Consider the following 72,089-nt stretch of genomic DNA (forward strand, 5'->3'; position numbering starts at 1 on the left):
GAGAGAGAGAGAAAGAGAGAAAGAGAGAGAGAGAGAGAGAGAGAGTGCTATTGAAAAAGCATAGATCTAACCTTCTGGCTCCACTTTTGGTCATTTTAGACTCTTTGTAACCGCATTTACAGTTTTCTTGGCAAAAATTTTGAAGTGGCATACCATTTTCTTTTTTAGCTCATTTGACAGTTAAGGACTGAGAAAAATGGGATTAAGTTAGTTGCCTTGTGTCAAACATCTGGTTAAGTGTCTGAGGCCAGATTTGAACTCAGAGAGATGAGTCTTCCTGACCTGAGCCCCAGGACTCTCTCCACTATGCCACATAACTGCCCATTAGTATTCGCTTGATTCTCTAAAAATTCTCTAAATTAAATACTACAAGTAGGTAGAAATAGAAGCTATATAGATTTATTTAGGAGGTAAAGTTGGGTATAATAAAGTATGAAATCAAGTCTGCTTTCGTATAAGTAACTTGATATCTCATCCAACAGCATGATTTATGTATCCTATCTGTCAGTTTAGGATAACAATACTAATCAAGCTCCAAGGAATGTTAGGGGGATTAAGTGACTCATTAGACCTTTACTTTTTACAGTGTCCCTGAATGTTATTAAGTAATGGGCTTTTAAATTCCACTGGGTAGCAAATCAACAATAACAAAAAACAAAAAACAACAACAACAAAAAAAAAAACAAATGCCAGGGTCAGCTAGGTGGTGCAATGGACAGAACACCAGTCCTGGACCTGAGTCCAAATCTGGTCCTAGACACTTAAAATAAATATTCTCCACAGTGAAGCAAAAAAAGGAAAATAGATATTTTAAAATATGTATTTTTTAAAATTGAGTTTTATTTCCCATATTTCTACTCTAGACTTCCATTTGATTCAATTGTAAAACAAGCCAGGTTTTGTATTTGAAGTGTTAAGCGTTGTTTTGAACATGAAGAGAACATCAAGATAGGCTACAATTGCTGCCTCTTTACTAGCTGTATATATCAGGTAGCCATGCATTTATTAAGTGCCAACTATGTTTCACAGGGACAATATAAATGTCTGAGGACCATTTGGAAAAAGAAATGGATTGAATCTCAAGGGAAATGTTGACAAAATAGGAAATAAAAGGGCATAGTACTTCTTGGGTAGACAGTGGGGATCAGATTTCATGGAAGATGTAAAATTTGAAGTGTACCTTGAAGGAAGAGAAAATTTTCAAGAAGATTGAGTGAGGAAAAAGTAAATTACTTATAGATATGGGACATGATCTTTGTAAATTTAGGAGATGGGGAATTATAGGATACTAGAAAACAGTAGTCTAGTATGAGATATAAAGTATGAAGTCTGAAATAAATTTTGAAAAAAAAGTTGGGAGATAGATTGTCTTAAATGCTAGAGAAAGACTTTGCCACCATAGAAAGAACTGTTACTAACACATTTGCATATGTGGGTACTTTTGTCTCTTTTATGATTTCTTTAGAGTATAGACCCACTAATATGCCTTCTGTTTTTTGAGGAAATCATGGTTAAGTGATTTGCCCAGGATCACACAGCTAGTATGTGTCAAGTGTCTAAGGCTTCCCGACTATAGGGCCAGTGCTCTATAAATTGCTCCACCTAGCTGCCCTTAAATAGGTTTTAAAATATAGAAACAAGCATTTAAAAACTGTAATTGATGCAACATTAGCTTGTTTTCTAAATGAAATGAACCCTCTTAGTCTTCAAATTTCTCATTTTGTGTCTTGAGATCTTTAGAAGAAAACTATCTTATAAATACAAGGACATTATTATTAGTATTGCTGCATAGAGAATCAACCATTGCATGAAGAACTTTAATTTTTAGAAGCTTATCAAAAAGAACTACTTGTAAGGAAATTTGGGTTTCTCAATTATAAATAAATCTTTTATTCTTTCAATAAATCCTGACCCGAAGTATCTCTGTTATACCAGTTATCTATTTTAATCTATGTAACCCTTACCAAGTAATAAATCTTTAGTTTCTTTCCTTTCTTATTGTATACTATAATCATAACAATACCTAGTTCTTTCACTTGAGGCAGAAGCAGTTGAAGCTGTGGGAAGAGATTAGGGACAGCAGGAGTGATAGTCTTAGATGTGAGTATCACTGTGCAAAGCCTTATCTATGTACTTTGAATTTTGATTTCAGTTCAACTAGCAGGCATGGTCACTGCTTTTTATTGCTCTGAGGGCTTTAGGAAGTTCATGCTACATAGAGTGTCAAGAACTGTCTTCATAAAGAAAATGAGGGAAGCACGAGCAAAGATTTACATTTAAAGCACTTATTTCATGAAATTCATGAAGAATCCAACTCAATTCTACTTGCATTTATTAAGAATTTTTTGGTTTGAGAGGCACTGTGCTATCTGTTGGGGACAAAACAACAAACTAAAAATAAAGTGTAGTTATATTTCACCAAAAGCCAAGTGAAAGGAGGACCAAATTGAGTTATTCCAATTTAAGCCTAGGTGGTATTCAAGTAGTGTTCATTAGTCAACTTGACTAATATTCGAGGTGGCTCATTTTTGTTTTTTCTATTTTCATTGTATTTTATTTTTGCATGTAAATACTGAATGGAAATTTTAACTTCCAGGCTAGTTTTCTCCTATTTTTTAAAACTTTTTTTTTTTTTTTATTGAGCTAATAGAAAAAGAAAATAAACAAAACAAAACAAAACATTGTCATGTGCTTAGCAGAACTTCAGGGAGGCTTCAAAATAACAATAAATTTCCATAAATGTCATATCTTATCTGTTTTGTATTAATTGCAAATATGTCCTACTACTTGAAAAAGCCTTGGATTTTTTTTTTTATTAATTGAAATGCTCTGAGAAAGAAATGGAGGTAGACACCAATAATTTAAGCTTCTTGTTATGCAAAACAAACTCACACACAAAAATTTACTATTCAAATTTCTAATGGAGAACAGTATTCCTTTATCATTCAGTAAATTATAGTAGCATGAAGAATTTGGATATTAAAAGCATATGTAAACATATTGCCATTCATGTAGCAATAGTTATTGATTAATATGTACTATATGCATATATATATAGTTAATCATGTAAATTGTGTTTCTGTATTCATCCCAGTTATGCAATAAGAAATATAACAAAAGAAAAATAAAACATGAGAAGGAATAAAATGAAAAAATATTTTTGATCTGCATTTTGAATCTATCAGTTCTTTAGTTGGGAAGGGATAGCATTTTCCTTTGTGAGTCCTTTATACTTGTTTTGGATCATTATATTGCTAAGAGCTGAGTCAATTATAGTTCATCATCACACAATGATGATGATATTGTGCACAATGTTTTCCTAGTTCTGCTCACTTTGCATTCATTAGTACAAGCCTTTCCAAGTTTTTCTGAAATCTTATAGCATAATAATTGCAACATGCTATAATTACATTTGCTATTGCCAATCTCTCCTAGTTCCCAGGATGTCAAAGAAATTGCTGTTAAATAATAATATCAATCTTACCTCTTCCTGAAGCCTTCAGAAATCCTCTGGCTGCTATCTCATATGGATTCAGTTTAAGCACAACAGAGAACCTGAGAGTTTTGGCAGACAAGCTTAAAGACTTTATTCATGTGGTTTACATCTTACTCTAAGATCTCCTGCACTCTCTTAGTCTCTCTCTCCCCCCTAGCCAAACTCCAGATGAAAAGGGTGTGTCAGGTTCCTCCCCCACTGAGCTTATATAGGGTCCATGAGGTCATAGGCAATCAGCGATGAAAACACTTCCCATTTCTGACATGATTTCAGAGTGTTCAGGATTCCTGCCATGGCTGGAGATCCCATCCACGAAGATAGTTCCTATGTATTCATAGCCAATCATGTCTAGCGATCTCCAGGCCATAGGCCTGTGTTACATCCTAAATGTGCTCTTTAATGGACCCTAACTCCTCTCAATTTGGATCTGTGATATCAATGAAATCACAATAATTTCATTCATATAGGAAACTCCTAGGAGTACAATTACAACTTAGCACTTTCTCTGTAACTTAGGATCTTAGGAAATTGCTGAGAGCACCGAGAAGTTCAGAACCTCATCCAGGGTTACACAACCAATATATGTCAGAGATGAGATTGATTTCAGGTCTTGCTGGCACCAAGGCCAGCTTTGATTTACTTTTCTTTTTAATTTAATTTTAAAAAATTTATTGTATAAAATAAGTATTTCCATAACATAGTACAATAAAAAAGATGATTGCAAGTTCATTATGTACATCTAGCTATTCCCTTCAAATATATATATATATATATATATATATATATATATATATATAATAGTTATATAAGTTATCAAATATATATATAATAAAGTCATCATGTAAATTTCCTTTTTTCTCTAGCTCCACCTGCTCTAGAGATGGTTACTATTAGAAACAAACAGGTGTGTGTATAAATGTATATGTGTGTATATGTAAAAATGATTCTCTAATTTTTCTATTTACCAATTTTTTCTTCAGATGTAGACAGCCTCTTTCTTCATATATTCTTTATAGTTAATTTGGATATTTATAATATTCAAGTTCAAAATCTAGCTTTGGATCCACTCATAAACAAGGATGTCTCTGTATAATCAAAACAATTTACTAAATGCCTATTTAAATTGGCAAAAAAAAATAATAATATCCTCCTCTCTTTCAAAGTGGGGACCATTCATCTCATTAAGCTACTTAGCATCAGTTATAGTTCACTTGATCAATGAGATCACCGAGTATCATGATCAAGGAGGTAAGATGCAACAGACCAAAAAGCAAAGGTATGACAGTGAGAACTAGGCTCAACTGTTGCCATAACCAAACCTGGGTAACATGATGTTTAACCCATTCAATAGTGTCATGCTCAAGGAGATAAGATACCAAAGAGGCAGGATGTCAATGAGATAGGATGTCACCGTAGTAGGATGTCACAGTTCTTCAGTTACATTTGTATACATCAGGGTGCCAATGAGGTAGGGTCACAATTCTAGCACAATTTTAGTTACACTTATCTTTTGTATACATTTTTTGAAAGAAAACACAGATAAAGGTACAAAATAGATAAAAGTGCACACAAGCAAAGTCATGTCCTGTAATATTGCCTCAGTAACCTTGGCAGGTGGGCATGTTGGTTTTTCACCCACTAATTTTCCTTAAATAGAAAACATAAGGCAAAGTGTCTCCCCAGGCCATCATATGGTAAGTAGCTATGGGATAAGCACACAAGCCCATTGTCCATTTAACAGTCTGTTTATATTGCACATCACCCAAGACAGTTCATTTCAGCTGCTACACTGGAGCTGTGTCTGCTGTCTTTGGTGTCATGGTCAGGAGGGACATTGCTGCCATCAGTGTCTGGAGGGCTGCTGACATCTGGCTGGTCCCTCTGGGTTGTTGTCTGGTCCCTCTCTTCTTGGATCCCCAATTCAAGGATGTTTCTGGTAGGGAGCCACTCCTCTGCTGAGGGGTATTATCTGGAATAATAAGAGCATACCTAGGATCCCAAATCTTGACCCAACCTGGGCCTTTCCAAATGCCATCTAAGTCCCTCCACATTACTTTGGAGAGAGGGCTCTTGTTCTTGATGGCCAGTCTGTTAGTTAGCCATGCTTTCTGCATGTGCCAGAAGTGCATTCCAAGGAATGTGAAAATTGTAAATAATTATATGTATATTTCACTGCATCTAAGCGGGCCTGTGTGAGTCGGTAGAAGCTCTTGTAAACCCCAATACTCCTTTTTCTTGCTTAGACAGGAACATCTTGAGAGTACAATTAGCCCATTCAACAATGGATTAGCCCGTAGGGTTATAGGGATGCCACTGGAATGAATGGCCAATGCCAGATTCAGTGCAAAAGGACCTAAAAGCAGAAGCTGTATAAGTTGGTCCATTATCTGTTTTAAATGCACATGGAACTCCTGAAATGGAGAAGCAATGATAACGATGACTGATTACATGCCTAACTGCATCTCCTGATTGGAGTGAAGCCATGAGAAATTGAGAATGTGTATCCATGGTTACATGGATGCACTGCTTTTTAACATGAGTCACAATCATTTGCCATAGGGCATTGGGTGACTCACCATGATGATTTGTTTCAGTATTTCGAGGAGCAGGACTAAAAGGAGCACAAGTAGTACAATGGCAAACAATAGCTGCAGCATCTGCTTTAGAGATGCCATACAGCCTCCACAATGAGTGGGCAGATAAATAAACGAAGCGTGTGCTTTGTGGGCAGGGGAATCATAGTACAGGCCACACAAAGGATAAAGGAGGGTATCAGCTACCTTATTGCCCTCAAGTATGGGACCAGTGCCATCAGTATGAGACCTAACATGCATGATAAAAAGAGGTGCGGCTCTGCTGTTTAAAACTTCTTGAACCTGATGAAGAAGATCAGTGATGGTAGAGTGCCTATCATCTATATATGAATGTTGTAGCTGTTGGATGGCTTGACAGGCATAAAGACTATCCATGATGATATTAATAGCCTCTTTATACCATTGCACGGCATATATGATGGCTTATAACTCATTTTTCTGTGTAGAATTATAGGGGGTATCAAGGATACATGTCTCTTGAGTGTCCTCCCTATATAGTGACCCTGTGATCTTCAGTAGCATCAGTAAAAACATTAGGGCCTCGCACTGGCTCTGAGGAAAAAGATCCAGTGGCAATACTACTTTTAATCTTTTGTACAATTGTCTAAGTGGCTGAGAAGAATGCAAAGGTGCTAAGGACAAAGCTGTAACAGAACTGCCCACATTAAGTTATCCTGGGCAATAGCAAGTACTTGCTGTTTTGGTATACCAAGAGCCAATTGAGGAGGCCGTCCTGAGATAAATATGGCTCATTGGCAACATTGCACAAGAAGCAACCAAGTCCTTCAATTCTATTGGTCAAAATACATGAAGGTCTGATAGGGTACAGCCACTCTATGGGGCACTCACCTTAATGCAGTGCAGCAAAAAAGGGCTTATCAACAAAAGCTGACAGCATCAAGGGCTGTGAAGGATCAACTCTAGAAGTAGGACAAATGCTCAGCAAGGGAATAGATTGTAATGCTGCACGAACCTCTGCAGACCATGATCGTGGTGATGTCAGAGCTGAGGGCCTTTTAAAATATCATAAAAGGGGGCATAACAGAAGGGGGAATCAGATGAGTAGACCTGAGCCATTGTAAAGTTCCCACTAACTGTTGAAAGTCATGAAGAGTTTTATATTTACTCTTATCCACCTTAGGAGGCACTTTAGACACAGTAAGGTCTTGAAAAATGTGCCCAAGATAGAGAAATGGAGGCTTAGTCTGTATTTCTTGTGGTGCCACTACAAGGTTCTACTGAGCTAATATTTGAATAATGTGTTGCACAATACTTTGTAACTGTAACTCTTCCTTAGTGGCCACCAGTATAACATCCATATAATGGAGCATATAAACATTTGGATATAAATTTCTAACTGGAGCAAGAAGTTTGTCTACATACCATTGGCAAAGGCTGGAACTATTAGCCATCTCTTGTCATAATACTTTCCATTGCCATCTAGTGGCAGGAGCTTGTAAATTAATAGTTGGAACAGAAAAGGTAAACTTCTCCCTGTCTGTAGGATGCAAAGGAATAGAATAAAAGTAATCCTTTATATCAATAATCACCATATGATATTCTTTAGGAACCACATTAGGAGATAGGAGGCCTGGTTGTATGGCTTCCATGGGTTGCATGGCAGCATTTATAGCTCTCAAATCAATTAACATACACCATGCTTTGTTCTTTTTTCTACTTACAAAAGCAGGTGGATTATAAGCACTAAAGGAAGGTTCAATATGACCCAATTTCTCCTGTTCCATAATGATGGATCTTAAGGCAGTGAGTTTTTCATTTGAGAGGACCCACTGATCCACCCATATTGGACGGTCATATTTCCATCTTAAGGGTGGCACTACCAGGATTTTCTCAGTGGCCTCTATTAGTTTTCCTCAGTGTGTAATGTTGTCCAAAGGGCTTTCAGTAAATCTCTTCCCCACAAGGAGATTCTGAGCCCTGTGATGACAAGAGGCCTAAAAACACCTTTCTGATTTTCAAATTCCCAATGAAATATTCTACTGGACTGGGAAGCATGTTGCATTCCAGCTATTCCATTAACTGTTATTGTTTGAGGTTGAAGCGGCCATTCAGGAGGCCAATCAATTTTTGTTATAACATCTATATCAGCCCCTGTATCAATCATCCCTAGGAATGGCCTGTTTTCTATATAAATAATACACATGGGTTTTTCTTTCCCAATCATTTGAGTAAAATGGGAGTGCTTTAGCAATTGGATGATCTTCCTTTAAGTTCATTGGATATGGGTGAGGATTGGTAACCAAGACAAATGGTTCCATATGTTTTAATATCATAGTATGTCCAATCACAGGTGCATAGTCCAAGAGTCCAATTACTAATCTATCTCCAGCCTTGGGTTTTACCTTAGCACGTGTAGTGGTCTATGGGTTGATGTTAAAACCCTCAACTGAGCTCACCAAATACTGTACACATTTCTTAACAAAGACTGATAATTCTCTTCAAACCCTGTAGCTCCTCTCTGGATAGGTTCCTAATCTATCTAGTATGTATTTGGTGTTCTCATGGGACCCCCTCACCAGTTTCCCTGAATTGTAGTATGAGTTTTCTTCTAGACCTACAAAATTTTGCATTTAAGCAAAAGGATTTTTTGTCCCCTATTGGCTGCTTATGGCATTGGGCTTGGAAATTTTCTGCCACAGTAACAATTCTTTCCTTCTATCAGTCTCATAATCAGCTTCACTACTATATAATTATATAATTACTATATAATCTATAATTTCAGAGATAGGAGCTTCTTTAGAAAGTCCAGCCATTATACTCCTGCACACCTTATTCATTCTCTCTTAATAATTTCCTGAAAAGAAAGTCAGAAGCACTATTTTTCCCTGTGACTGTCAACTGCTGTTTTTAATCGGGACACATAATCTTGAATAGATTCTCGGGGGTCCTATTTTATTTAAGTAACATGTTACTGTACCAGTGCCTCCTTATCTATTCTCTGAGCCTGAGTTGTGGAATAGAGGCCTGTGCTGGTAATTATAAACACAGACTCTTCTGGGTCTTAATGATCATTGGCTATAGCATATTTCCGAGCTGATTTAGTAAATTCTGATAGCCATATTACTGATTGACCAGGAGTAAAACAAGCAGATGCTATACATTTCCAGTCATTCGGGGTAAAGGAATGGTTCTTGATAGCATTTGTAAAATTTGCATAGTATATGGTGAGTTCGGCTGTAGTTTTCACAAACTTGTTTCACCCCTTTTAATATTTTAAATGGGATCAGAATATGTGTCCGACTTTCTGCCCCATTGTCCACTACAGGATAAGCCTGTAGGCTCCAATCAGAATCCCAAGGCATTATATCTTCACCTTCAGCAGCTGCCTTCATTAAACCTTCCTGTAAAGCTATGCGGGGGGTGGATTTTTCTATGTTCTATAGGAAAAACAGCTGGTCTTTGCAAAGCAATCTCTTGTCTCTTCTCTGGCTCAGCCTGTGGCCAGAGCTCCTGCTTTCCTCTCTGCTCTCACTTAATCCTTTCTCTGTTCTCTGCCTCAGCTTTTAGCTGGAGCTGTTGCACTTCTTGTTCTAATTGCTGTAATCTAGCCTTTGCTCTGTCTCCTGATTCTGCTTGAAGGCAAAGTTCCTACATCTTTTGTTCTATCTGTTTAATCCCCTCACCGGTCCTCTCTTTCTGAGCTGTATAAGGGGTATGGGGGGTGGTTTTCTTTATTGCCTTGATCACCTGAGGGCACATATTTTGGTAAGTCTTCTAATGAAGAATATATGCTCTTTGGCACTGGGGAGCGCTTCACCTGCTTTTCCTTTTTGTTAAAGAATCACCCATTCTAGTTTCTAACTCATAAGCTTGCTCTGTATTTATAGCTATACTCTCTGGTCTGGTCACAGTTTGACCCATACCGTATCTCTACCTTCTCTTCCAGATGAGGAACTGTTGTGCCTTCTCTTAATAATTAATATTTCAAGGCCTGGCAATTTATTGTGCTAAACCCTCATGCCTGTGCACCACATGCAACATGCTATAACTGCATTTGCAATTGCCAATCTCTCCTAATTCCCAGGGCATCAGAGAAATCGCTGTTAAATATTAATATCAATCTTACCTCTTCCTGAGGCCTTCAGAAATCCTCTGGCTGCTATCTCATATGGAAACAAAGTAAGCACAACAGAGCACCTGAGAGTTTTGTCAGGAAAGCTTAAAGACTTTATTCATGTGGTTTACATCTTACTCTAAGACCTCCTGCATTCTCTTAGTCTCTCTCCCCTAGCTGATCTCCAGATAAAAAGGATGGGTCGGGCTCCTCCCCCACTGAGCTTATATAGGGTCCATGAGGTCACAGGCTGTGAAGGTTTTCTGGAGGCAGCCTTAGTCTCAGTTGAAATAAATAATTACTCCAAAATCGCAGCCAGCTGATAAAAGATCTGAACTTTTATTGTGTCCTTCAATATAGCCAGGTTAGCCCAGAGGCCTATCTCTCTGCTTGGTTCTAAGAGCTCCACCCAAATGTCTCCAAATACAAAGGTTTATCCTTCTGACTCCAGCCAGCACCAAGGTAGAAGATATGATGAATCTCTCTTGCCTCAAAGATAGGGCTTGTAAGCTTTCTTCCAGAGTGCTCTGTCTCCGACCCCAGTCGATGTTCCCAAGAAAAACTCTCTCCTGTCTCCTGGGAATGCTCGAAGTAACTCCCCCAAGCTCCAAGAGTTCCCTGTATATATGTGATCTCCCAAAGGTTAACTCCGCCTTCTGGAGAGAGAGGGATTCTCGGTTATCTCCCAGAGTGCTCTCTGGCCCTAAGGGAGGTGTGAATTTGGTATTTCTTTCTAAACCCTGAACTCTCCCAAACGTGTGAACTCCATTGAGTACTTAGATACTTATGAGCTCTCTAAAGGTATGAACACATTGTTTCCATCAGTATTAGCAACTTATCACCTTGTAAGGATTCACTCTAAGGTGTGAACCAATAAGCACTGTATCAATTCTATTGAGTTAACACCAGGATTGTGACATCACCCTTGAGTTTTCACCTTGTTTCAAGTTGACACAAGGATTCCAACAACAGGCAATCAGTGATGGAGACATTTCCCATTCCTAACATGATTTCAGAGTGTTCAGGACTCCTTCTATGGCTGGAGATCCCATCCAGGAAGGTAGTGCTTATGTATTCATAGCCAATGACATCCAGGAATCTCCAGGCCATAGGCCTGTGTTACATTTTAACTTGTGCTCACCTGGCCTCTCTAATGGACCCTTACCAATAATGTTCCATTATGTCCTACAACTTGTTCTGTCATTCCCCTCAATGGGGGAGGCATCCCCTCAATTTCCAACATCATTTCATCGCAAAAATTCTGTATTTTATAAATATTTTTGTATATGTAGATCCTTTCCCCTTTTTAGTGATCTCTGGGATAAAGATTTGGTACTGGTGTTGCTGCATCAAAGGTTAGGTATGAACAGTTTAGTTGCCCTTTAGGAATAGTTCCAAATTACTCTACCGAATGGTTGAATAAGTTCACAATTGCACCAACAATGCATCAGTGTCCCAATTTTCTCACATCCTCTTCAACACTTAAACTTTTCTTTTTTGTCATGTTGGACAACCTGATAAGCATGAGGTATTATCTCAAAGTTTTTTTTTAATTTGCATTTCTATAATAAAAACTGATTTAGAGTATTTATGTTTATTGATAGCTTTGTTTTCTTTATTTGAAAATTGCCTTTTCATATCCTTTGATGACTTATCAGTTAGGAAATGGTTTGCATTATAAATTCGACTCAGTAGTATAATATTTATTTGAGGCATTTATCAGAGACATTTGCTATAAAAATTGTTTCTTAGCTTTTCTTCTTTCTTTTCTTGGTTTGTTTGTACAAAAGCTTTTCATTTTAATATAATCAAAATTTTTTATTTTGCATTTTTGTAATATTCTTTATCTCTTGCTTGGTATCTTCTCATTAGTCTGACAAGGAGACTATTCCTTGCTCTTTTAATTTGCTTTTGGTGCCACTTTTCATGTCTACCTCCCTTTTGAACCTATCTTGGTATATGATGTGAAATAATGGTCTCTCTCTAGTTTGTATACTACTGTTTTCTAGTTTTCTCAGCTGTTTTTGTCAAATAGTGAGTTCTTTTATCAAAAGTTGGGGTCTTCGAACTGATGCTGAGTGAAACGAGCAGGGCCAAGAGATCATTATATACTTCAACAAAAATACTAGATGATGACCAGTTGTGATGGACCTGGCCATCCTCAGCAATGAGATCAACCAAATCATTTCCAATGGAGTAGTAATGCCAGCTACTCCCAGCAAAAGAACTCTGGGAGATGACTAAAAACCATTACATCGAATTCCCAATCCCTATATTTTTGCCCACCTGCATTTTTGATTTCCTTCACAAGCTAATTGTACAATATTTCAGAGTCTGATTCTATTTGTACAGCAAAATAACGATTTGGTCATGAATACTTATTGTGTATCTAATTTATATTTTAATATATTTAACATCTACTGGTCATCCTGCCATCTGGGGGAGGGGGTAGGGGGTAAGAGGTGAAAAATTGGAACAAGAGGTTTGGCAATTGTCAATGCTGTAAAGTTACCCATACATATAACCTGTAAATAAAAGGCTATTAAATAAAAAAAAGAAAAGAAAAAAAAAGGTGGGGTCTTTGGGTTTATCAAACTTTGGACTAGTTTGTATTGTGTCTACTAATCCACCACTCTTAGCCTGTACAAGATAGTTTTCATGAGTATCGTTTTATAATATAGTTTGAGATCTGGTGTTGCTGGGGCATTTTCCTTTGTATTTTTTTTTTATCAGTTTCCTTCATTTTCTAGATCTTTGTTCTTTCAGATGAATTTTATTGTTATTTTTCCTACCTCTATTAAATAATTTTCTGTAGTTTGATTGATATGGTACTGAGTATGTAAATTAGTATAAACACAATTGTCATTTTTATTATGTTGACCCAGTTTACTGATAAGTAAGTGATATTTTTTCCAATTGTTTAGATATGACTTAATTTGTGTGAAAAGTGTGTAATTGTGTGCATATAATTCCTGGATTTATCTTGACTGGTGTACTCTGAAGTACTTTTTTTATTATTTACAATGATTTAAAGTGGAATTTCTCTATCTCTTCTTGTTGAGTCTTGTTGGTCATATAAAGAAATGCTATTGACTTGTGTGAGTTTATCTTATTTCTTTCCACTTTACTAAAATTGTTAATTATTTCAAGTCATATTTTAGTTGATACTCTATGGTTCTCCAAATATATCATCTATAAATAGCAATAGTTTTATTTTCTCATTACCTATTCAAATTTCTTCATTTCCCTCCCCCCTCTTAATACAAATGCTAACATTTTTAGTACTATACTGAATAACGCTGGTGATAATGGACATTTTTGCTTCATCCCTGATTTTATTAAGAAGGCTTTTAGCTAATTACTGAAATGCTGGCTGATGATTTTAGAGAGTTACTGCTTATAATTTTCAGGAACTCTCCCTTTATTTTTATGCTCTCTAGTATTTTTAAATAAGAAGGGGTACTGTATTTTGTTACAAGCTTTTTCTTCCATTTAGATCCATTGAGATAATCATATGATTTCTGTTGGCTTTATTATTGATAGGATCAATTATGTTGATGGTTTTTCTAATATTGAATCAATCCACTGTTTCTGCTATGAATGTCATGTAATCATAGTATATAAACTTTGTGACATATTACTGTATTTTGTTCAATATTTTGTTCAAATTTTTGCATTGCTATTCATTAGGGAAATCTATTTTTTTTCTTTTTTTGTTTTAGTTCTTCCTGGTTTAGATTTCAGCATCATATTTGTGCCAGTAAAAGATTTTGGTACTATTTTTCCAAATGGTTTATATAGTATTGGAAATAATTGCTCTTTAAACATTTGGTAGAATTTACTGGTGAAATGATCTGGACATGAGAATTTTTTGCTAGGGTGTTCATTAATGACATGCAATTTCTGTTTCTAAGAGAGGATTATTATTATTTTTTAATTAAAGCTTTTTATTTTCAAAATATAAGCATGGGTAATTTTATAACATTGGCAAATGTTATAAAAACAAAACCTTGTGTTCCAAATTTCCTCTCCTCCTTGAACTTGGAATCATTTCATGTAAGTATTTCCAGGCATCTCTGAAATCATCCAGCTGATTTTTTTTCTTATAGAATAATATATTCCATAACATTCATATATCATAACTTATTCAGCCATTCTCCAACTGATCGACTTCCACTTAATTTCCAGTTTCTTACCACTACAAAAAGGGGTACCATAAACATTTGTGCACATTTGGGTCCTTTTTGATCCTTTATGATCACTTTGGTATACAAGTCCAGTAGAAACACTGCTGAAACAAACTATAGACTGTTTGATAGTCCTTTGAGCATAAGTTCCAAATTGCTCTCCAGGATAGTTGGATCAGTTCACAACTTTATCAACAATGTATTAATATCTCAGTTTTCCCACATCTCCTTCCACATGCATCATTATCTTTTCCTGTTATTGTGAGAGGTATGTAGTGATATCTCAGAGTTATCTTAATTTGCATTTCTCTGATCAATAGTGATTTAGAGCACCTTTTCATTTGTCTAGAAATGGTTTCAATTTCTTTGTCTGAAAATTGTCTGTTCATATCTTTTGACTTGGAGAATGGCTTGAATTCTCATAAATTTGAGTCAATTCTCTATATATTTTAGAAATGAGGCCTTTATCTGAAACCTTGACTGTAAAAACAAATTCCCAGTTTATTGCTTTCCTTCTAATCTTGTCTGCATTGGTTTTGTTTGTGCAATAACTTTTTAACTTAATATAATCAAAATTATCTGTTTTGTGCTCAATAATGGACTCCAACTCTTCTTTGGCCATAAATTCCTTCCTTCAACACAGATCTGAGAGGTGAACTATCCTTTATCCTTTTACTTTGCCTATAATATCATTTTTTATGTTGAAATCATGAATCATTTCGACCTTATCTTGGTATATGGTGTTAGGTGTGGAACAATGCCTAGCTTCCTGTCATATTAATTTCCAATTTTCCTAGTAGTTTTTGTCACATAGTGAGTTTTTAATCACAAAAGTGGGGATATTTGGGTTTGTCAAACACTAGATTACTAGTCACTGACTATTTTGTCCTGTGAACCCAACCTCCACTGATCAACCACTTTATTTTTTAGCCAGCAGCAAATGGTTTTGATGACTGCTGCTTTATAATATAGTTTTAGGTCTAGTTCAGCTAGACCACTGTAATTTACAGTTTTTTTCATTAATTCCCTTGAAATTCTTGAGCTTTTGTTCTTTCAGATGAACTTTTTTATTTTTTCTAGATCTGTAAAATAATTTCTTGTTAGGTTGATTGGCATTGCACTGAATAAACAGATTAATTTAGGTTGTAATTTTCATTTTTATTATATTCACTTGGCCTATTCATGAGCACTTGATATTTTTCCAATGGATTAATTCAGACTTTATTTGTGTGGAAAGGGTTTTGTAGTTCCTGACTTTGCTTTGGCAGAGAGACTCCCGAATATTTTATATTATTTACAGTTATTTTATTAGAATTTCTCTCTGTATCTCTTGCTGCTGGACTTTATTGGTAATATATAAAAATGCTGATGACTTCCATAAATTTATCCTGTATCCTACAACTTTGCTAAATTTGTAAATTGTTTGGGGTTTAATTCTCTAGGATTCTCTAAGTATAACATCATATTATCTGCAAAAAGTGATAATTTGGTTTCCTCATTACCTACTCTAGTTCCTTTAAGCTCTTTTTCTTCTCTTATTGCCAAAGTTAACATTTCTAATACAATATTGAATAGTAATGGTGATATTGGGCAACCTTGTTTCATCCCTGATCTTATTGGGAATGATTCTAGTTTGTCCCCATTACATATGATGCTTACTGATGGTGTTAAATAGAGGCTACTAATCATTTTAAGGAAAAGTCCATGTATTTCTATACTCTCTAGTGTTTTTAATAGGAATAGGTGTCAGATTTTATCAATACTTTTTCTGCATCTATTGAGATAATCATATGATTTTTGTTAGTTTGGTTATTGATATAGTCAGTTATGCTGATAGTTTTCCTAATATTGAACTAGCCCTGCATTCCTGGTATAAACCCTTCTTGGTCATAATGTATTATTTTGGGGATCACTTTCTCTAATCTCTTTGCTAATATTTTATTTAAGATTTTTGTATTGATATTCATTAGAGAAATTGGGCTATATTTTTTTTCTTTTGTTTTGACTCTACCTAGTTTCAGTATCAGCACCATATCTGTGTCATAAGAGGAATTTAATAATTAATTCTTCTTTCCCTGCTTTTTCAAATAGTTTGCATAGTTTTGGAATTAGTAATTATTAAAATGTTTGTTAAATTCCTGTAAATTCATCTGGTTATGGATATTTTTTTCTAGGGAGTTGAGTAGTAGCTTGTTCTATTTCTTTTACTAAAATGGAACTAATTTATTTATTTTTCAGTTCATCTTGGTAATCTATATTTTTGTAAGTATTCCTCCATTTTACTTAGATTACCACATTTATTGGCATATAGTTGGGCAAAATCACTCCTAATTATTGCCTTAATGTCCTTTTCATTGGTAGAAAGTTTTCCCTTTTCAGTTTTGATACTGACAATTTGTTTTCCTTTCTGCCTTTTTCCATTCAAGTTAACTAAAGTTGTATCTATTTTTTCATAAAACCAACTCTTAATTTTGTTAATTAATTCAGTAGCTTTTTAACTTTCAATTTTATTATTTTCTGAATTTCAAATTTGGCACTTAATTGAGGGTTTTTAATTTGTCCTTTTTTTTTTTTTTAGCTTTTTAAGCTGAAAGCTCGAATGATTCATTTTTTTCTTTTTCTATTTTATGCAAGTAAGCATCTAGATTATAAAACTTCCCCTAAAAACTGCTTTGGCTGAATCTCCCTTTCTGCATTTGATTTTGAAGTTTTTATGCTCTAATAAATGTTCAATTTTTGTAATAGGTTCCATGTACTATCAAGAAAAAAGTATATTACTTTTTATCTCCATTCAGTTTTCTCCAAATGTCTATCATACCAAACTTTCCTAGAATTCTATTTTCCTCCTTAACTTCTTTCTTATTTATTTTGTGGTTTAATTTATCTAGTTCTGAGAAAGCAAGGTTGAGACTCCCCAGTAGTATAGTTTACTGTATAATTATTCTTTAAGCTCTCAACTTCTTTAGGAATTTAGATGCTATATCAGTTAGTGAATATATGTTTAGTATTGATTTAATTTCCTTATCTATGGTTCCTTTTAGTAGGGTGCAGTTTCCTTCCTTATCTCTTTTAATTGAGATCTATTTTTGTTTTTGCTTGATCTATGATCAGGATTGCTATCCCTGTATTTTTTATTTCAACTAAAGCATAAAGATTTTGCTCCAGCCTTTTACCTTTACTCTGAATGTATCATTCTGCTTTAAATGTAGGTAGTTCTTGTAAGCAACAAAGTGTAAGATTCTGGCTTTTAATCCAGTCTGTTATTATCTTCCCTTTTATGGGAGAGTTCATCCCATTCACAATTCACTATTTCACTAATTAAAATTACTAACTGTATTTCCTGCCATCTTGTTTTTCCCCAGTTATACTTTTCTCTTTCCTTTCCCCCTTTCCCTCCTCCCTCATATTTTGCTTCTGACCACCCCATTCTTCAAACAGGAAGAGGAATTCTCTTACAGTGCCTCCCCTTTTCTAATATATTTCCTCTCCTACTTCTGGTCTCCCTTCTATTAGCCACCCCTTTTCTTTCCCCCTTTCCCTCTTCTCTACAGAGTGAGACAAAACTTCTCTGGGAAGCTAAATGTGAATGATATTCTCTCTTTGAGCCAAATCTGATAAAAGATTAACACAATGCTTATCCCCCTCCCCTCTTTCCCTCAATTTAAATATGTCTTTTTTGCCTCTTTTTAAGTTGTAATTTATCCCATTTTAAGTCTGTCTGTCTTCTATTTCTGTAATTTTTTCTCCTCTAATTTCTTTTTTATATTATCCAAATAAAATCTTATTATACCTGCAACTTTTAAGTATAGCCATGGTATTGAGGAAGTCCAATTCTTATACTGTCTCTCCTACTTCTATTTTCCAGGTCAGTTGTTTTTCTAATGAGGTATTTTACATTTTCTTCTCTTTTTTTTCATTTTTGGGGTTTTTTTATTTGACTAATTCTTGAAGTTTCATTGAGTGATTCATTTCCATTTGTTCAATTCTATTTTTCAGTGAATTATTTTCCTTTTTAAACTTTTCTTTTGCATTTGGCCAACTAAACTTTTAAATGAGATGTTTTGTTCATTGCATTTTTTTCCATTTCACAATTTTTCAATGAATTCGTTTCTTTTTCATATCTATTTTTTGAAGAAGTTATTTTCCTTTTCCATTTCATTAAATCATTTTTGTAAGGAATTAATATATTTTTTTCCCATTTCATCAAATCTAGTTTGAAAGGAGTTTTCTTCAGATAATTTCTATTTTCCCTTTTCCAATTTTTTTTGTCAAGTTCTCATTTCCTTTGCTCATTTTTCTTTCAACTCTCTAAATGTCTTTTTTAATTTTTTCCAAAAGAAGATGTGCAATGGGGACCAACTCATATCACTCTTCTGGGCTTAAGCTGGAGATGATTTAGGGTTCTCAGAATTTGAGATCTGTTTTTCTCTTTCCCCATAAAAGCTATATATGGTCAGAATTATTTTTGGATATTTTTGCTCATTTTTTTAAAGTTTGATATCTGCTCTTAAGACAAAGGGGCAACAGCTGCTTTTAGATTGTCTTGTGGCCAGTGCTTCTAACTGACTTCCATTGCTGGGTAGGTGTTGTCAGGTTCCAGTCCTGCACTTTCCTGAGGTTCCAAGGCTCAATATTTTCCTTTTGTATTTGCTTTGGGTGGTTCACAACTAATTTCCTGATCCACTGACTTGTCACTAGGACAGAGTAGTCTATGAAGCTCCCAGTAAATTCTCTGATGTGGGACAACACAAATCCCTGTCTCCCTGCACCAGACTTTTTCTACTGTCTGTGCTTGGCAGTCTTTCCCCCTGTCAGATTGAAACAAACTTTTTTCTGAAATTCTTCTGTTAGAATCTTAGTGTTAACTCAATGGAATTGATACAATGCTTATTGGTTCACACATTAGAGCAAATCCTTACAAGGTGTTAAGTCACTAGTATTGATAGAAACAATGCTTAAGTTAACACCTTTGAGAGTTCACACATTAGTTTACATGTTTGGGAGATTTCAGGGTTCAGTATGAGATATCCAAATTCACACCTCCCATAATCCCACTCTCAGAGGAGGAGTCAACCTTTGAGTTTACACCTCTAAAAGAGCATAAAAACAGCTGAGCTCAGTCAGGAGAGTTCAGTTGAAAAGATTGAGAGGGGAGCATCAGTTGGAGATTGAGAAGCCACGAGTCAGAGTTGAGCTAGAGGCAGAAGCTAGAAGAGCTAAAAGACAAGCTGCAAGAGCTCTTGGAACCAAGAAGGGAGAGAGGCCTTTAAGAAAGGTAACTGGGCCCAAGGAAATAGAGCAAGATTTGGAGAAAATAGATGTTTGGATTTTAACAGCTGGCTATATTTGGAGTGATTATTACTCTGAACTGAAACTAAGGCTGCCTGCAGAAAACCTTCCCAAGAAACCTGCTCCCACAGAGAACCATCATATATTATAGAAAAAGAACACCACATTCTTCCAAAGTATCTTCTTCTGGACATTTGTTACACTCCAAATTTTTGTGGGTTCTGTCACTCCAAAATCAGTTCATTTTCTTGATCTGTGAGAGAAGCTCAGATAAAGAGGTGTCTACTCTCATACATCTTGGCTCCATCCCCCCTAATATAGAATTATTTAGGTTTACTATTTCTTGATTTATAAATCTACATAATTTATATTTTAATAAATATTCATTAATTTTGCTCAGGTTATCAGAACTATTGACAGTAAACTAATGATGGCTTTACTTCATCTTCATTGGTGGTGATTTCATTCCATTTTTGATAATACATTTCTAATTTTCTTCTTTTTAAAAAAATCAAATTAACTTATCTATCTTATTTGCTTTCTTTTTTTATAAAACCAGCTCCAAATGTATTTTAGGTACATGTTTAATTCATTGATCTGTTTCCCTCTTACCTGCCTCCATTTTGTTGATGTAAGCATTAAGAGAAAAAAAAATTTCCTCTAAGTACTTCTTTGGCTTCATCCTGTGGTGTTCTTTTTCCAAAACACAGTCAGGTGATAAAAATTCAGATCTTTTATTGTGTCCTTCAATATATCCCGGTTAGCTCAGGCCTATCTCTCTGCTTGGTTCCAAGAGATCTTGCAGCTTTGTCCTTGCCTTCTGCCTCTGCTTTCTTCAGCCTCCAGTCAGCACCAAGGTAAAAGATAGAATGAAATCTCTCTTGTCTCGGAGATAGGGCTTGTAGGCTTCCTCCCAGAGTACTCCTCTCCGACTCCTGGGAATTTTCCCAAGTAACTTCTCCCAAATAATTCCATCAAGCTCTAAGAACTTCCTGTATATATATGATCTCCCAAAGGTTAACTCCTCCTTCTGGAGAGAGAGGGATTCTGGGTTATCTCCCAGAGTGCTCTCTGGCTCTAAGGGAGGTGTGAATTCGGATATCTCAGATACTAAGCCCTGAAATCTCCCAAATGTGTGAACTCCATTGAGTACTTAGATACTTATGAGCTCTCTAAAGGTGAACACAAGCATCTTTTCTATCAGTTGTACTTAGTACCTTGTTTCAAGTTCTGGCCCAAAATATATCTTTCTAAGATCTAATCAATCATATTGAACCATTGTCTCTATCAACTCCCCAGTTTGTAAAGATTCCAGCATCATCCCATAAATTTTGGTGTGTTACCTCACTGTTGTCCTCTTTTTATTGAAATTATTGATTATTTCTGATTTTTTTCTTTGACTAACTTATTCTTTAGGATTACATTATGTAGTTTCTAGTTAATTTCTATCTATCTTTCCAGTGCCATTTATTAAAAAATACATTAATATTTCTGACTTTCTACATTTGACTTTGAGTGTTTTGCTTGATTAATGTCTATTTTTGTGTAGGTGCTTTATGCTGATGAGAAAAGGCATATTCCTTTTTTTTCCCCCATTTAGTTTCCTCCAAAAGTCTGTTGTATCTAAGTTTTCTAATATTCTGTTTAACTTTAACTTTTTTTCTTATTTAATTTTTGGTTGGGTTTCTTTCTTTCTTTTTTTTTTTTTACTTCAACTGAAGCATAATAGATTTTGTTCTAGCCCCTTAACTTTACTATGTATACGTCTTTGTGCTTAAAATGTTTTTTGCAAGCAATATATTGTATCATTCTGTTTTTTGATCCACTCTGTTAGCTGCTTCTGTTTCATGACAGAGTTCATATTATGTAAATTCACTGTTATAATAGCTACTTCTGTATTTCATTCCATTGTATTTTTCCTGTTTGTCCTCTTTTTCCTTTCATTGTTTTCTTCCTCACCAGTTGTCTACCATCTTGCTCCCTTCCCCTTCTACTTCCCGATCAGTTAAGATGTATTTCTCTATTCAAGTAATTGTGTATATTATTCCCTCTTTGAGTCAATACAGATGACATGTTCAAGTGATGCTCATTGCCCACTCTCCTATTTTCCCTTTCAGTGTAATGGGTTTTTCATGCCTCTTCATGTGAAATAATTCACACTATTGTAAATTCACACCTTTCTTTTGCACCCAGTGTATTTCTCTTTTTCATCATTTAATTTTTAAGTCATTCCTTCAAATTCATCTTATACCCATACAAAATGTCTGTGTGTATTCCTTCTATTTATACTATTAATACAAATATTAAAGGTTACAAGTATCATTTCACATTCTATTGAATCCCTCCTCCTTTCTTTTCCCTTTTATCTGTTTATGCTTGTCTTGGGTTCTCTTGCCACTAATTTTGAATTAGTTCAGGTTTTCTTAAAGAAACACAGTTTGTTGGTAACTCAGAGGCAGATTACTGGGCTTGTAAATATATTAGAGTGCACATCTCATTGGCTATCCAAGAAAAAAAAAATTAGAACCAGATATATGGGAAATAGTGAGAGAGCAACCAATTGAATATTAATTAGTAAGTTATGGGTCCTGATTCAATTCCTGAGGAAACATTCCTTATATACAACATAATACAATTGCTTTTAAAGAATTCCACAAGTTCTTTTTTTAATTTAAAAAAATTATTATAGCTTTTTATTTATGATATATATATATATGTAATTTTTCAGCACTGACCCTTTCAAAACCTTCTGTTCCAACTTTTCCCCTCCTTTACCCATCCCCTCCCCTGGCCAGCAGATAGAACAATACATATTAAATATGTTAAAGTATATATTAAATACAATATATGTACACATATCCCTACAGTTATTTTGCTGCACAAGAAAAGTTGGACTTAGAAATAAGGTAAAATTAACCTGAAAAGGAAATAAAAAATGTGAGTTGACAAAAATGGAGGGATGATTCACACTCAATTCCCAGAGTTCTTTCATTGAGTGTAGCTGGTTCTCTTCATTATTGAACAAATGGAACTGATTTGGTTCATCTCATTGTTGAAGAGAGCCATGTCCATCAGAATTGATCATCATGTAGTATTGTTGTTGAAGTATATAATATTCCATAACATTCATATGCCACAATTTATTCAGCCATTCTCCAATTGATGGACACCTACTCAGTTTCCAGTTTCTGGCCACTACAAACAAGGCTGTCACAAACATTCTTCCACATATAGGTCCCTTTCCCTTCTTTAAGATCTCTTTGGGATGTAAGCCCAGTAGTAACATTGTTGAATCAAAAGGTATGCATAGTTTGATAACTTTTTGAGCATAGTTTCAAATTACTCTCGAGAATGGCTGGATGTAGTCACAATTCCACCAACAATGTATCAGAGTCCCAGTTTTCCCATATCCCCTCCAACATTCAGCATTATATTTTCCTGTCATCCTAGCCAATCTGAGAGGTGTGTAGTGGTATATCAAAGTTGTCTTAATTTGCATTTCTCTGATTAATAATGACTTGTAATATCTTTTCATATGGTTAGAAATAGCTTCAATTTCTTTATTTGAAAATTGTCTGTTCATATCCTTTGACCATTTATCAATTGGAGAATGGCTTGATTTCTTATAAATTAGAGTCAATTCTCTATATATTTTGGAAAAGAGGCCTTTATCAGAACCTTTGATTGTAAAAATGTTTTCCCAGTTTATTGTATCCCTTCTAGTTTTGTCTGAATTAGTTTTGTTTGTACAAGAGCTTTTTAATTTGATATAATCATTTTTTAAATTTTGTGATCAATAATTATCTCTAGTTCTTCTTTGGTAACAAATTCCTTCCTCCTCCACAAGTCTGAGAGGTAAACTATCCTATATTCTTCTAAATTTATTTATAATCTCATTCTTTATGACTAGATCATGAACCAATTTTGACCTTATCTTGGTGTACAATGTTAAGTATGGGTCAATGCCTTGTTTCTGCCATACTAATTTCCAATTTTCCCAGTAGTTTTTGTCAAACAGTTAATTCTTATTCCCAGAGCTGGGGTTTTTGGGTTTGTCAAACACTAGCTTATTAAAGTTATTGACTATTTTGTATTGTGAACCTAACATATTCCACTGATGGACTAGTCTATTTCTTAGCCAATACCAAATGGTTTTGGGTACTGCTGCTTTATAATATAGTTTTAGGGAAATGAAAAACGGACTCTGCTTCAGGGCCCCAGATAAAAAATACTTGGAGCATGATGGCAGCTGATGCTACACCCAGAGAGTCTTTACAAGTTTAGGACTCAGACATGACCAATCAGCCAAGAAGCAATGTGATGGGAGAAAGAGATTACAACGAGTTGTATGAAGCTGGGACTACTGAGATACCCTGGAGAGGTGAAATCTGTCCCTGTCTGCCTATAGATCCTTTGCCTCTTATTATGTTCTTGCCAAAATGTAATGTTTTCTTGTTGGGTTTTCTTGGAGTCTCTGGAGGCAGCCTTCATTTCAGTTCAGTAATCACCACATGAGTAGTCAGAGGTTAAAGTCCAAATCCTTTAGTATCTCTTTCAAAGTCTTGTCTCCTTTCCTGGGGCCCGGTTAGCTTTCTTAGAGGCCTATCTCTCTCCTTAGTTCCATGGGCTTGAGCTGACCTTCCGCTTTCTCTGCCCTCTGAATCTCTGAATCCAAAGGTTTGTGCTCCAGCCTCCAGCTAGCACAAAGGTAGACAATGGAATGAATCTGTCTCAGCCTCCAAGAGCTTCTAGTGTGCTTGCCTTTTTTGACCCTAAGAGCTTCTAGCTTATATGCTGTACACTGAGTATACATCAATCATTATATCACTAGGAAATCATTATTTGTTGTAGGATTTAATCAATGCTAAACTAGATTTAACCATGGTCTCAATTTCACTTAGTAATTTGTTTCAAGTTCTGGCTCATAATAACCTCCAGGCAAAGCAGGCTTAACCATTTCACCTCCTGAAAGTACTTACAAAACAGTGTCCATCCATATACTGATGTAGAAAACTGGGGAATGTGTAGCTAATATCCCAGTTACTAATACAGGTAGACAATATGTGACTTATAACCCAGGAGAAGTAGTAGCATCAGGTTTACTGATACACACTCCTGATAGGCAATCTGGTGATATTGGCCCTTATTTTGACTCCCAACCACAGAATCCAGGAATATTCTGGACTGCAACTGTTACAGCTGACCATCTTACACTTACTATCTATCTAAATGGCATACCATTGAAAGGTTTGGTAGACTAGATGCACAACTTACAGTCATTAGAGGTGCCAATTGACCCAGTCATTGGCCAAAGATTACAGCAGACACCCATATGTCTGGAATAGGAGGATCAATAGCACCTGAAGTTAGTGCTACCCCTTTGTGATGGATATTTGAAGGTGAAACAGGAATTTTTACTTCTTTTGTAATTGAAAAATCCCCATAAATCTATGGGGAAGAGACATCTTACAATAGTTAGGATTACAATTGAGTACTTTGGCTTTTTAGGCAGGGCTGCTGTTGAAGGCCTGCCAACCCTCTCACCTGTTCCTATTCAATGGAAAACTGATACACCTTTGTGTATCAGTGGCCCTTAGCCAAAGATAAAATCCAGGCCTTATTAGATATAATATAACTTGACTAAGGACATTTACAACCTTCTCTAAGTCCTTAGATTTCCCCTGTATGTATTGTAAAAAAGAAATCTGGAAAATGGAGGATGTTGACTGATCTGAGAAATGTAAATCAATAGATGTAATCTATGGGAACGCGAGCCTGGACTTCCATGTCCTACTCAATTGCCTAGATAATTGCCTCCTTGGGTTATAGACATTAAGGATTATTTATAATCTATCCCTCTGGATAAAAGGGATATAAAAAGTTTTGTCTTTTCAGTTCCCAGTGTTAATTTAGCTGAGCGTTATAAAAGATATGAATGGACAGTTTTGCCACAGGTCATGAAAAATAGCTTACTATGTGTCAAATGTATTTGACTGCTGATCTTACTCCAGTAAGAAAAGCATTTCCAAAAGTTATGTTGTTACATTACATGGATGATATATTGGGATATGCACCTGAGAAACAAATGTTATAAGCATATCTACAAAAGACCATAGAAACACTAAGGAACTTCAAATTGCATATAGCTCCAGAAAAATTCAAAGGCACACTCCTTTTACATATTTAGGACATGAAGTATATCCTAATGTACTCACAGTAGAAAACTTTCTTAAAAACAGAGAAGTTGAACATCTTAAATGACTTTCAAAATTTGATAGGAGATAGCCAATGGATGTGTTCAGTGTTAGGCTTAACCACCTATCAATTACAACCATTATATGACATTTTAACGGTAGACACTGCTTTAAATTTAAATTTAAAGTCAGCTTACAAAAAAGCTCAAGAGACTTTGAGGGAAGTTGAACTTCCTTTATCCAATATGGTTGAAAGAGTTACTCATAAACCCTTGGAAATATCAGTTTTTGCTATAAAATAGGCACCCATAGCAGTCCTTCATTGAGGACACAGTATGGTAGAGTGAGTGAACCTCCCAGCACAACCAGTATAAAGCTTTACTCCTTACTCAGTGCTTGTGGCTAGAATTTTATTAAAATTAATTAAGCAAGTAATACAATTATCTGGGATAAGTCCTGACAAGATATACATCCTTTATACCAATGTATGCTGTGAAACCAATCCAGAGTGGCAAATTTTATTAGCCATGGCTCCAAATTTTACACATGAGTCTCCATTAAAGATAAGCTGGCTATTATATAATTGGCAATGGATTTTTGAAGAAAATGTTTCTTAGATTCCTCTCAAAGGACCAATTATCTTTACAGATGCATCCAAATATAACATTTGTGCTGTATATGGACTATATGTTGTATATAGAGACTATATATGTATATAGAGTAGTCTGAACTCCTTTTCAGTCCATTCATCAGGATGAATTGTATGCAATCATGCTAACTCTTACTTATTATTCAGGACATGTAAATATATTATTTGATTCAGCCTATTCAGTAGCTGTGGTACAAAGAATTGTCATAGCCCAAATAAAATTTGTAGCTTCTAATATATATCAGCTCTTTAAAGAACTTCAAGAGCAAGTGAGAAAGCATCCAGGGAAGATATATATCCTGCATGTCCATGCTCATAGTGGACTTCCAGGTCCTATTTTTTATGGAAATTCAAAGGCAGATAGCTTTCTAACCATGTTAGCCAATACTCCTTTATTTCAGGCAACCCAGCAATTTCATTCCAAATGTCATCAGGCTGCTTGAGCTTTACATTTACAATTTGGGATAACAAAAGAGGAAGCTATGAACATAATAAAACCTGTACAGCTTGCCTTCCTTTCCACACTCCTATGCTCTCTCCAGGGAAGAGCCCTCATGGTTTGTGACCCAGTGAAATTTGACAAATGGATGTGACCCATTATAAATCTTTTGGTCATCTGTCTTTTATCCATGTTGTAGTAGACACCTTTTCAGGATTTGCTTTTGCAATACCAGCAGCAAAAACAACAGCCAGAGTGGTCACTATCCAAACATTTGCTATTATGGGTGTGCCACAAGCCATTAAAAACAGATAATGCACCTGCATATACTTCTAAACATTGTGCACATATTAGATTTTACACACCACTGGCATACTTTTTAATCTTCAAGTACAGGCAATAATAGAGAAGAGAAACAAACACATCAAGATGCTCCTCCAAAAATAAAAGCAAGGGGGGGAGTCACAGATAACCCTAGAGAACTTTTAAATTTAGCTCTTTACACTATTAATTTTTTAATTTTTAATTAATATACACTGGCTCCAGCAGACAGGTTTTATAACCCTCTGAAGGCAGTGTCCAGTGCAAGTAGCTTCACTATTTTTTGATAATGGTCAGGTGATGTGAAGAGATCCAGAAAGTGTGAATGGAAGGGACCAGATAGGTTAACTGCTTGGGGTAAAGGGTTTGATTGGAAAGGGATGTAGAAGACCCTTGAAACAAAGGCAAAGATCCAAGAAACCTTGGGTGGTTCCATCACTGACTCTGCCCATCACTGAAAGAGCATGGCAGTTATGGCAATTTACTCATAAACATCAAAAATTGTTGATGAGACTGCTGCAGGACTTTTTAAAACTAGCAGGAATCATTGAATTCCCTGAGATATGATGAGACTTTTGCAGGACTTCAAAATCTGCAGGAATCATTGGATTCTGTGACATGTGAAGAAATGGACAATAGATTGGTTTTGGACCATCTCTTGGCTACTGAAGGAGTTATATGTGTGATTGTCATTTATAAACCCTCCTTCTAGGACTTATGGACATGTATATTCATATTGTTTGTTATATCACTATGTTCATTCATATTTGTTACATCACTACTAGCCTGAGTATATGCTTGTGTAATACCTCCCATGTTGATATTTCAATTTCAGTCCAGAGAGAACTGCTAACAATATCTGGTTTGGTATTTACCTCCTTCTTTGGTGTTTTCATCTTTCTGAGGAGTCAGGGTGTGATCACCTCCTTTTTGGGATTCTCACCTCCCTTCCTAAATTGTCAGGGAGGGCATGATCACCTGTGTTCTAAAATAAAAGAAAGTGGGAGATATAGAGGGCTGGAACACTGAACAGGTGTACTTGAATCAAGGACAGCATGGTGCTTATAGTTAAACACACACTCAGTGTGAAATAATGGTTCTCTATATGATGATGTAATGGCTTTCCTAACAGTTGGCATGTGCTCAGTGTGCTATAATGATGTAATAGTACTAAGTTATTTAAGGGAATCTCAGATACAGAAGCCTCTTTCAGCCATAGACTCCAATTCCATCTTTGATCAGCCTCGTGATGGTCCTTTTGCCTCCTTCTTTACTCCTTCACAAAGACCAAGGACTCAACCTGATCCTGAGGTCCTTCAGGGAACTAGTTTGGACTTTATACAAGATGAAACTGCTAACAGAAAGAAAGTCTAATTTGGTGTTAAACTGGTACTTACTTATTGGTATGGGGTTCCTTCTACCCAAGACAGGCTAAAAGATGCAATACTGTATAGCAGTGGAGTAAAAGATGGATACTGCAATTTTCTTTGTCCTTAAAGATATGCTGATGGAATATATCACATCTTTCTACTTTCTGTTTCTCCAGTTGCTGTCAATGAAGACCTTTGCCACATGGACAAGTGGAATATCCACAATATTGCTTCCTTATTTATACCTCGATCCTTATTCTAGTTACCCTTATTCTTCCTCATCCTTGCTCCAAAACAGTTCATCCATTATCTACTTCATTCCATTATGTTTTGTTGTAAAGAAACTTTAAAATTTATTTCATTGTGATTTTTTGTTCTATGCAAATACCAAAGACAGTGATGTTTAAAAAACTGAAAAGCTGATGGCTTTAATCCCTGTTCCACAGCAAATCAGTGAGCTACTTCTGTTTCACTATACCAAATTTCTCACAGGACCCTTAAAGAAAGTGATTACATGACATCTCATCAAGCACTCACAAATCAATTTGGAAAAGTAGAACTAATACAGACATCTTTCAAAACACAGTGCAAAAAAATTATATTTTATATTCTTTAATGTCTATAACCTTATGTTCTTCCAACTAAATTTTCTTATTTTTTTCTAATTCAAGTAAAGTATTTTCTTGATAATATGATTGATATAGCACTTAATTTATAAGTTAATTTGGGTAGAATAGAAATCTTTATTGGACAAATAAATATATAAATATACTTACATAAAATATTAATTTATTAATATTATTTAATAATATTATAATGCTTATTATACATTATATATGATATATTATAATACTTATTTTAAAAAAGTTAAATATTATATATTTATATTGTGTATAAATATGGTATATTTATGTAAACATAAATAATATGCTATAATTTTTATGATGAGAAACCAAGAACTTTTTTTTTTTTACTACTGATTTATTTTGTTATTTCATGAGATATCATTTAGTTAGAACTAATATGTTCTCTGGCAGATTTGTAGAATAAACAAATGTGCTGTAGGATTCACAGGTGATTGTTTTGACTCAATTCTGCTTTGCATAATGCTTTGACTCTGTGGTTGCTTGTAGTGGATCTATGTGTTGCTGTGGAGGTACAGTTATTACAGCAATTCAAAAGAGATAATTTAATGCAACTGTGACATTGCAATATAAAAATAATGAACATAAAATGTTATGGATACAGTTTATCCTTTACATGTTCTGAAGATGAAAAATAAGTGTTCAGAAATGATGCAAGTAGACTTCATAAAAGAAGTATAATTTAAGCTGAATAATGAAAGATAATAGAATTTGGGCAAGTAAAAAGGAGGAGGAAAGTTTTAGTTTGAGTAAATTGTTCAAACAAAAATGTAGAGGACTAACAGGTAAGAATCCATTTCAGGTTCTGATACTTACAATAGCTTGGCTCACCAATTTCCTTTTCTATATACAATAGTAGAGACATACTTATTAATAAATTGATAAATCTAGTGACTGAAGCAAAATGCAAACTCAGCTTTATAATAGATCAAAATCATACCTTTGAACTTAGGACAGGAAAAGCAACTCACAACAGAGACTAAAGGCATTTGGGAGAATGTAATGGACTGAAAATGCATCGAGGTCCAAGACTTAGGGCTAATTACCAATTGGACAATATTCTATTAGCATATGCTTGGAGAAAGAATGGCCCTGCCCACTCTCTGTGCAGGTTTGATCTATTTGGCATATAGAGAGATTGAGACAGGATTTAGAGGGTGGAGTGAAAAAGCCAGAGTCACTCCTGGACTGATTCATGTCAAGATTCCTCTTACTTTGTATGGCCATTCCATTCAGTTCCACAAATAAAGATGAAGGACTTTTGCTGATCCTGACTCTGACTGATTCTAAGGTATCCAGGGTGCTAACACAGTCATCACATTTGGCGCCTGAATGTGGGACCAAAGACGCCATTTTCACTGAAGAAGTCCCTGGTGACCAGGAAATAGGGTGAGTATTTTAATAGACAAACAGGGAACTTACTTTGTTAAGGGATAAACTAGTAACCTTTTCTAGCTGAAATAGGGCAGATATTGGGGATTCTCCCTGAACCCCACCCCAAAGGAAATCTGCAGGAAGCATACTCAGACTATTAAAGAGACAGGGCTTATTTATGACTTGGGAGCAGATTGATGAATTCCTGACTACATTAGAATGTATGTCCCCTTGGTTCTTCAATAAAGGAGAGATAGGTTTAGATAATTGGAAACTTGTAGGAGATCAACTATGTGAATATTATAATGATAATGGTTCCGAGTCAATTTCCAAAGAAATTTTATATATATACAACATAATACAATTGGCCTTAAAGAATTCTGTAAATTATAGAAAAAAGAAAAGCTTTCAGAACAGCCAGATGAGAAAGTGCAAGGGCAAAGTAAACAAAGATGAAGAACAGTTTAATGACCATAATATCCCCACAGGGCATGGAGATTTAAGTAAGGTTCAAGGGTGTGGTGACTTTCCATCCCACCAGGAAGCTTTAACCCTGCCTATGGAGCAGGTCATTGACCCTCCCCCATCAACTCCACTTTCCAGGATAGAGGGAAGAGGAGTAGTGGGAGGAGCAGTGATGCCACCTACACATCCCTCCCAGCAATCATCCCCTCCTATGAGTACATTGCAAAAGGCAGTACTCAAAGCCACTGAAGAAGGGAGGGATATATAGGTGATCTGAAACTGGGCATGTATCAGGTGATTAAACAATTTAACTCTTCAGGTCAAGAAAGTAGAAAATATGCTCCTTTTGATATAGAAATCCTCAAAGACCTGAAAAAGGCTTGCACTATTTATGGGGCTACATCAGCTTATGTTAAGATGTTATTACAGAATTTGACTTATAAAGTCTTAACCCCTAGTGACTGTAAATCTATAGCAAGGGTATGCTTAGAACCTGGACAAAACTTGTTGTGGCTTTCTGAATATAGTGAGGAGATACTGTAGGAGATAAGTCTAATAAAATGGTCAAAGTGGGATTAATACTCCAATCACCTATGACCAACTAACAGGTGTAGGTGCTTATGCGGACATCTCAGTACAGATTAATTACTTCATAGCAGCATATGAGCAAATTGCTGCTGCTGCTATCAAAGCATGTCCTTCCCTCCACAATCAAAATGGCAAGGGTGAAGTCTTCACAAAAATAACACAAGGGCCAAATGAACCCTTTGCTGATTTTGTGGGATGTTTGCAGACAGCTATCATATAAATTAATGGCAAAAAAAAGTAAAAGACATTTTGATAAGGCATCTTGCTAAAGAAAATGCTAATGAAGTTTGTAGAAGAATTATACTAGGACTATGCAAGGATGCTCCTTTAGATGAGATCATAAGATGCTGTGCCACAGTGGGCACAAATGCCTTTTATAGCCAGGCTATCATGCAGACTTCCCAAGATCCCAACATGGGAAGACAGGATCCCTTCTGGCAAGGGACTTCCAGGGATATTCGTCAGTGTTTTCAGTGTGGTAAAGTAGAGCATTTGAAAGCTCAATGTTGGCATAGAGACAGAATGAGAAAACAGGGTGGGAGAACAAGCCCCAATACCCCGTGTCCAAAATGCAACAGAAGCTTCCATTGGGCCCCAGAATGTAGATAGGTTCACAGAAACGGGATGAGGGGCCCAGCCCCAGGGCCCCAGGCAAAAAACACTTAGAGCATGATGGCAGCCGATGCTACACCCAGAGAGTGTCTAGAAGTGCAGTACCCAGACATCACCAATCAGCCAGGAAGCCATCTGATGGGAGAAAGGGATTCCAATTGGAGATAATAGAGTTGTATGCAGCTGGGACTATTGAAATATCCTCTAGAGAAGTAAAATCTGTTCCTCTCCAGCCTATGGATCCCTTGCCTCCAGGCATAGTAGGCTTGACCATTTCACCTCCTGAGAGTACGTACAAAACAGTGTCCATCCATACACTAATGTGGGAAACTGGGGAATGTGTAGATAATATCCCAGTCATTAATACAGGTAGACAATGTGTGACTTATCACCCAGGAGAAGTAGTAGCATCAGGTTTATGATACAGATTCCTAATAAGCAATCTGGTGATAGTTCCCCAGATTCTGACTCCAAGCAACAAAATCCAGGAAGTAGCTGTGGACAGTAGCTGTGACAGCTGACCAACCTATGCTCACTATCTATATAAATGACATACCATTAGAAGGATTGGTAGACACTGGTGCAGATCGTATAGTTATTAGAGATGCCTACTGGACCAGTCACTGGCCAAAGATTAAAGCAGACACCAACAAGTCTGGCTTAAGAGGATCAATAGCAGCTAAAGTTAGTGCTATCCCTTTGAGATGGACTTTTGAAGGTGAAACAGTTTTTACTCCTTTTATAGTTGAAAAATCCCCATCAAGCTGTGGGGAAGAGACATTTTACAACAATTAGGGTTAAAAATGAGTACTTCATTGAAACTATTTCTAGTCATATGAAAAAATGCTCCAAGTCATTATTAATCAGAGAAATGCAAATTAAGACAACTCTAAGATACCACTACACACCTGTCAGATTGGCTAAGATTGACAGGAAAAAATAATGATGATTGTTGGAGGGGATGCGGGAAAACTGGGACATTGATGCATTGTTGGTGGAGTTGTGAACGAATCCAACCATTTTGTAGAGTAGTTTGGAACTATGCTCAAAAAGTTATCGAACTGTGCATACCCTTTGATCCAGCAGTGTTACTACTGGGATTATATCCCAAAGAGATTATAAAGAAGGGAAAGGGACCTGTATGTGCACGAATGTTTGTGGCAGCCCTTTTTGTAGTGGCTAAAAACTGGAAACTGAATGGATGTCCATCAGTTGGAGAATGGCTGAATAAATTGTGGTATATGAATATTATGGAATATTACTGTTCTGTAAGAAATGACCAACAGGATAATTTCAGAAAGGCCCTGGAGAGACTTACACGAACTGATGCTGAGTGAAATGAGCAGGACCAGGAGATCATTATATACTTCAACAACAATACTATATGATGACCAGTTCTGATGGACCAGGCCATCCTCAGCAACGAGATCAACCAAATCATTTCTAATGGAGCAGTAATGAACTGAACCAGCTATGCCTAGAAAAAGAACTCTGGGAGATGACTAAAAACCATTACATTGAATTCCCAATCCCTATATTTATGCCCACCTGCATTTTTGATTTCCTTCATAAGGTAATTGTACAATATTTCAGAGTCTGATTCTCTTTATACAGCAAAATAACGTTTTGGTCATGTATACTTATTGTGTATCTAATTTATATTTTAATATATTTAACATCTACTGGTCATCCTGTCATCTAGGGGAGGGGGTGGGGGGGTAAGAGGTGAAAAATTGGAACAAGAGGTTTGGCAATTGTTAATGCTGTAAAGTTACCCATGCATATATCCTGTAAATAAAAGGCTATTAAATAAAAAAAAAATGAGTACTTCAAGTTTTTAGGCAGGGCTGCTGTTAGGTTTGGCTGCCTGCCAAACACTTTCACCTGTTCCTTATCCAATGGAAAACTGATACACCAGTGTGGATAGAACAGTGGCCCTTGGGTAGCAATAAAATCCAGGCCTTATTACATATAATACAGGAGCAACTTGATCAAGGACACTTACAACCTTCTCTAAGAACTTGGAATTCCCCAGTATTTGTTGTAAAAAAGAAATCTGGAAAATGGAGGATGTTGACTGATTTAAGAAAGGTAAATGAACAGATGGAAACTATGGGAATTCTTCTGTCTGGACTTCCATCTCCTACTCAACTGCTTAGACAATGGCCTCTTTGGATTATAGACATTAAGAATTTTTTCTATTCTATCCCTCTAGATAAGGAGGATATGAAAAGATTTTCCTTTTCAGTGTCCAGCATTAACTTAGCTGAGCCCTATAAAAGACATGAATGGACAGTTTCGCCACAGGGAATGAAAAACAGTCCTACTATGTGTCAAATGTATGTTGCTGCTGCTCTTACTCCAGTAAGAAAAGCATTTCCAAAAGTAATGTTATTACATTACATAGATGATATATTGGGATGTGCACCTGAGGAACAAATGTTAGAAGTTGTTCATTCCATCTGGAGGCTGCAGAAAGCAGAGGCAAAGGACAAAGCTGCAAGAGCTCTTAGAACCAAGGAGAGAGAGCAGAGGTAGAAGCAAGGACATATGTTCTTTACAAATTGTAACAGTTCAGTGATCTGCTGCAAAATTATAATCAAACCTTGGCTTTCCATAACCTAACAATGCTCTCTAAACATTTTCCTTGAACAGAAACAGGCTGTTTTCTAAATATCTGTCCCATCTTAACTGAAATTCTACTTTAACTCTTTTAACAAAATTTCTTTGTTGTACTCATCCTAATTTCTGGGTTGAGGAGTCTTTTCCACTGGATCAGGATCACAGGCTTTTCCACTGGATCAGGATCGGAGCTTTTCCACTGAAATCAGTCCCTGTTCAGGGTACCAAAATATGGCGTTTTTTTTTCTTTATAATAATAAGACAAGATGGTTCTTTCTGGGTGCAGGTTGGTTTCTCAGGGAGGTTTTCTGGAGGCAGCCTTAGTTTCAGTTACAAGTAAAAATTCAGCCAGCTGTTAAAAGTTCAGATCTTTTATTGTCTCCAATATAGCCCGGTTAGTTTTCTTAGAGGCCTATCTTTCTGCTTGGTTCCAAGAGCTCTTGCAGCTTTGTCCTTTGCCTCTGTTTTCTTTAGCTTCCAGCCAACACCAAGGTGGAAGATGCAATGAATCTCTCTTGCCTCTGAGAGGGGGCTTCTGGCTCTCAATCTCCCAGAGTGCTGAATCTCTGACCCCTGGGAATGTTCCCAAGTAAAAACTCTTGAGTGGCTCACTGGAGCTGTATTTATGCTGCTTCTCTGAGAGTGGGATTGTGGGATATCTCCCAGCATGCTCTCTGGCCCTAAGAGCTTCAAGGGAGGTGTGAATTCAGATATCTCATACTAAACCCTGAAATCTCCCAAACGTGTGAACTCCAATGAGTACTTAAATACTTCTTGCTTATAAGAGCTCTCTAAAGGTGTGAACACAAGCATTATTTTCTATCAGTATTAGCAACTTATCACCTTGTAAGGATTCGCTCTAAGATGTGAACCAATAATTCCATTGAGTTAACACTAGGATTCTGACATCTCCCTCGAGTTTTCACCTTGTTTCAAGTTGAGTTGACACTAGTATTCCAACAAGAAGTATGACTACAAAAGACCATAGAAATACTAAGGATCTACAAATTGTCCATAGCTCCAGAAAAAATTCAAAGACATGCTCCTTTTCAATATTTAGGATATGAAGTATACCCTAAGGTGCTTACAGTATAAAAAGTCTCCTTAAGAACTGAGAAGCCAAACATCTTTAAATGACTTTCAGAAATTGATAGGAGATATCCAATGGATGCGACCAGTGTTAGGCTTGACTACCTATCAATTGCAACCATTATATGACATTTTAAGGGGAGACAATGCTTTAAATTCACCATGTCAGCTTACAAAAGAAGCTCAAAAGGCTTTGAGAGAAATTGAACTGGCTTTATCCAATGTGGTTGAAAGAGTCACTCAAAAATCCTTGGAAATATCAGTTTTTGCTACATAAGAGGCATCCACAGCAGTTCTTCATCAGGGAGACAGTGTGATAGAGTGGGTGAACCTCCAAGCACACCCACACCAAAGCTTTACTCCTTACCCAGTGCTTGTGACTAGAATTTTATTAAAGGCCATTAAGCGAGCAGTACAATGATCTGGGATAAGACCTGACAAGATATACACCTTTTACACTAATACACAAATTAATGTATGCTGGGAAACCATCCCAGAGTGGCAAATTTTATTAGCCATGACTCCAAATTTTACACATGGGTCTCTATTAAAGATAACCAGACTATTACATAATTGGCAGTGGATTCTTGAAGAAAAAGTTTCTAAAGTTCCTCTTAAAGGACCAATTATCTTTACAGATGCATCCAAACATAATATTTGTTCTGTATACTCTCATGACTTAACTATAAAGAGAGTAGTCAGATCTCCTTTTCAGTCCACTCAGCAGAATGAATTGTATGCAATCATTCTAGCTCTTACTTATTATCCAGGAGATATAAATATAATATCTGATTCAACCTACTCAGGAGGTGTGGCTCAAACAATTGCCACAGCCCAAATAAAATTTGTCGCCTCTAATATATATCATCTCTTTAAGAAACTTCAAAAGCAAGTGAGAAAGCCTTCAGGTAAGATTTATATATTGGATGTCCACTCTCATAGTGGACTTCCAGGTACTATTTTTGATGGTAATTCAAAGCATATAGCCTTCTAGTTAGAATATAGTTATATTGGTCAATACTCCTTTATTTCAAGAAGCCCAGGAATCTCATTCTAACTATCATCAGGCTTCTTGAACTTTACGTTTACAATTTGGGATAACAAGAGAGGAAGCTAGGAGCATAGTAAAAGCCTGTATGTCCTGCCTTCCTTTCCATGCTCCTACACTGCCTCCAGAGAAGAACCCTCATGGTTTGAGACCCAATGAAATTTGGCAAATGGATGTGACCCATTATTAATCTTTTGGCCGCCTGTCTTTTATCCACATTGTGATAGATTGTGGTGTTCTTTTTCCAAATCACAGCCAGGTAATAAAAGTTCAGATCTTTTATTGTTTTCTTTAATATAGCCCAGTTAGCTCAGAGACCTATCTCTCCCAAGAGCTCTTGCAGCTTTGTCCTTGGCTTCTGCCTCTGCTTTCTTCAGCCTCCAGCCAGCACCAAGTTAGAAAATGCAATGAATCTCTTGCCTAGAAGATAGGGCTTGTGGGCTTCCTTCCAGAGTGCTCCTCTCCGACTCCTGGGAATGTTCCCAAGTAACTCTCCAACTCTAAGAGCTTCCTGTATATATATGATCTCCCAAAGGTTAACTCCTCCTTCTGGAGAGAGAGGGATTCTGGGTTATCTCCCAGAGTGCTCTCTGGCCCTAAGGGAGGTGTGAATTCGGATATCTCATACTAAACCATACTAAGCCCTGAAATCTCCCAAACGTATGAACTCCATTGAGTACTTAGATACTTATGAGCTCTCTAAAGGTGTGAACACAAGCATCATTTCTATCAGTTGTACTTAGTATCTTGTTTCAAGTTCTGGCCCAAAATATCTTCTTCTAAGATCAAATCAATCATATTGAACCATGCCAAATTAGATAATTATTGTCTCTATCAACTCCAATATCTTAACACTTTGTAAAGATTCCAACAGTAGATACCTTTTCAGGATTCACTTTTGCAATACCAGCAACAAAAGAGACAGCCCTGGTGGTCACTGAATTCCTTATCCAAACATTTGCAATTATGGGTGTGCCACTAGCCATAAAAACAGATAATGGACCTGCATATACTTCTAAACATTTTGCACACTGTTGTGCACAATATTATTCCTCAAAGACAGGCAATAGTAGAGAGGAGAAACAGTGGCATTAAGATGTTCTTCCAAAAAAAAAAAAAGAAGAAAGGGGGAGCCACAGGTAACCTTAGAGAACTTCTAAATCTAGCCCTTTATACTTTTAACTTCTTAATTTTTGACAAAGATGCACTGGCTCTGGCAGAACAGGTTTTATAACCCACTGGAAGGGCAGTGTCCATTGTGAGCAGCTCCACTATCTTTAGAAAATCATCAGGTGATGGGGAGAGACCCAGAAAGTGATGAATGTAAGGGACCAGATAGGTTAACTGCTTGGGGGAGAGGGTTTGCCTATATCTCTACAGGTGGAGAAGGAATCAGATGGATGCCAGTGAGCCCTATTTGCCTTGTCCATCAGAGAGAGACAGAGTAGACCCTTGAAACGAAGGAGAAGAACCAAGAAACATTGGGTGGTTCTGTTGTTGACTATGCCCACCTGAAAGAGGCCATGGCAATTAGGCTGAAAGAGCATGGCAGTTATGGCATTTTAGTCATGGACATCAAAAATTGTTGGACTTCAAAATCCTTAGGAATCCTTGGATTCTCTGAGACATGATAAGATTGTTGTAGGATGTGAAAATCCTCAGGAATCATTGAATTTTCTGAGAAATGATAAGACTGTTGTAGGACTTCAAAATCTGCTGGAATCATTGGATTCCCTAACACATATAAAAACTCTTGCAGGACTTCACAAACTTATGGGGACCATTAGATTCCCTGATACATGAAGCAATGGATAATAGATTGGTTTTGGACTACCTCTTGGCTGCTGAAGAAGGCATATGTGTGACTGTTGTTTACATACCCTCCTTCTAGGACTTCTGGAAATCTTTTACAATACCATGTTGATTCATATTATTTGTTACATCCCTACTTGCATGTACAATTCATGTTGTTACACCACATCGAGCCTACACTAACTGTGGGGAGAGTCATCACTAATGGCCTGTGTGTTATTGCTATGTGCTTGTGTAATACCTCCCATGCTGATGAGTTTGTGCATACCTGATTCTAATAAGAGTCTTCAGCCCAGAAACCCACTAGCAATTCCTCCTTCCCTTTGGTGCTTTTCATCTTCCTTCCTGAGATGTCAAGGAGGGTGTGATCATCTCCTTTTTAGTGCTTTCACCTCCTTTCCTGAGAAGTCAGGGATAGCGTGATCACTTCCCCTTGGGGACTCTCACCTCCCTGAGAGGTCTGGGATAGCATGACCACCTGTGTTCTAAAACAAAAGAAAGCGGGAGATGTAATAGGTTGAAAACTGAGTTGATGCACTGAGGTCCAAGGCCCTGCCCACTCTCTGTGCAGGTTTGATCTGTTTGGCATATAGAGAGATTGAGACAGGATTTAGAGGGTAGAGCGAGAAAGCCAGAGTCACTCCTGGCCTGATTTGTGTGGAGATTCCTTTTACTTTGTATTGCCATTCCATTCACTTCCACAAAGAATAAAGATCAAGGACTTTTGCTGATCCTGACTCTGACTGATTCTAAAGTATCCAAGGAGCTAACTCGGTCATCACAGCAGAAAGATACTTGAGGATCTTGGTATGATAATTTTACTCTGATGTGTATCACAACTATTTATATCTCTGTTGGGGCAGCCAAAATCTGGGCTTAATCATTTGATTCTCAATAGATTGAGCTTGTTAGAAAGGATATAGGAATATCTAAGAGCATATTTTGTATCAACTCTTTAAGACTTAGAGTTATATATATATATATATATATATATATATATATATATATATTTGTCTCTCTGATCAATAAATTTGAAGAGTTCATAACAAATCCTGTCCGCTGCATAAACACACCCATTTCACTACTGGAGCTGGACTTTAACACAAAAACACAGAGGTAGGAGATGCAATCTATCCTTTGTCTTCTTACTTGACTACTCTGAACACATTATGTGCTGTAAATTTTTTGATCTGAAGATTAGTTCTTTTATCTATTCTCCTATTTTGCTTCAGGAAGGCATTTTTACCAGAAGCAAAACGACTTGAGTACTGAGACAAGATACTTGTGAGGGCTGATACTGCTAAAAGTTCAAGACCTCTTCAACTCTTGACTATTTCTCCATGATAAAAAAGCCCAGCAGAGCAGGGAAAGCAGAATTGGTGAACTTTTGGAAATTGTTAAATTTTGGGATTGTTTTCTGTTTTGCAGATAACTCAGCTCTAGAATGACCCTTTGGAAAAACAGTCTGAAGATGTATAAATTAGTTCTGGAGCTATTCTGGTGTTTGTGATCAGCTGGATGTTTCCCAGTACTGATGAACAGTAATTGAAGAATAACTTTGTTCCAATAGGAACTGATGGTCAAATCTAACTTGTTTTGTTTATTATTCTATATATTTCCTCTTTGTCAGAAGGCCTAGTTGAAGAAAATATTTGTGGTTGATGTTCATGGGAGAATAGGTAGCCCTGTTGGGATGGTTATAGAAAAAAACAAAACATAAAACAGATTCATAAGGAGAACTTTCTTCGTTTTAGTAAATTTTTGTTTCTTTGATACTGGTCATTTCATTTTCCTGATCAAATACCTTTACTCTGTCATTTTTTGGGAAATTTCATGTTTAGTGCTTACATTCCCTACTTGGATTAATAGGTTCACTTGCATTTGAGAGATAAAATGTGACCCAGTAAATGTGTGTATTCCTTGCAGCCTATAATGAATAGAAGGAAGCATCAAATGACTTATTAGAACCTGGAAAGGGAGATAAATGAAATTAATAAAACAATATGCACAATAATTAAAATAATAAAAATGGAAATGACATAAAGCAATCAAAAGGGAATGCTGTAAAATTATCCCCCCCAAAAGATATGAGATTATACCTATCTTTAATTTGCAGAAATGAACAGTCAATGAGTATCAAATATTGTATATATTTTCAGAGCTTTTCTAAGTATTGTTAGTTTTTGCTTTTTTTTTCTTTGCCTTTTCTTTAAAACATAGCAAATTTAGGTGATATAAAAACAAAAGATATTAGTAAACATTTAATTAAGTAAACTTTATAGTCCTGAAGAGTTGCTTGAGGCTCAACAAAGTTGACTGATCTATCCATATTCAAATAACTAGTTGAGCATATTTTATTTAAGATATGAACCAGGTCTTCCTGATGCAAACGCTGTTTCTCAATGGTCAGCTATCCTGTACATATTAAATTCCTACTCTATGTCATAAGTATGAACAGTTTCTGTTTGCTACTGCTATATTTAATGGAGAAACATATCTAAGTGTGTTTCTGATATTATTTTACCTGCTAAGTCTATCAGAAGATTTAATATGTATCATTAAAGACTTGTGTAAAGGGTCTGTCTAGTTATAATAAATAGGTTGTTTGCTTTACTGCAATGGAAGGAGACAGAACATTGCCTCCTGGATAACTACAGCAGTTGTTTTTACAATATAACTTTCTTTAGCATGTTTCATATGCATAAATTTGTCTTGGTGCATAACAACCTGTGAGTTACACAGTAGGTGTTCCAATATGGATGTCTGAAGTTTCTACATCAATCTGATGCTTCAGCAATCTCCCCTTCCTTTAGCCACACTGAAGACTTTCTTCAATCTTCTCTAACTTGCTTCCTTTACATTTTCATTGATCCCTATCTTCATTTTTACAATATTTCTTTAATTTTAATCTTGCTTTTCCTCTTAAGAGGTAAATAAATTCCTGTAAAGCCTTACTACAAAGAGAAGTAAACAAATTTTAAAGAGATAACATACTTTGGTTTTATATTCACATAGGAAGACTAATAAATCTTTATTATTAAATATAATAAATATTTTAAAAATACAAAGTTATGAGAGCCTATGTTTAAGATTCAGATGGATTGCTTGTTGAAGCCAGAATTATGCTTTGTTATCACATGCCCTGAATATGTATTTAAGTAAGCTACATGGACACTAAACATTCTGACTTCAGAATTCAAATTGTAATTTTGCTATTGTTTTTTCTCTCAGTCCATCAAAAAACCCTTCAATAATAAACAAAATCAATCACCTACAATAACAGACTTTTTGCACCATTCAACATGTAAATAAAAATGATGATTCTTATATTATTGATAACGTCACATCTATCAGGATAAATTACTGCTTTCTGCCAGTTTTCAGGTATTTTAATATACTCTCAGTTATGCAATAAAAATAGCCCTGCCTGAGCATATCATAAATTTACCCTGAATCTAATAAATATAAATTGTTATTTTATTTTGAAGAATGGCACATAGTTTGAAGAAATATTAATGCATTTTTATAATTAACATATAATAAAAATTTTATACTTAATATTTTATGATTAAATATAATAAAATAAAAATAAAGATTAATAAAAGATGAACTAGGAACCTACTTCATCTAGGATCAATGACATCTACCTTTAAAAAAATTAGCTAACATGCAGTGTTTACCATCTCAAAAGAAATTTTGTTTTAATGATTATCTTTAAGAGAAAAATAGATATTCAGAGGATACAATTATTAGAAAATGATGAAGCTTTACTTTGAATCCAGGTGTCATGTTTAAGAGGTGCTCTAGAAATAAACTTTTTATTCAGGCCTTTCATAGAAAAGTTCCATTTTCAGCTTAAAAAATATGTCAGGATGAAAAGAAGAGATTTATACTGCCATTCTTTGAAGTGAGAGGGGAAAGGAAATGATCTGATAATAGAACATTTCAGTTGGAGAAAGAAGAGAATGCTCTACTAACATATTTATTCAGTATATAAATATGTAAGATTAATTAAAGTATAGTGGAGAGAGGTACAATGCTAATGCAGTTGTGTTTTGGATAGAATTAATTTCATTTCCCTCTTTTTTCAAGGTATCACTTTTTAGGTACCATTTTCTTGATTTCTCCTATACCCTTCCCTAGTCAGGTTGAGACTCTCCCTTCTAGTCTTTCTTGTCTATTATGTTCAATTTTCATTCTACTTTGCCGTTTACTTACTTGTATGCTTATCTCTAGATTATAAGCTTCTAGAGAGTAGGGTCAATGGCATTTTTTATCTTCTATTTCAGCATTTACTGCAGGGCTCTAAATGTAGTTGGTGCTTAATTTCAAATATTTTAATTACAATTTTTTGACATCTTTCTTGTGTTATTATGCACTTATTTTTCTAATAGATGTTTGATGGAGCTGCTGCTCAGTGGTTTGGAAGGACTCGTTTGCCTCAAATCCAGACTTCAAGATTTCCCAGATGCTATGTATTCCCAGTAACCTATGGACCAGTGAGACAGGTTAGAGTAAGTCTTCTTTCTCCCCATTATTCTCCTGTAAAGCAACTCAAAACAGCCACGACAATATCCACATCTAAAAAGGAAGAGAAAGGCCAAAGGATTGTCTTTATCTTTTTATTTACCCATTGATTCATTAGCTCTTCTGGTTCCACAATTAATCAAGAGAGTCTTTATTTTAGCCCTCCATTATACATAACCAGAAGTAGTGCCCAAAGCTTCTTTCTGTTCTATCAGAACAAAGAATAACTTTAAACCTGTGCCATTAAATAACCCCTAAAAACCATAAGAGGCTCAAAGTTCTGAAAGAAACTGCATGAGTAAAGGTATTATTTTGAAGACCTCAGGGTTAAAACAGACATGGGAAAAACATCAGAGCTTTGAAAAAAAAATCAAAAAATGAAGTTTGAGGAGCAAATTGGGTTCAGGGAAAATCAGGGAAGTCTTCACAGGGAAAGTTTTCTTAAAGTTAGATAAGTAGATTTAGATTTATTATAAGTTGAATTATGCCTTTCATCCTCTATCAATAAAAGATAGTTACAACTAAGTTAGTCCATAAGTTATATATTAATCCTGTCCTGCAGCACCAGTGTTAAGGATGCTATTGTGAAAAATGCATCACAAAACAAGTCAAATTTCTGGTTAGCTTTGAAGAAAAAAAGTGTATATATACCTTTTTTAATTTAATCTAATTTTCAAACCAATCTCATAAATACTATATAAGGGAACTTTTCTTTTGTTTGTGTGATATATCTCTACAAGTGAAAGTAAGGGAATATCAACCATGCAAATTAAAATGGCTACACAGTCCCAGAATATATGTGGGATAAAATAAATTGGGTTTAAAAGAAGTCAACCTTTGGGCAATGAAGAACTTATATAAATTAAAAATATAATCCAGAGCACTGATACTACTAAGGAACCAACCATTTCTTGACATTCACATATTTTATTTCTATAACTTTGGAAATGTGAGAAGGATGGATGAAAATTTTATCGGCTGGTGATTTTTACGGGCTGGTAGGTAATTTTTAACAGGTAATATTTAGCCTCTGTAGGAGACTAGTAGGAAATTAATTAAGAGGATCTAGTGTCTCAATGTTTATAATTCCTATAAATATTTTTGAGACATTTGGAACAGATGAATAAAATCTTTAATCCATACAAATGTGAAGATTTTCAATTCATAAGCAAAACAAACACAAAGACTTTCTTTCCATTCAGATTTTTCTATTACAGGGCTGAAAGGGATGAGGGGAAGTAACCCAGTCTTTTAGGCAGGGTCATACTTAAATCCTCCCTGAACAATCAGACTCCAACTTTTCCTTCCCTTGATATACTATCCTTTGCATATCCCTACTGAATTGCATTCTGTAATGTATTATGTATTTTCCAAGGAACCTAGGCCATTTTGATTATGAATCTTATTTTCCCCTGACTTCCCCACAGCCCCAACTTTAGCTTTGGATTATTTCTTTCTATAAAATGAATAAGAATATTTTCTATTCTGTTTCAAAGTAAATGATAATTTTTTAAAGCAACATAGTACATAGAACTTATCTAACATGTTTTGTAATTCTCCCCTTCTCCTTATTCAAGCATATAATGATGAAATGATAATCATTTTTCAAATCCAACCAGGGTTTAGATGACTCCCACAATTTAACATTGAGGAAATTTTCATTATATTCAACAAGTCAGAGTTTCTTTCTTTTTTTTATTATAACTTTTTATTGACAGAACCCATGCCTGAGTAATTTTTTTTACATTATCCCTTGCACTCACTTCTGTTCCAACTTTCCCCCTACCTCCCTTCACCCCCTCCTCCAGATGGCAAGCAGTCCTATACATGTCACTGTATAGCCTAGATACAATATATGTGTGCAGAACTGAACAGTTTTCTTGTTGCACAGGAAGAACAGGATTCAGAAGGTAAAAAATAACCTGGGAAGAAAAACAAAAATGCAAACAGTTTGCATTCATTTCCCAGTATTCTTTCTTTGGGTGTAGCTGCTTCTGTCCATCCTTGATCAATTGAAACTGAGTTAGATCTCTTTCTCGAAGAAATCCATTTTCATCAGAAAACATCGTCATACAGTATCGTTGAGGTATACAATGATCTCCTGGTTCAGCTCATTTCACTTCGCATCAGTTCATGTCAGTCTCTCCAAGCCTCTCTGTATTCAGCCTGCTGGTCATTTCTCACAGAACAATAATATTCCATAACATTCATATGCCACAGTTTACCCAACCATTCTCCAACTGATGGGCATCCATTCATTTTCCAGTTTCTAGCTACTATAAACAGGGCTGCCACAAACATTTTGGCACATACAAGTCCCTTTCCCTTTTTAGTATCTCTTTGGGATATAAGCCCAGTAGAAACACTGCTGGATCAAAGGGTATGCACAGTTTGATAACTTTTTGAGCATAGTTCCAAATTGCTCTCCAGAATGATTGGATGTATTCACAATTACACCAATAATGTATTAGTGTCCATTTTCCCACATCCCCTCCAACATTCTGAATTACCTTTCCCTGTCATTCTAGCCAATCTAACAGGTGTGTAGTGGTATCTCAGAGTAGTCTTAATTTGCATTTCTCTGATTAATAATGATTTGGAGCATATTTTCATATGGCTAGAAATAATTTCAATTTCTTTGTATGAGAATTGTCTGTTCATATCCTTTGACCATTTATCAAGTGAGGAATGGCTTGATTTCTTATAAATTAGAGTCAATTCTCTCTATATTTTGGAAATTAGGCCTTTATCAGAACCTTTGACTGTAAAAATGTTTTCCCAATTTATTGTTTCCCTTCTAATCTTGTCTGCATTAGTTTTGTTTGTACAAAAACTTTTCAATTTGATATAATCAAAATTTTCTATTTTGTGATCAATAATGATCTCTAGTTATTCTCTGGGCATAAATTCCTTCCTCTTTTACAGGTCTGAGAGTTAAACTATCTTATGCTCTTCCAATTTATTTATAATCTCATTCTTTATGCCTAGGTCATGAACCCATTTCTTTGACCTTATCTTGGTGTATAGTGTTAAGTGTGGGTCAATGCCTAGTTTCTGCCATACTAATTTCCAATTTTCCCAGCAATTTTTGTCAAAGAATGAGTTCTTATCCCAAAAACTGGGGTCTTTGGGTTTGTCAAACACTAGATTATTAAAGTTATTGGCTGTTTTGTCTTTTGAACCTAACCTATTCCATTGATCAACTAGTCTATTTCTTAGCCAATACCAGATGGTTTTGGTAACTGCTGCTTTATAATATATTTTAGATCTGGTATAGCTAGGCCACCTTCATTTGATTTTTTTCATTAATTCCCTTGAAATTCTTGACCTTTTGTTTTTCCATATGAACTTTGTTGTTATTTTTTTCTAGGTCATTACAAGCCAGAGTTTCAAGGGACAGAAGACTACAGTGAACTTAAATCTCAAAATTTTTTGTTCTTCATTTCTCTTATTATAATTATTAACAATTTTTTAATATGGTGTTAATAGTTGACAATTTTTCCTTTGAGAACTGTTTACCCATATCCTTTCAGAAAGTAGAAGATCAAAGAAAGGATAAAACTAACACTTGCACCGGAAAAGATGATGTTAACTAACAACAGAGAGAAGAAACTATTCAACACGCATTTTATTTCTATTTTCTTTGCCAATGAGAATGACCTTTGCACTGGGAATAACAGAAGAAAAATGACCAAGAGGGAGTTGCTACCCAAGACATGAATAAACAAATCTATTTTCTTTTATTGATTCAAGGAATTTGCAGCAGATAAAATATATTTTGGGGTACTAAAAGGACCAATTGATATGAATTTCTGAACTACTTTGAGTAATACTTGAAAGGTCATGGAAAGCAGGAGAAATCCTGTAGGATGGTAGGAAGGTAAATGTCATTCTATTTTTTTGAAAAAGCGTAATAAAACTAGAATCTATAAACTATAAGCCACCTATCCTTGACTTAGGCAGATCAAAAATTTTAGAAGAACTCATTAAAGAGGTAGTTGGTAAAAATTTAGGAAAAAAGTAGTGAGTTGTCATGGCAACATCATTCTCCAAGCTATTTTTATGAAAGAGACGCAGAAAAGATGATCATATAATCAGAAGGATTCAGAGATGATTGAATTTCCTGATTAAAGAAATGAAAAAAACAAAGTGTTACTATCCTACAGAGAGTCCTTAGTAACTATAATTGGTCTTTTGCTGTTTAATATTAAAAAATAAGTTGAATAAAGGTATAAGTGGCATATTCATTAAAGTTGCAAATAATGCAAAACTGAGAGAAATATTTAATGATTTAGATAATTGAGGTAGCATTAAAAAATCTTGAATGGTCAGACCATTACACTGAATCTAATAAATTGAAATTTAATTGGAATAAATGTAATATGATATAGTAAAGGTATTAGGATTTTATTTAGGCATATCCAAGTTCAAATACTGGTTTAACCATTTTCCAGTTGTGTGCTTTTATAAAAATTGCTTTCCCTATCCTTGCCTCATCTGAAAAATGGATATAATACAAGTGCTTACCTCATAGGGGTGTTATAAAGGCTTATGATATAAAATATGACAAAAACATTGAAATAATTAAATCACAATATAAATGTTGACAATTATTTTTATTGATAAGTGCACAATTAAAGAATGAGTAAGTCAGTCTGAAAAGTACTTACTAAATTTTGTGAACTACAAGTTCAATATGGTTCATTATTGTAATGTGAATGCCAAAAAAGTTAATGAAATCTCAAGATTGGAGCAGAATTTGTTATACTTATAGGGAAAAGAAAGTAATAATTTCCTTTTGTTCTACTCTTATAAGACACCGGCTTAGCAGAAACTGTATTGTTTGAGGAACCACAAATTCAGATGGACATTGATAAATTATAGAGTTCAGAGAAGGGCATTCAGTATGGTAAAAGACAGGGGTATGTTGTAACTTGCTTCTAGTACCTCTTGAAAGTTTGTTGTTAAAATTTAAGTGTGAGCAAACAGGCAAACCCTAAGAATGAAGGCTTGTTTTATTATTATGGATTAAACTTAAAATTGAATCCTGAATATATTTTCCCTGGACAGTCACTTCCAAAACCCTTAACAGCATATCCTGGAAATGACCTTGAGTCCATATTATAAAAGTATAGTTTGAAGGACCTGGGAGTGTTTGGCATGATAAAAAGATGGGATGGGAAGTGGAGAAGAAAGGAGACATGATATCTATTTTCAATAGTTGAATAACTCATGTGAAAGAGGATTTACTACTTATCTTCATTGGCTCTAAAAGTAAAAAATAAGGGCAACAATTGCAAAAATTTAGATTTAGACTCGATGCCCAGAATTTTTTTTTTTAACAATTATAGCTGTCTTGAAATTGAATGGATTACTTTGAATTAGTTACTCTTCACTGGAGGGCTTCAAGAAAAGATTGACAAGAAAAGACTTGTATAATCATTTTAGTTTGATATATTGATATGATCACTCTAGATTGGTTTATACTCAGTATACTGTAATAATATAATTGTAATAGGGTATTTAAACTAGGGACAAAATCAGACTTAGATGGAGACTGGCTGAGACTGGCAGACTGTCATACTGCTGGGGGAGACTGGGTCAGACTGAGACTGGATCAGACTATGACAGACACAGACTGTGTAAGAGACAATAAAGACTTTGGACTCTATTCTTGTCCATTCTCATGGTGACTACCCTGCTCAGCCCAAGGCCCTTTAGGAGGACCTTCAGAAAGCTAGCTTGAACATTACAATAAAATATCACTAGATTTTACAGAGAAACAAAATACTTGTAAAACCTTCTCCTCCTCCTCCCACTTCCACTTTTATGGGAATGTTTATCTCTAATTTTTCTACATTAAACATGCAATATATATCAAATAGATTAGGTGTCTCTGGAAATTGTAAATTGCTTTAAATATTAACAATCAGAGGGCAGAGCCAAGATGGCGGAGAAGGTACACATGACTTTTTGAGCTTCTCTCATATCCTCACTACTAATTATTAAACTCAGCCTCAGAAATAGGGCTTGACTGATAAAATTCATGAAAATTGGAAGTGAAACAATTTACCAGCCAAAGGTAATCTAGAAGATCGCTTGAAAAGATTTGTCCTGATTGGCGGGAACAGACCAGTGCAAACAGGGATAGAACCAGAGACTAGCATATATATTGAACAAACTGAGTGGAGGTAGTCTCTGTTGTTGGAAAATTTACAGAGAGGACTCTACCATAGATTGACTGTTCTGCTTTGGTTGCAAAGCAGTAGACCAGCAGAGAAATTAAAGCCAAAGGTAGAGGGTATTCTAAAAAATGCCAGAGCCTAACAGGATCTGGCTATACCCACCCCAAACCACAAGTTAGTGAACCAGCATGGGCCATAGCACAGCTGTGCAGCGCGCATTCTGCAGCATGAGGCTTGCTTGGGGCAGTCACAAATCTGCACAGCAGGGGGGGTGCAGCCTGGGGCAGCCTCTAATCTGCAGTGTGGGGCTCGGCCTGGGGCAATAGAACTTCCACAACACAACTGTGCTCCCCAGGGCAGAGACACTTCTGGTGCTGTGTGGGGCCGGGCAACTGCTAATACCCACAGCAGGCTTTTGGCTGGAGTAGTGACACATTCGCTGCTCAGCTGTTAGCCCCAGGGCAGTTGCTAATCCACACAAGCCGGCCTCTTAGCAAGGCACTTCCACAGCTTAGTCCATGCTACCCAGGCCTGAGTCACTTCCAGTGTGGAACTTTTCCCAGAGCACTCCCGCAGCTTGGCCACTCTTTGCAGCCCATTGGCAGGATAGCTACTGTCCATATATACCTATCCCTGTTCTGCAGAGGAAGCTGGTAACCTTCTTGCCCTGAAGGCAATCCCTAAAGGCTATAAAAATGAGTAAAAAAATCAAAAGGACAATTGCTAGTTTCTATACAGAAAGAGAACAAGTTTTCAAACCCAAGGAGACTACAAGCAGACAGTCTCCAGACAAAACCACAAAGGGGCATGTAACCTGGTCCCTATCACACAAGGTTCTCGTAGAAGAAACTATAAAAAATATTAAAAGAAAGCTAGAAGAAAAATGGGGAAAGGAAAGAGAAGCTATGCAAGAGAGTAACAACTTCCTGAAATGTGAATTGGAAAAGGTAAAGAACTCCCAAGAAAATAGAATTTGTGAATTGGAAAAAGAAAATAACTCAGTAAAAAAAATTAGCGAAATGGAAAAAATTTTCATAGAGCAAAACAACTCATTTAAAAACTCAATTGGCCATATATAAAAGAAGTAAAGAAAAAGCTAATAAAGAAAATAACTCATTAAAAATGAGAACTAAACAAATAGAAATGAATGATATTTGAGACATCAAGAATCATTCAAGCAAAACCAAAAAAAAATTAAAAAAATAGGAAAAATGTTAAATATCTATTTGGAAAAATAACAGACCTGGAAAATAGATCTAGAGAGATAATCTGAAGATTATAGGACTTTCCAAAAATTATTATGAAAAAAGAACCTAGATACTATTTTACAGGAAATCATCAAAGAGAACTGAGCAGATGTAATAGAATCAGAAGGGAAAATAGGCACTGAAAGAATTCATCAAACACCTTCTGAAAAAGACCCTAAAATAAAAACTCAAAGGAAAATTGTTACTAAATTTCAGAACTATCACACTAAAGAAAAAATATTACAAGCAGCTAGAAAAAAATAATTCAAATACCGAGGTGCCACAATAAGGATCACTCAGGATCTAGCTGCTTCCACATTAAAAGATCAAAGGGGCTAGGATCTGATATTCTGAAAGCAAAAGAACTTGGAATGCAGTCAAGAATAAACTATCCAGCTAAGCTAAGCATTTTCTTCAAAGGAAGAAGATGGACATTTAATGAAACAGATGAATTCCATTTGTTTCTAAGGAAAAAACCAGAACTAAACAAAAAATTTGGTCTCCAACCATAGGACTCAAGAGAAGCAGAAAAAACTAAAAAGAACTCTTGAGAACTGTATTTCTGTTGTGGATATACATAAAGAGTACATGTACAATTTGATTTTATTGATATAACATAAAAAGGGAAGTAGAAATGGAAAGGGGATAATGTCAGAAAAAGGGAAAAGGGGAGATAATAAAAAGGGAAACTACATCCCATGAAGAGGTAAAGGAAATCTATCATATCTGAAGGTATTTAGAGAGGGGGAGGAACATTGTGTGAATCTTACTCTCATCAGAGTTGGCTCAAAGAGAAAATAATTGACATGTTTAGTTTACAGAGAAATGTCTCTCACCTCATTAAAATGTGGGAGAGGAAAAGGAAAAGAATAATAGGGAAGGGTACAAGAAAGGGGAAGGCATTCAAAGGGGTTGGGAGGGATCCTAAAGAGGGAGAGCTGTGTGATGCAAGTGGTGCCCATAAGTTTAATACTGGGAAAGGGGATGGGGGGGGGTAAGAAAAAGAAAAGCATAATCTTATGATGGCAGGAAATACAGAATAAGTCATTTTAACCATAAATGTGAATGGGATGAACTCTCCCATAAAGCAGAAGTGGATAGGAGACTGGATCAAAAGTCAGAACCCTACAATATGTTGTTTACAGGAAACACATTTAAAGCAGAAAGATACATAAAAAGGAAAGGGAAAAGGCTAGAGCAGAAGCTATTATGCTTCAGGTGAAGTCAAAAAAGCAGGAGTAGCCATCCTTATGTCAGACCAAGCAAAAGCAAAAATTGATCTAATGAAAAGAGATAAGGAAGAAAACTATATCTTGCTAAAGGGTAGCATAGACAATGAAGCAATAACAATACTAAACATATATGCACCAAGTGGTATAGACCTAAATCTTGTACTCTCAGAATTAGATAAATCAAACCACAAAACAAATAAGAAATAAATTAAAGAGGTAAATAGAATATTAGAAAAATTAGATGTGATAGATCTTTGGAGAAAAACTGAATGGTGACAGAAAGGAGTATACTTTCTTTTCAGCAGTTCATGGAACCTATACAAAAGTTGACCATATATTAGAACATAAAGACCTCAAAATTAAATTCAGGAAGGCAGAAATAGTAAATGCTTTCTTTTCAGATCACAATGCAATAAAAACTATGTTCAACAAAAAGCTAGGGGTAAATAGACTGAAAAGTAATTGGAAAATAAGTAATCTCATCTTAAAGAAGGATTAGTAAAACAGCAAATTATAGACACAATTAATAATTTCACTCAAGATAATGACAAAAATGAGACATCATACTAAAATTTGTGGGATGCAGCTAAAGCAGTAATAAGGGGAAATTTTATATCTTTAGAGGCTTATTTGAATAACATAGAGAAAGAGAAGATCAATGAATTGGGCTTGCAACTAAAAAAGCTAGAAAAAGACCAAATTAAAGACCCCCCAATCAAATACTGAACTTTAAATTCTAAAATTAAAAGGAGAAATTAATATTGAAAGTAAAGAAAAAAGCTATTGAATTAATAAATAAAATTAAGAGTTGGTTTTATGAAAAAACCAATAAAATAGATAAACCTTTGGTAAATCTGATTAGAAAAAGGAAAGAGGAAAATCAAATTATTAGCCTTAAAAATGAAAAGGGAGAACTTTCCACCAATGAAGAGGAAATTAGAAAAATAATAAGGAGTTACTTTGCCCAACTTTATACCAATAAATTTGATAACCTTAGTGAAATGGATGACTACTTCCAAAAATGTAGGGTTCCCAGATTAACACATGAGGAAGTAAATTGCTTAAATAGTCCAATTTCAGAAAAAACAAACAAACAGAACAAGCTATTAATCAACTCCATATGAAAAAATCCCCAGAACCAGATGGATTTACATGTGAATTTTACCAAACTTTTAAGGAACAATTAGCCCCAATGCTATATAAACTATTTGGAAAAATAGGGAATGAAGGAGTCCTACCAAATTCATTTTATGACACAAACATAAAATGTTTACTGATACCTAAACCAGATAGGTTGAAAACAGTGAAAGAAAATTATAGACCAATCTCCCTTGTGAATATTGATGCTAAAATCTTAAAGAAGATATTAGCAAAAAGACTACAGAAAATCATGCCCAGGATAATATACCATGATCAAGTAGGATTTATACCAGTAATGCAGGGCTGGTTCAATATTAGGAAAACTATTAGTATAATTGACTATATCAATAATCAAATGAACAAAAACCATATGATCATCTCAATAGATGCAGAAAAAGCATTTGATGTCATAGAACCAGAGGACCAAACAAGTAGCAAAATAGTTCACAAATTACCTCAGGAAAAAGATCCCCATTCTATTCTTCTTCCTGTTTGGTCTCTCACCCTTTCTCTTCTCAGGTGTTTTGAGGTAAAATCTCTTATAAAAAAAGAAATGGAAAGTAGTATGGATCAAAAATCATAACTCTACAATTTATTGATTATACATATTGAAGTAGAGAGATACATAGTGTATAAAGGATAAGGGGCTGGAGCAGAATCTGTTATACTTTAGCTGAAGTAAAAAAAAAAAAAAAAAAAAGGCAGCAGTTAGCAGTCCTGATCTCAGACAAAGGAAATGCAAAAATAGACCAAAATATTTTAAATATAATTTATTTTTTAAACTTTTTATAGCTTTTTGTTGTTCCAAATACATGCAAAGAGCGCTTTCAACATTCCCCATTGCAAAACCCTGTGTTTCATCTTTTTCCCCTTCCCTCTCCCAATCCCCTCCATAAACAGCAAGCAATCCGATGTAAGTTAAACACATGCAATTCTTTTAAACATATTTCCATATTTGTCATGTTGTACAAGAAAAATCAGATCAAAAAGTGAAAGAAAAAAACATGAGAACAAAAGGAGGCAAAAAATAACTTTTAAAAAGAAGGTAAAAATATTGTTTTTATCCACATTCAGTCTCTGTAGTTCTTTCTCTGGATGCCGATGACTTTTTCCATCACAAGTTCATTGGAATTGCCCTGAATCACCTTATTGTTGAAAAGAGCCAAGTCCATCACATTTGATTTATGTCCTCTAGAAATTTCCTTCTCCACATATCTGAAAATCCACTGTTCTCCTAATTTACTAATAATATCATTTTTGAAATTAATAACCCATGTTGACCTTATCTTGGTATAGGGTGTTAGGTTTTTTTGGTCAATGCCTAGTTTCTGCCATACTAAATTCCAATTTATCCAACAATTTTTGTCAAATAATGAGTATTTATCCCAGAAACTGGAGTCTTTGGGTTTGTCAAACACTAGATTACTATAATCATCAACTATTGTGTCATGTGAACCTAACCTATTCCACTGATACATTACTGTATTTCTTAGGCAATATAAATAGTTTTGATGATCACTGCTTTATAATATAGTTTTAGGTTTAGTACAGTCTTTGTTTGTATTTTTTCATTAATTCCCTTGAAATTATTGACCTTTTGTTCTTTCCAATGAATTTTTAAATTTTTTTAAAATTTTTTTCTACTTCTATAAAATAATTTGTTGACAGTTTGTTTGGTATATCGATTAATAAGTAGATCAATTTAGGTAGAATTGTAGTTTATATTATATTATATTTATTATATATTAGTATACATTATGTTATATTATATTATATATGTTATATATCATATAATCATATAATATGTTAGATTGTATTGTATTGTATTGTATTATGCTACATTAGCTTGGCCTACCCATGAGCACTTGATATTCTCTCCATTGTTTAGAACTAAAAATGTTTTGCAATTCTGTTCTTATAGTTCCTGGTTTTGTCTTATCAGGTAGACTCAAATATTTTATATTATCTTCATCTATTTAAAATGGAATTTCTCTATTTCTTACTGCTGGACTTTGTTGACAATGTATAGGAATGGCAATGATTTATGTGGATTTATTTTGTATCCTGCAATCTTGCTACAGTTGTTAGTTGTTTCTAGTAGTTTTTTAGTTGATTCTCTAGGATTTTCTAAGTTTACCATCATATGATCTACAAAAAGTCACAATTTTGTTTCCTTATTACCTCCTCTAATTTCTTTAATAACTTTTTCTTTTCTTATTGCTACAGGTAACATTTCTAATACAATATTGGATAGCAGCGGTGATAATGGTCAACCTTTGTTTCACCCCTGATCTTACTGGGAATGCTTCTAGTATCTTTCCATTACATATGAGCACCCAGATTTTTATTTTTTAAATTAAAAAATATGTTTCTTATTTGTTATTGAAATCTAATAGGTTAAGGAGAATATTTTGCTTATTTAAAATTATAAATGTTTTTGTAATTTTCTGATCACAAAGGGAATTTCATAATGAAAGACATTCAGAAAATAATGTAATATATGTCAATATAGAGAAAATTAGGCTCATGCAAATTGATAATCCTTGATAAAGATCTCCACGTTTCTGCTGGAATAAGTGGGGAAACTGAACCAAAGAATTCACCTATCTCTATTCTTTTCTTTTTTAAAAGAGAAAATGCTTCAATCCACTTAGACACAATCAGTTCTTTTTTTGCCTACAACTAGATTTTTCATCATAAGCCATTCAGAATAATCGTGGAACATTCAAATAGAAAGTCATTCATCTTTCTTTCATACAAAGTCATCTAAGAAAATTCCTATTGCTTTGTTTACAGTATATTGTGTTTTGCTTGAGTTCAAGGAGGAATTTCCAGGTTTTTTTTTTCCCTAAGAGCATCCTGCTTATCATTTCCCTTTAACAATAATATTTCTTTATAAACCCACACTATAGTTTATTGAGCCATTCCCCAATTTACACTTTTTTTTGCTCTGAGAAGAGAATTGCTATGAATATTTTTTATGCATACAGGTCATTTCCCATTTTTTTAATCTCTTTGGTATTAATACCAAGTAATAGTGATGTTAGGTCAAAGGATATGGATAAATATATAGCCCGTTGAGTTCATATCATATTTTTGATCATTTATCATTTGGAGCATAACTCATTTTTTTAAATAAATTTGACTCAGTTCTCTCTATTTGAGAAATGAGTCCTGATTAGAGAAACTTGCTTTGAAATTCTTTTTACAATTATTATTGCTAACTATATCAAAAATTATGTACAGTTGGATAGCTCTTTGGACAGTTCCAAATTACTCTCCAGAATGATTAGATCAGTTCCCAACTTCACCAACGGTGCCTTAGTGTCCCAGCTTTCCCACAAGTCTCCAAAATTTATCATTATCTGTTCCTGGCATCTTAGACAATCTGAGAGATATGTAGTGGTACTTCAGAGTTGCCTTAATTTGAATTTTTCTGATCTATAGTGATTCAGAACACTTTTTCCATATGACTAGAAATTGTTTTAATTTCTTCTGAAAATTGCCATTTGGTCATTTATCAATCAGAGAATGTTTTGTATTATTAATTTGAGTCAATTCTCTACATATTTTAGAAATAAAGCCTTTATCAGAATCCTTACATCCTTGGATATAAATCCTCCCCCCCTTTTTCTCCTCCCCTCATTATTTTGTCTGCATTGGTTTTATTTGTACAACTATTTTTAATTTAATATGCTCAGAATCGTGCATTTATATTTCATACTGCCATAAATGATCCCCTTCTCCACAGATCTGAGAAGTAGACTATCCTTTGTTCTTCTAGCACCATAAATAGAGCTTCAATGAGCCACTCGAGAGTTTTTACTTTGGAATATTGTCAGGTGTTGGAGAGAGCATTCTGAGAGGAAGCCCACAGGCAAGAGAGATTCATTGCATCTTCCACCTTGGTGCTGGCTGGAGGCAGAAGAAAGCAGAGGCAGAAGCCAAGGACAAAGCTGCAAGAGCTCTTGGAACCAAGCAGAAAGATAGGCCTCTTAGAAAAACTAATGGGGCTATTTTGGAAGGAGAAAATAAATATTTGCATTTTATCAGCTGACTGCATTTTGGGTGATTATTTATTTTTAACTGAAACTAAGGCTGCCTCCAGAAAACCTCCCTGAGAAACCCTTGCCCAGAGAGAACCATCTTCTTATATTCTAAAGAAGAAAAAGCACCAACACACACACACACACACACACACACACACACACACACACACACACACACTTATTCCCTTCCCTTCAAATGACTGACTTTTATCATTACTTTTGTCCAGTTCTATGAAGTGTCTTTATAGTATTTTGAGTAAAATGACATCAAATTTGTAATTTGTTTAAGTAATTTCATTATATTGAAATAAAGTAAGTTATTTGATAATAATTTAAAGAGCCCTTCAATGATTTGACATTCATTATTTCTTTAAAGACCATATTGTGATTATATTTGTCTTAAATTCTGATAAATGGACTCATCAGAATTTTATGGATTTTGTAGTTATTTTGAAAGGGACTTAATTTCCTATTATTTCATCTTGTATTCTGGTATTGCTGTTTAGAAATGATGAAAATTATTTTGTGGATTTGTTTTGTTGTAATACATAATGAAATTATTAGTTATTTGAACTTGCTTGTTTACTTATTCTCTGGAAATTTATTTATTTTTAAATAATATTTTATTTTTTCCCAGTTACTTGTCAAGAATATTTTTAGCATTCTTTGTCATGGAGGGGGGAGGTTAAGGTAATTGTGGTTACCTAGGGTCACACATAGCTCGCAAATGTTAAGTATCTTAGGCCAGATTTAACCTTAAGTCCTGACTCTAGGGTCAGTGCTCTTATCTATCTAGGTGCCCTTTTTAGCATTCATTTTTACAAGATTTTAATTTCAAACTTTTCCCCTTTCCTCCTCTCTCATCTCCTTTTCTGAAGATAGGCATTTTGCTATATTCTATACATCTACTATCATATAAAATATATTTCTATATTAGTCACATTTGTAAAAAAAACAGATCAAAAGAGGAAAAAACATGTGAACATATAAAGTAAGTGAAAAAGATGCTTCAATTTACATTCTGAGTCCTTTAGTTCCTCATCTGCTTCTGGATAGCATTTTCTTTCATGTGTCCTTTGTATTTATCTTGGACCACTATGTTGCTGAGAACTGAAGCAATAATAGTTCATCATTATACAATATTGCTGATGCTATAAACAAAGTTCCCCCGATTTTGCTCATTTTACTTTGCATCAGTTCATACAGGTCTTTCTGGAATCTGACAGTTCATCATTTCTTATTGCACAATAGAATTCCATTACATTCATCACCTGTGATTTTATGGAGGAGATTTTTAGCTTATACCCATTACAGATGATGCTTGCAATGGTTTTACATAGACACTGTTTATCATTTTAAGAAATACTTCCTTTATTCTTGTGGTTTTTGATGTTTTGTAATAGGAATAAATGTTGCATTTTGTCAATAGCTTTTTCAGCATCAATTAAGATAATTATATGATTTCTGTTTTATTATTGAGATAGTCAATAAGTTGGTAGTTTTCCAAATATCGAACTAATCCTGTATTCCTGGTATATATATATATATATATATATATATATATATATATATATATAGTCCAAGATTCTTCTCATAAGTTATAGTGTTGAATATTTTGGCATGTACAAGTATGTTTTACCATAGGGGTAGGCTTTTCTCTAAATATGGTACTTTTATGCCATTAAGTCATCAAAATTAAGAGTGGTAGAGAGGAGGAAACATAAATGTATTTTCATTTACATCTTTCTCATCTTTCTCTCTTATTAAAAAAAAAAAGTCTTCTATCAAGGCTTTTAAAAACCTTTACTGCAATTACACAAGATTGCTTTGGTACAAAACCAAGGGTAGTATAGACTATTCATGTACTAAGACAATGGCTTTAGAAAAGGTACATCTCAAAGGTGAACTTGAATGAAATATCAAAGAAATCTAGTGTGGTCACTGAAGAATAAGAGGGAGAGAGGAAAAAATGAAAATTTGTATTTCTTACATGATCACTTATTAGATACATGAGCCTGGACAAGTCATTTAATCCTGTTTACCTCACTTTATTCATCTATAAAATGAGCTGGAGAAGGAAATAGCAGACTACTACAGTTATCTTTGCCAAGAAAATCCCAATGGGAGGCAGAGCCAAGATGGCGGAGAAGGCAAACAAGACTTTCTAAGCACTTCTCATTCCCCTCATAACCAACTATTTTATCCAGCCTCAGAAATAGTTCTTCACTGCTTAAATTCATGAAGATCAGAAGCATACAACTTACCAGCTGAAGTCAATCTGGAAGATCGCCAGGAAAGGTTTGTCCTGAGGGGCCAGGAACAGACTAGAGCAGGCAGCCAGAGACGAGCATCCTGAGCAGACCACGGACGGGGGTGATCTCTGTGGCTAGAGAAGTTATAGAGACCACTTTGCTATAGGCTAACTGCTCTGCCTTGATTACAAAGCAGTAAACTGGAAGAGAAATTAAAGCCTAAAACAGAGGGTACTCTAAAAAATGCCAGAACCTAACAAGATCTGGCTGTAGCTACTCAAACCTGGAAGTGACTCAGGCAGATTGAAACTCAGCCCTGCAGCCGCATGCTGCAGTTCGGGGCTTTTGCGGGGGCAGTTACAAACCCACACAGCAGTGGGGCACAGCCTGGGCAGCCTGTAATCAGCACAGTGGGGGGCTGGGCCTGGGGCAATAGAACTTCCCCAACAGGACTGTGCTTCCCAGGGCAGAGACATTTCTGGTCCCTGCAAATCCATTCACTGCTCAACTGCTAATACCCACAGCCCCAGGGCAGGATTTGGCTTGGTATAGTGAACTCTCACTGCTCAAGGGCTAGCCCCAGGGCAGTCATTATCTCACACAGCAGGGCTTCTTTGCAGAGTACTTTCCCAGCTCTGCCCTCAGGCCTGAGTTACTTCTGGGTGGGGAACTCTTTCCCAGAGCACTCCATTACCTCGCTGCTTTTTGCAGCCGGCTAGCTGGACAGCTACCTGTCCCTACACCTTTCACTGCTCTGCAGAGGAAGCTGGTAACCTCCTGGCCCTGAAGGCAGACCCTACAGGCTTTAACAAAATGAGTAAGAAAATCAAAAGGACAATTGATAGTTTCTATTCAGAAAGAGAACAGCTTTTCAACCCTGAAGAGACTAATAGCAGACAGTCTCCAGACAATTGTTGGTCCCCAATACAAAAGGCTCTCCTAGAAGAGACTATTAAAAACCTTAAAAGAGAACTAGAAGAAAAATGGGGAAAGGAAAGAGAAGCTATGCAAGAGAGTACAGAAAAGACATATAATTCACTGAAAGAAAAAATTTGATAAAGTGGAAAAAGAAAACAACTTCCTGAAATGTGCATTGGAAAAGGTAAAAAACTCCCAAGAAGTGCAGGGAAACAGAATTTGTGAGTTGGAGAAAGAAAATAACTCACTAAAAAAAAAATTAGTGAAATGGAAAAAAATTCCATAGAGCAAAAGGACTCATTTAAAAATTCAATTGGACATATAAAAAAGAAGTAAAAAAAGCTAATGAAGAAAATAACTCACTAAAAATCAGAACTGAACAAATAGAAGTGACTGATTCATTAAGACAGGAAGAATCAGTCAAGCAAAACCAAAAAAATGAAAGATTGGAAAACAAATGTCAAATATTTACTTGGAAAAACAACAGACCTGGAAAATAGATCTAGGAGAGATAACCTAAAGATCATTGGACTACCCGAAAATTATGATGAAAAAAAGAGCCTAGATACTATTTTACAAGAAATCATTAAAGAGAACTGCCTAGAAGTAATAGAACCAGAAGGTAAAATAGGCGTTGAAAAAAATCCATTGAACACCTTCTGAAAAAGACCCTAAAATAAAGACTTTGAGGAATATTGTGGCCAAATTTCAGAATTTTCAGACTAAAGAAAAAATTCTACAAGCAGCCAGGAAAAAACAGTTCAAATACCAAGGTGCCACAATATGGGTTACACAAGATCTGACTGCCTCAACATTAAAGGATCAAAGGGCCTGGAATTTGATATTCCAAAGGGCAAAAGAACTTGGAATGCAGCCAAGAATAAACTGCCCAGCTAAGCTGAGCATTTTTTTCCATGGAAGAAGATGGACCTTTAATGAAACAGAGGAATTCCATCTGTTTCTAAAGAAAAAAACAGACTTAAATAAAAAATTTGATCTCCAACAACAGAACTCAAGACAAGTAGAAAAAGGTAAAAGGAACTCTTGAGAACTGTATTTCTGTTGTGGATATACATAAAAACCACATGTATAATTTGATTTTACTGATATAGCATAAAAAAGGGAAGTAGAAATGGAAAGGGGATAATGGCAGAAAAAGGAAAAAGGGGAGATAAAAAGAGGGAAACTACATGTGACGATTAGCAAAGGAAACCTATCATATCTCAGGGAACTTAGAGAGGGGGAGGAACATTGTGTGAATCTTACTCTCATCAGAGTTGGCTCAAAGAGGAAATAATATATTTGTTTTACAGAGAATCTTCCCTCACCTCATTAAAAAGTGGGAGAGGAAAAGGGAAAAGGAAAAAGAGCAATAAGGGAAGGGTACAAGAAAGGGAAAGGGATTCAAAGGGAAGAGGGAGGGATACTAAAGAGGGAGAGCTGGGTGACGCAAGTGGGACCAATAAGTTTAATATTAAGGAAGGGGGGAAGGAGGGCAAGAAAAAGGAAAGCATAATCTGGGGATATTAGGCAGGAAATACAGAATTAGTAATTTTAACTGTAAATGTGAATTGGATGAACTCCCCCATAAAGAGGAGGCGGATAGCAGACTGGATCAAAAGTCAAAACCCTGCAATATGTTGTTTACAGGAAACACATTTAAAACAGGGAGATACATACAGAGTAAAGGTAAAAGGCTGGAGCAGAATCTATTATGCTTCAGGTGAAGTCAAAAAAGCAGGGGTAGCCATCCTTATCTCAGATCAAGTAAAAGCAAAAATTGACCTAATTAAAAGAGATAAAGAAGGAAACTATATCTTGCTAAAAGGTACCATAGACAATGAAGCAATATCAGTATTAAACATATATGCACCAGGTGGTATAGCATCTAACTTCCTAAAGGAGAAGTTAAGAGAGTTGCGAGAAGAAATAGACAGCAAAACTATAATAGTGGTAGATCTCAATCTTGCATTCTCAGATTTAGATAAATCAAATCACAAAACAAATAAGAAAGAAATTAAAGAGGTAAATAGAATATTAGAAAAATTAGGTATGATAGATAGATCTCTGGAGAAAACTGAATGGTGACAGAAAGGAGTATACTTTCTTCTCAGCAGTTCATGGAACCTACACAAAAATTGACCATATATTAGGACATAAAGACCTCAAAATTAAATGCAGGAAGGCAGAAATAGTAAATGCTTTCTTTTCAGATCACAATGCAATAAAAACTACATTCAACAAAAAGTTAAGTGTAAATAGATCAAAAAGTAATTGGAAACTAAATAATCTCATTTTAAAGAATGATTGGGTGAAACAGCAAATTATAGACACAATTAATAATTTCACTCAAACTTACACGAACTGATGCTGAGTGAAATGAGCAGGACCAGGAGATCATTATATACTTCAACAACAATACTATATGATGTTCTGATGGACCTGGCCATCCTCAGCAATGAGATCAACCAAATCATTTCCAATGGAGCAGTAATGAACTGAACCAGCTACGCCCAGAGAAAGAGCTCTGGGAGATGACTAAAAACCATTACATTGAATTCCCAATCCCTATATTTATGCCCAACTGCATTTTTGATTTCCTTCACAAGCTAATTGTACAATATTTCAGAGTCTGATTCTTTTTGTACAGCAAAATAACGGTTTGGTCATGTATACTTATTGTGTATCTAATTTATATTTTAATATATTTAACATCTACTGATCATTCTGCCATCTGGGGGAGGGGGTGGGGTCTAAGAGGTGAAAAATTGGAACAAGAGGTTTGGCAGTTGTTAATGCTGTAAAGTTACCCATGCATATAACCTGTAAATAAAAGGCTATTAAATAAAAAAAGCAAAAAAAATAATTTCACTCAATATAATGACAATGGTGAGACATCATACCAAAATTTGTGAGATGTAGCCAAAGTGAGTGCATTTAAAGGTAATAAGGGGAAATTTTATATCCTTAGAAGCTTACTTGAACAAAATAGAGAAAGCGAAGGTCAATGAATTGGACTTGCAACTTAAAAATCTAGAAAAAGACCAAATTAAAACCCCCCAATCAATTACTAAACTTGAAATTCTAAAATTAAAAGGAGAAATTAATAATATTGAAAGTAAAAAAAACTATTGAACTAATAAATAAAACTGAGTTGGTTTTATGAAAAAAACAATAAAATTGATAACCCTTTGGTAAATATGATTAGAAAAAGGAGAGAGGAAAATCAAATTAGTAGTCTAAAAATGAAAAAGGAGAACTGTGCACCAATGAAGAGGAAATTAAAGAAATAATAAGCGTTACTTTGCCCAACTTTATGCCAATAAATTTGATAACCTAAGTGAAATGGATGACTATCTCCAAAATATAGGCTTCCCAGATTATCAGAAGAGGAAGTAAATTGTTTAAATAGTCCCATTTCAGAAAAAGAAATAGAACAAGCTATTAATCAACTCCCCTAAAAAATCCCTTTGGACCAGATGGATTTACATGGAATTTACCAAACATTCAAAGAACAATTAGTCCCAATGCTTTGTAAACTTTTGAAAAAATAGGGAATGAAAGAGTTCCCCCAACCAAATTCTTTTTTGAGAAAGAAAATTATAGACCATTCTCTCTAACAATAATGATGCTTAAATCTTAAAAAATATTAGCAAAAAAGACACAGAAAATCATCCGGGATAATACAATGATTAAGTAGGATTTATACAGGAATGCAGGACTGGTTCAATATTAGGAAAACTATCAGTAAATTGGCCATATTAATAACCAAATTAAAAAAACCATATGATCATTCAATAGATGCAGAAAAAGCATTTGATAAAATCCAACATCCCCATTAAAAAACACTTGAGATAAGGAATAAATGGACTTTTCCTTAAATAATCAGTAGTATCCATCATATGTAAGGGGACAAACTGCAACCTTCCCGTAAGATCAGGAGTGAAACAAGGTTGCCCTCATCACCATTAATTTAAATTGTATTAGAAACAGGTTGACAATAAGAGCTGAGAAAGAGATTAAAGGAGTAAGAATAGGCAATGAGAAACCAAATTATCACCTCCTGTGATATGATGGTATACTTAGAGAACCCCAGAGATTCTACTAAAAAAGTTATTAGAAATAATTCCAAACTTTAGCAAAGTTGTTGGTTATAAAATAAACCCAATAAGTCATCATCATTCTTATTACAAAAAAATCCAACGCAGAGTTAAAAAGACAAATTCCATTTAAAGTAACTACATAGTAAAAATATTTAGAATCTTTCCAAGGGAAAATCAGAAACTTTATGACCAAAACTACAAAACTCTTCCACACAAAAAGTCTGATCTAACCAAATGGAAAAATATTAAATGTTTTGGATTTGGGGGAAAATAATAAAGATGAAATTACCTAAACTAATCTATTTATTTAGCGCATACCAATCAGATCCCCAAAAAAACTATTTTAATGAATGAAAATAACAACAAAGTTTTATATGGAAAACAAAAGGTCAAGAATTTCAAGGAATTAATGAAAAAAAAATCAAATGAACGTGGCTAACGTACCAGATCTAAAATTATATTATAAAGCAGTGGTTTATAAAACCACTGGTATTGGCTAAGAAATAGACTAGTTGATCAATGGAATGGTTGGTTCAAAGGACCAAAAAATAATTTTATTAGTGTTTGACAAACCCAAAGACCCCAGTTTTGGGGTAAGAATGCAATTTGACAAAAATTTCTGGGAAAATTGGAAATTAGTATGGCAGAAACAGGCATTGACCCACACTCAACACGGTACAAAGATAAGGTCAAAATGGGTTCTGATCTACCCATAAAGAATGAGATTATAAAAAATTGAAGGCATAGGATGTTTACCTCCTAGACCTGTGGAAGGGAAGGAATTTATGACCAAAAGGAACTAAGTTACAACAAAAATAGAAAATTTTGGATTATATCAAATTGAAAAGTTTTTGTACAAACAAATTAATGCAGGCAAGATTAGAAGGAAACAATAAACGGGAAAAAATTTTTCCAGTCAAACTTCTGATAAAGGCCTCATTTCAAAAATAGAAATTATTTAATTTATAAGAAGCCTTTCTTCCAATTGATAAATGGTCAAAGGTTAAACAGACAATTTTAGATGAGAAATTAAAACTTTACCACTATAGAAAAGGTTCCTCATTATTAATCAGAGAAATGCAAATTAAGGCAACACTGAAATACCACTACACACCTGTCAGATTGGCTAGAATGACAAGGACAGGTAATGCAGAAAGTTGGAGGGGATGTGGGAAAACAGGGACACTGCTATATTGTTGGTGGAGTTGTGATCACATCCAGCCATTCTGGAGAGCAATTTGGAACCATGTTCAAAAAGTTATCAAACTGTGCATACCCTTTGTTCCAGCAGGGTTTCTACTGGGCTTATACCCCAAAGAGATACTAAAGAATGGAAAAGGACCTGTATGTGCAAAATGTTTGTGCGCCCTGTTTTTGGGGCTAGAAGCTGGAAAATTAATGGATGCCCATCAATTGGAGAATGGTCAGAAATTTGGGTATTGAATGTTATGCAATATTATTGTTCTGAAGAAACGACCAACAGAATGAATACAGAGAGGGATTGGCAAGACAATTAACTGATGCTGAGGAAATGAGCAAAAGGAGATCATTATATACCTCAACATGTTGAGGATGTATTCTGATGGAAGTGGTTCCTTCGAAAAGAGAAGATCTTGCCAATTTCAATTGATCAAAGATGGAAAACAAACCAAAGAAAGAACACTGAAATGAATTAAATACTTTTGCATTTTTGTTCTCCTTCCCGGGTTATTTATACCTTCTAAATCCAATTCTCCCTGAGCAACAAGAGAAATGTTTGGTTCTGCACAGATATATTGTATCTAAGATCCCTCCCATCTAACATCTGGGGGGAGGGAGTGGAGGGAGGGAGGGGAAAAATCGCAACAGAAAGGAGTACAAGGGATAATGTTGTAAAAAATTACCCTGGCATGGGTTCTGCCAATAAAAAGTTATTAAAAAAAAAAAGAAAATCCCGACGGACCCATGAAGAGTTGGACACAATTGAACAATTGTTGGGGTATTGAAGTGTGTTTTGTGCATGTGTCTGAAAGAGCTAGAATTGGTTTCTACTTAGAAAAATGGAGCCCTTGGAATCACGGGGAGAAGGTACTATCTGGTCTAGTTTGTTGCAATTTGAAAGTTAACTAAAATGGAATACTTACTGAGGCAGACTTGGCTGCAGATTAGAGAAATGAAGGCATTTGTTGCTGTTTGCACTGTTTTCCAGCTGAAAAAAACTTTCTTGTTAGCTGTCAACAATGTCACTTCCACATTTTAATGTGATGGGTTTTTACTGCTGCTTATTTTGAAAGAGGTGATAATTAATCTTCCCACATTTAAGCATTGCAAACATTTCCATTTCAAATGAGATAAGAATGAAGTTGAACTACCCACACTTACATTTTAGATAGTTTTGGATCTCACAATTTGATTGAACTGAATTTTTTTCATGGCATTGACGTTATCAATAATAAGTTATAAGGTATTATTTTTAATGGACATCTCCACAATAGTGTGCTGACTCATCCTAAGATGGAAGGATAAAATATTTTGGGGGAATGTTTTAACATCTTGGTCTTGCTTACTTTATTTTCTTTATTATTTATTATTAATAAAATTATCTTGGATCTGTGATTCTCTCACTTTGAGACCCCAGTTTTTATTTTTCTTGTTCTTCTCTTTTCTTCCTCTTTTCCTTCTTCTCTTCCTCCTTTTTCTTCTTTCATTTTCTTCTTCATTTCCCATGTACTACAAACATCCTTTCATACCCTAGATAATTCAACCATTAAACTACTGGAAAGAGAGTATTAGAATGAGCAAAATCCATTCTCACAATTTCCCTGAAAAAATATAGAAAATTGAAAAAATAATATTTTATTAGATGTCACAATACTGAAAACTCACAACCTTCATACTTTGTGAAATGCAAAATTTTTAAGTATATCAAATTAAAACTCTCTGCATACAGGATAAAGTACACATTATTTTCTTTGCTACTATTTTTATGAAAATATTTTCTGTGAGCTTATAGAAGATAAGTTTAAATGCCAACACTCTTATTCATTTACAAAAATGATTATTTTATCTATCTGCACAATCGTCTGCCAAATATTAGACAAACTAAAAAGAGGGGAGTCACTTGTTCTATGCTGTTTTGTCTAAATGTCATCAAATATAAAATGAAAGAATAAAATAAGAACAGCTGACATTCATAGATATTTCAGGTTTTCAAAGTGCTCCATCATATTATCTCAACAAAAATATTGTGAGATCTGTGCCATTATTATTTGCAATTTGCAGGTGGTAACACTAGGGTTCAGAGAACTTAGTTAAGTTTAACATGGCAAGTTAGTATCAAGGACAGGAAATTTAAGCTGTCCACACTGCCATTCTGCATTTCATTATTAATTTTGTTGGCAGTAAATAATAATGACAACTTTTTATAATATTTTATAGATTATAATCAGTTTTTCTCCCTAACAATCCAGTAAAGCAGAGAGTGGTTAATTTCTCTAATCTATAGATGAAAAACTGAGGTACACCTAATAAGGATCCAAGCCAGGACATGAAGCCAGGTCTTTTTCAGTTTAAATACTATTTTTTCCACTCTTTTATTATGAAGGTTCTTGTTCCTCTTGCTAGATCGTGAGAGTTGTGTGTTTTTAAAATGCTACTGTTTGGTATTTATCTTAAAGGGCTTTGTAAATTCTCTCTGAAATACTCTTACTCCATTATTAATGGTGATCATATGGCTTGCCCTCACTTGCCAAGGATAGGAAGACTATTAGATTCTAAGAACATAAAGATAAGTAATGGCAGAATCCCTACCACAAAGGGATTTAGCTTATTTAATAACAGAAGACATTTACAAAAAATTCTAATATAAAACTGGTGATAAGTTCAGAAGAGAAATTCAAGGGGAAAAGATGGCAAATTTGACATATTTCCCCTTGGTTATTTCCTATCTCTTCTACCTCATGTTAGGGGGAAGGGACAAGGAAAGACTCAAGTGACAACTAAGATAGGCCTTGAAGATAGAGAAGTATTTTGTCAGATTAAATCAGGGAGAGAATCTATTTCAGGCTTGATGAATAAATATCCAGGCCAAAGAGGAGGAAAGATAGAACTGAGAAATGGCTAATGATTCAAATAGAAACCAGAATATATGAAAATGAAATAGTGTAAAATAATCCTGGAATGGTAGGTTGGAATTATTTTGGAAAGAGTATAATGCTAAATAGTTTGTCTTTTTATACTGTTTGTCAGTGTTAAAACACAATGTAGACACGCAGAATAGGTGTGATCTAAATTGAAGATCCAGAAAATAATCTAAAAATGAATGAGAATAACAAAATCTAGAACAAGTGTTCTCTGGATTGAAGATCGTGAAAATAATCTAGAAAACAATGCGGAGAGAAATACCCAGAATAAGTGTGATCTGGATGGACGATCCCAAATAGAATCTCGAAATGAATGAGAATAAAAAAATCTAGAACAAGTGTCCTCTGCATTGAAGATCCAAAAAAGAATAAAGAAAAGAACATGGACAGAAACACCTAGAAAAAGTGTTATCTAGATGGAGGATACAGAAAGGAATCCAGAACAGAATGAGGATAATAAAATCGAGAACAAGAGTTATCTGAATTGAAGGTCCTGAAAAGGATCTAGATAAAATGATGATAATAAAATCTAGAACAAGAGTTTCCTGGAGGGAAGACCAGGGAAAGAATCCAGAAAAGAACGCAGATAGAAATACCTAGAAAAAGTGTTATCTGGATTGATGATCGAGAAAGGAATCTAGAAATGAATGAGGATAATAAAATAGAGAACAAGTGTTACCTGGATTGAGCATTCAGAAAAGAATCTAGGAAAAAATACGGAAAGAAATACAAAGAAAAAGTGTTATCTAGATGGAGGATCCAGAAAATAATCTAGAAAAGAATGAGAATAAAGAAATCTAGAACCACTACTATATTGATTGAAGATCCACAAAGGAATCTAGAAAAAATTGCAGAGAAAAATACCTAGAACAAGTGTTAACGAGATTAATGATCGAGAAAATAATCTAGAAAAAAATGAGGATAATAAAATCTAGAAAAAGTGTTATCTGGATAGATCCAGAAAAGTATCTACTAAAGAATAAGGATAATTAAAACTGGAAAGAGTGTTATCTGCATTGAAGGTCAAGAACACAATCCAGAAAAAAATACGGATAGAAATACCAAGAAAAAGTGTTATCTAGATTAATGATCCAGAGAAGAATGTACAAAAGAATCAAACACTAGATCTTGTTCTAGGTATTTCTGTCCACATTGGGTCCTAGATTCTTTTCCTGGACTTCAATCGAGATAACACTTGTTCTAGAATTTTATACCCATTCATTTCGAGATTCTTTTCTGGATCTTCAATCCAGATGACAGCTCTTCTGGGTATTTCTGTCTGCATTGGGCTCTAGATTCTTTTCACGGTCTTCAGTCGAGATAACACTTGTTCTAGATTTTTTTATTCTCAATCATTTCGAGATTCTTTTCTGGATCTTCAATCCAGATCTCACCTATTCCGGATATTTCTGTCAGCATTGGGTTCTAGATTATGTTCTCAATCGTTATTCCAGAGAATACTTGTTCTGCATTATTTTATTCTCATTCATTTCAAGATCCTTTTCTGGATCTTCAATCTAAATCTCACCTATTCTAGGTATTTCTGTCAGCATTGGGTTCTAGATTATTTTATCGATCGTTAATCCAGAGAACACTAGATTATTTTATTCTCATTCATTTCAAGATTGTTTTCTGGACCTTTAATCCAGTTCAAATCTATTCTGGGTATTGGTCTCTGCATTGCGTTCTAGATTATTTTCAGGATGGTTGATCCAGACAAAACTTGTTCTAGATTTTTTATTCTCATTCATTTCTAGATTCATTTCTGGATATTTAGTCCAGATCACACCTATTCTGGGTATTTCTGTCCAATTTGTGTTCTAGATTCATTTCACGATATTCCATCCAGAAAACACTTGTTCTAGATTTTTTTATTCTCATTCGTTTCTAGATTGTTTTCTGGATCGCCAATTAAAATCACATTTATTCTGTGTATTTCTGTCCACATTGGATACAAGATTATTTTCACGGTCTTCAGTCGAAAGAACACTTTTCAATTTTTTTCTCATTCATTTCAGTTCTTTTGGATCTTTAATGAATCCACCCTATTTAATTATTTTTGGGTTGGGTTCTTATTTTCAAGATGGTCAATCAGACAAAACTTTTCTAATTTTTATTCTCATTTTTCCAGACCATTTTCGGATCTTATCAATCACAACTATTTGGTATTTCTCTCCCATTTGCATTCTGTTATTTTCAAGATGGTCGACTTTGCTAGATTTTTTATTCTCATCGTTTCTGGTTCTTTCGGGTATTGAAGATCCCAACATATTCGTTTTTCTGCCCCTTTTATTCTAGATTCTTTCAGGATCTTAAAACCAGGCCTTTTTAGATTTTTTATTCTCATTCTTTTCTAGATTCTTTTCGGGATCTTCAATCAAGATCACACCTATTCAGGGTATTTCTGTCCCCATTGGGTTCTAGATTCTTTTCACGATCTTCATTCAATAGGACACTTGTTCTAAATTTTTTTATTCTCATTCATTCCGAGATTCTTTTCTGGGTCTTCAAATCAGATCACACAAATACTGGGTATTTCTGTGCGCATTGGGGTCTAGATTCTTTTCACAATCTTCAATCCAGAGGACACTTTTTTAATTCTCATTCATTTTGAGATTGTTTTCTGGATCTTCAATCCAGAATACACCTATTCTGGGTATTTATGTCTGCATTGGGTTCTACATTATTTTCAAGATGGTTGATAAAGACAATACTTGTTCTAGATTTATTTATTCTCATTTATTTCCAGATTCTTTTCTGGATCTTTAGTCCAGATCACACCCTTTCTGGGTATTTCTGTCATCTTTGTGTTCTAGATTCTTTTCACGATCTTCAATCCAGAGAAAACTTGTTCTAGATTTTTTTATTCTCATTCATTTCGACATACTTTTCAGGATCTTCAATCTAGATCACACTTATTGTGGGTATTTCTGTCCGCCTTGGGTTCTAGATTCTTTACATAATCTTCAATCAATAGGACATTTGTTCTAGAATTTTTTATTCTAATTCATTTCGAGATTCTTTTTCTGATTTTCAAACTAAATCACACCTATGCGGGGTATTTCTGTCCCTACTGGGTTCAAGATTCTTTTCATGTTCTTCAATCAAGAGAACACTTCTTCTAGATTTCTTTATTCTCATTCATTTCGAGATTGTTTTCTGGATCTTCAATGAAGATCACACATATTCTGTTTCTCTTAACCTTCTATTCTAGATTCACGATCTTAAACAGGAAAATTTTTAGTTTTTTTATTGATTTTGTTCTTTTCAAATCTTCGTCGAATCCACCTATGGGGTACTGTCCACATTGGTTTAAATAATTTTCATTCTTCAATCAAAATTCTTATTTATTTTTTCCCTTCATTTCGAGATCTTTTCAGGTCTTCAATCCCTGATCCACACATTTGGGTAAATTTTTCCCATTGGGTTCTTTCGATCCAGACAACT

The sequence above is a fragment of the Sarcophilus harrisii genome, chromosome 1 (assembly GCF_902635505.1).
Source record: "Sarcophilus harrisii chromosome 1, mSarHar1.11, whole genome shotgun sequence".
Classification (NCBI taxonomy): domain Eukaryota; kingdom Metazoa; phylum Chordata; class Mammalia; order Dasyuromorphia; family Dasyuridae; genus Sarcophilus; species Sarcophilus harrisii.